Source organism: Patiria miniata, unplaced genomic scaffold (assembly GCF_015706575.1).
Source record: "Patiria miniata isolate m_02_andy unplaced genomic scaffold, ASM1570657v1 HiC_scaffold_29, whole genome shotgun sequence".
Lineage (NCBI taxonomy): Eukaryota > Metazoa > Echinodermata > Asteroidea > Valvatida > Asterinidae > Patiria > Patiria miniata.
In genome coordinates, this window is record NW_024037068.1 from 5,899,326 (window position 1) to 5,971,414 (window position 72,089).

The following is a 72,089-nucleotide window of genomic DNA, read 5'->3' on the forward strand; positions in this document are numbered from 1 at the left end:
CATTTGCCAAAGAGGTTGCTCCTTAATGAATAGTTAAGCTACCATCCTAGGGTCACACTGCCCTACACTTAACCGTGACATAATTCTGGCGTCGTAGACAGGATTAATTTCTTTTGGCTGTTTACTCTATACTATTTTGAGAAACAATTTTTGGGCTTGGTAAATTTGATTGCAAACCTATAACATTTTCGTGGCATTATGCAATCCATTATTATTACGTGCTGGATGTGCTGCCCATTTTTATAAGGCCACCACCACCTACTACTAGTGCCGTTGGACTGATTCTGTGGGCGCTGTACTGCTACAGACAGCTGCCTACAGTCTTCAGTTACAAAACATTTGTAAGGTTTATTTAATCGTCTCTAATTTTGAAACTGAATATTTTGTTGACTGTAACAATGCCTTAAACATCGACCAGAGACAATTAAAGGCCTAGTCCTGGACATGAAATTAGTTTAGGAAGAAAATTGGACGATGAGATTTTGTTATGTTCTGTATTCTTTTTATATTTATATTATTTGTCGAAAATATCAATGAATTTGAAGGCTCCGGAATCATTTTCCGGACATAATTTGGAGGCATCGACATCATGAGAAGAAAGTGCTTCCTCTGTAAAACCCTCGAGAGAATCCAAATAAGAAACAACAATATTGTGTCAACATTGCAGTCGAGGAGAACATTGAAAGAAAATATGTGTATAATAATTATACAAATATTTGTATAATAAGTATACAATTTACATATTTACTGCGCGGGTTGTTTTGACTAGTGTGTAAAGATTATGCATATGGCGGGACGAGGGTTTCACGATTATATTAAGCAAACTGCGGGAGGGTTTTATATAAATATTGTGAATTATTTTCAAAAAAAGCAGCAAACCAATACAAAGCGGATGGCAAGTCTTCATGAAATTGTGTAAAAAGGAATATTGTATCACCAACATACAGGGTGAGTCAAAAAAAGCGGAACCCAAACCCCCAACAATGTATTCCATATTAAAAAAAAATATGTAGCACAAATTTCAAAAGCTACTTTTTTATGAAAAAAAAAATGAAATTGCTCAATCTGTTCAACGAATATTACCATTTAAACGCAATGACCTTAAAACCTGTCTCGACCAAAAAAACTATTTATTGTGTGTTTTGACTGTTTGGATTAACAAAAAAATGACACAGAATACTTGTTTCAACAACTGTCACCAACTGAAGCACACACTATTTTGATTAACAACCCTGGTTAGGCAAACAATATGATTTATAAAATCTACTTTTTTTTATAAGACGGGCCTTCAAAAGGACTTTATTGCATATTGTTGACGTTTAAACTAAGATTTCATCGCTGGTGATGTTTGAAGACAATTGTTGAAATCGCATTTTTTTTGGACGAGACAGGTTTTAGGGTCATTGTGTTTAAATGGCGATATTTTTTTAACTGATTGACCAATTTCAGTAATGTTTTCATTTAAAAGTAGCTTATGAAATTGGCTTTCCAGTCGTTATTATTTTGGTGCTACATATTTTTTTTAAATATGAAACATAATTCTGGGGGTTTGGGTTCCACTTTTTGGACTCGCCCTGTATTTCCTGTGGGCTCTTCACACTGTCTACAATTTCCTGTAATGGATCTGACACGGGGATTTCTCGAACCCCTTTCCTGGCAAGAATCCAACATGGCTTCTATTGGGTCCTGCGTTCTACACAGGAAAATCCGACCGTGGTCAGGACCAGGTTCTAGCGATGCTCTAGACGGGTAGAAATCAGGCTAACAAGATCGACAGCAGACTCGTCTACACACCTATGTTTACGTTACATACCTAGTATGGACATACTAGTGTAGTTAAGAAAAACATGTGAAAACACACTGTTAAAACTCTTTCAACCCAATTTTATTCTATAATTCCTTTTAGTGTTTTCCCTTCAACTCCAAAATGCCTCTAAACCTGTTTTCCAGAGAGGGGGAAACACTGTGTGGATGGGGGCAAGTCCACACAAAGTCGCTGCTACATGGTTTATGTTGACATCTTTTGTTCGTAAGTCCACACAGTGAATGAAATGCTTGTACACCGTTGTGAGTGTGAACGGTACGCCTGGCCCGAAGTGTTGGGCTGGACCCGGTTCGCTTTTGCTGTGGACCCAGTTCAACACGGGTAGGCGAGCTGATAGCATGAATTTCCAAAAAAGGATATATTCGACACCCACATTGCCTATACATGATCCAACACTCTGCGGGCGTTATATGAAGTATATGCCCACGTATAATACACTACATGTACTAACTTAATAGAGATAGATTGGTATTGTATAACCGCCGTGTGTATTTCCAGTAAATAATTAAATCCTCTTTCAGCACTTTTTCAAAGGGTTGTCTCTCTTGTGGGAAAGGACGAATCGCCCTTTGAAATTAATCACGGCTACTCCGTCAGATACGCTTGCCTATATCGGATGTGTACAGTAGGCCCTAGCTACTATCAAGTGAGTTGTTGCGGCAGCCAAACGAGGCACTCCTTCTGTCGCACGCACGCAACCACCGCCTGCAGGCGTTTGGAGTGATTCCTGCTGATCGATTTCATCGCTTTGCGTGCATGGTGCGTGTAGACCCGACTGTAATGCGCAGTTTATTACCTAGATATAAGGGCTGTTGATAAAAAGAGAAGCCTATATAGCCGCATTGCATGGACCCACGAGCCGAAGCGATAAAGAAATCACTCTTTGGTCCGGACGGGTCTAGCCTATTCGCAGACATGAGCATTTGTTTCGTGATGGCCTACATTCTTCAGAGACTCCGGCTAAGGTTAAAACAGATAATGCTCATGAAAACAAATCACCAAAGACTAAAATCAAACATCACACGGTCGAATAGGTAGATTTGGCACCAAGTTTGGTAACCGGATTATATTGCCTCTAGATTTTGCTCAAATGCTTCTGATTTTGTGACTGGAATTGGGGGTCAGATATAATTATGTCCAGGTTATTAAAAAGTAACACCAATTTCCACCTCCTCTTAAAAAAAGGCACAGGGATATTATTTTGGAAAAAGAAACAGCATATTTTTGGGTGTCTTTTTTTAATAGAATCTGACAATATTAGGCCAAAAAAATTAATAAGTCGGTCTCTGGTCAGCGCGCGCGTCGATTTTAATCATGCGCGTCGATCTTTTTTTTTCCAAAATGTTCCGCGGTAGCTCCAAAAGCGCCCTCTATTTCCGCACCTCCTCAATTTTTTTTTACCAAAGAGCACCAAGGAATGGGAATTTGCACCAAGGCAAATGATCGAAAGCATCAAGGCAAATTATGGAGGACACCAATGTACATGAGGACACCAAAAAAGCAAAATAGTACCCACCTTGTCTGTACATTCCAAGCTTGAAGAAAAAAAAAAAAGGAAAAAAAAAGAAAGAAAAAAAAGCCGCGTGGCCTCGTCAATTCCGGAACTTTGGTCTGACCAGAGACCGAATATTTTTTTTTGGCCTTACCATGCTTTGGGGCTATTGTATGAACAATGAATTTTGCAATAGGCCTAGTGAAGATACTTTAGCTAAGTAAGATGTTTATATTGACTTAATCATACGTGTTTTTGGTCATGTATAAAAAGGCGATCCAATGTTACAAGAAAAGTTTCTGTTACAAAATGATGCTGGATGCGATTTGATGCATTTTTTTCCTAAACTCTCAACCTCTAACATGGCGTTTTATTTCGAATTCCAAAATCAATGTCAGAGTTTCTCTTTCACATTGGCTCCTTAAATTCATGCTTTAGAATACAATTCTTGAAACACAAACCATTAAGACCTTATAAAAGTCAGTGGTGTTCAATGATCTTCATCAAATGGAAACCTCATCATCCCACCTCGTTTTATTTCGAAATCAAAAAGTTTAAACCAAGGTGGGTTTTATTTTTACGTTGACTCCTAAAAAAAACCCAAAAAACATAAGGCCAACAGACCATTAGAACAGTAAATAGTGCGCAATACGCTTCATAAAGTAGACGATTATTCTTACATTTTTTTTCAAAGATGAACTGTCTCCGATCGCGTGAACTTGAAAGTGCGTTTTTACTTTTGTTCTCGTCCATAATATCGCTGCAGCGCGGCATTTGATTAATCTTGCATGACGCGTGTTGGACATCCACTGTACTTTTTTTCTTCAACTCCGTTACTCGCGACATTGTTGGCTCTGCGACTTTCACGTGCGTTCGCGTGAGTAATTACCGGGGCCATATATTAAAAAAATCGTGATGTTCCCGTACTTGTAGGCTACCTGTGAATAATGTTGTCCGAGTCGTGCGCGACATTTGGTCGCCCTTAACCTTTTTTCCCCCTGTAGCTCCCGTGTGAAATTCTAGGAATCTAATATCGTCCCCAACCCTTGGAACTGGAACTTTGTACACAGATTGTCACGATTTCTTTAACTAGAACGGACGCTAAGAAGATGTAGAATATGGTGCAAGTATATAACCCGGGGAGTGTGGCCTAGTGGTTACGGTTTACGACGCATGTTCAGAGGGTCAGGGGTTCGAATACAGCTGCTGGTCGTATCTTGTGTCCTTGGGCAAGCCACTTTACTCCCACTTGCCTCCCTCCACCAAGGGGTATAAATGGGCACCGGCATTAGCTAAGGAGTAACCTGCGATGGACTAGCATCCCATCCAGGGGGAGTAGACATATTCTCAGTCGTTCGATGCTGCTGAAACCGGGGATAAACGCCGGTCTGATGGGGCCACATTGGCTCGTGACAGACTTTACTCTTTTTTTGTACTTGTATAATCCGTACAAGGTACACTGTAAAACCGAGTGTTTGATCATTGAACGCATTACAAATGAGGCATGAAAGCTTTCCTAGTTTTTAATAGGATTTCCCATGTTTTTCTCCTTATATTTCCTATATTGCCTGCATTTTCACCATTCTGCGCCATGGGCGTCGCCGGGATTTTTTTTCCGATGGGGGGGGGGGGGGCATCGGAAAACAATCCCGGCAAAGCCAATTTTTCCCCATAATTCCTTAAGTTTTTCATTTTATTCTCATTTATCATTTTTCCCAGCGTGAGCAGGGGAGCATTTTCCCAACCCACTCCCCCCCATCAAATTAACAGCAATATGGCTTTGCACCTCTTTTTCCCTTCTTTTTTCTTTTTCCTTTTTTCCCCCGTTTTCCAGGGGGGCAAGTGCCCCCTTGCTCCCCCCCCCCCCTCGCGACGCCCATGTTCTGCACAGTGCACATTACACATTTGGGAGCCAACAGGACCCTTTCCCCTATGTTTTTCCTGAATGTCAAAAATCGTGCCCGATAAACGCTTTTTGCAGTTGCAACATTGAACAAAGTTTAGGGGGTGAGCAATTAGTATAGTAAAAGGCATAGGTTAAAATTTGAGTCATTATTAAGAAAGGCGCCTATCCAAAACATCTCCACAAACAGCCGGTTTACTTTTTCAGCTGCTTGCGACTGAAATTTCACTTTCATAAATCAAGTTGACGTCATTGATTCAACTGTCATTCATTAATGAAATACAGTATACTTTGATTCCATTGTTAAAACAAGCAATCAATTCAGCAGAAAATGTACTTAATCCGAAGGGGTTCAGTCGTGGGCGTCAAAGTGAGAAGTATTATTTATAGGAGCTCAAAGCAGATTCCTAAGCCAACGTAAAAAAAAAAAAAAAAATGACATCCAATGTAATGAGAGAAAAAAAGAAAGGCTAAAATAAATTGCCCGCAGGACAGATGTTCAATCTCAAGAGATGATTCCGCTGGATCAACCAGAAAAATTACCCTCAGGTTTTGTTTCTCCTTTGTTCCAGCAAGGTCATTAGATTAATTCATCTTGCGGGATGAGGGCGGACCGACGGGGTTCCGCTCCCGCATTTAATCCAACAACAAAAGTCGTCATTCATATGACGTGCACGAATGCTGATTGAGAGATCTGATTGATATTCATGGCTTCCGAGCTCAGCGGGAGGCGTTGCGATTTTTCTTTTTTGTTCGTAACCCACTGAGCTTCCTCGCAATTTTGGCTCGGATTACCCTCGACAATCTCGTGAGGAAATACAAGTATTCAGCGCCAGCCGTGAACAGACCATTTGCGTCGTCCGGAGCGATCGCGGGAATCCAAAACCCATCTGCAGTCACGCTCCTATAAAAACCTTAATTGCAGCACACACCGAAGCATTTTACCACAATCTGCCGTGCCGACAACGACAAGCTGCGCATACGTAGTGTGATCTGACTGTAGGTGAATAGCAGGATTTGCAACCAGTAACTTCTTGAAAGGTAGAGACCAAATACTCTTCTGTTTTCTTTGTTTCATTCTGTTGAATATCTTTTACTGAACAATAGATATTTGCGTTTAATATATCTATATCTTTGCCGAAGCAGAACTGCAAATATCGGGCCGGGCTCCAAAATGAAACTCGCACAATTATTTTTTTTTCACAGTAAGATTCTTTTATAAATGTCACTGCGACTTCTGGAAAGTTAGATTAACGTCGTACGGTCAGTAGCATGCTGTGCGTTAAACGCCGTAGTTATCTTACAAGGGGCTTGCAGTACTTTAATTAAGTAAGCAATGGCTAATTGGAGATAAGAAAAATCGTTTCGTTTCCCCTTTTTTTCCGTCACGTTTGATGGGTGAATTCCCGATAGCCGCATCGCTTTGATTACTTATTAGAATAATCGAGATATATCTTATGGTTTTGTATGTCATCACCAGTGTGTGGAAATAATTTCAGATATTTATCCCGTAGAGTCTAAGTTTCCAGTCCATTCTAAAAAAAAAAAAAAAACCAGAGAAAACAATTTTTTAACTGTGTTGTTTTAGAGACAGTACAGTTAAGAAGAATGCATGTTGAACTTAACAAGTTTTAGAAAAGGAGAATTGGTAGTCCTTGGACGAATACGGGAACTTAACTAAGGTCTGTCGCTATTTCGAGAATATACGGTTAGGGAAATTAGACGTTTAACGTAGCAATTGTTGGATCGGAGAACAATTTTGTTAAATGTGCAGAGGATCATTTTGTTCTCCGTGCATTTTTTTCACACGAAGTAACAAAACTGCTTGGAAAAAAAATCTTAAGTTGAGTGCGTCACAAATAACTTGTTGGTGCATGAGTTCAGTATGACTACTTTAATATTTGAGAAAACACAAAAAATATACATACGCTCGAAAACTCCTGGGTCAGAATTGACCCTGATATGAGTCTATATCTGCACAGTCCTTTTTAGGGTCAACAAATGACGCTTTTCTGGGTCAAAATGATTCAAGAAAAATGCCATTTTTGACCCAAAAAAGTTCTATTTTGACCAGAAAAGGGTAATTTTTGACCCGGCAAAGGATTGTACAGATAAAGACTCAGGTTCTGGGTCAATTCTGAACCGGGAGTTTTTAGAATGTACACAGTTTTCTTTTGCTTACCTGAGTAGATTTCGTTGCTAACGCTCGTAATAAAAGCGCCTTCAATGATAGTTTCCTTTCGATCGAAACCATTTCTGACGGAATAATTTCACAGGGTTTTACGGACCAGTCCTTTATCTTCACTTTTGGGCCAGGATGCTCTCACTAAATCGGTAATTGCATTTCCAGCTCTTCTGAATCGCCTTCAAGTATTTTGGCTGATATAAAAGACCCCTGCTCTTCTCTTAATTTCTTTAGCACGAACACTACGTCCAATATGCATTGAGGGCAAGGCTCAAGGTAAAACGGGCTCGAGAGTCCTCCGACCGTGCTGAAGCGAAGCTTACTTTGAGATGCATGGGAACTTTTTTGGGGGAAAATTAGGGTAATGGCCAACAATATTCAATTCCAAACACCTATCGAGAGCACAACGCGTGGTGGCTTTATGCCAACAATGGTCAATTTTTACAAGGCCTTGATTTCTAAAGAGGCACGCGCTTCTCGACTCCCATTCATGACATTAGAGTTAGGAAGCATCACTTCAAGGATCATTCTATTCGATGTCAAGGGACTTTAATCGGGCCAATAATCCCGTCAGGCGCAATCCTCAGTGACTAATGGCGAGCAAGTGTCACCCTTGCAGTGAGTTATTCGTCCATTTACGTCTAAAACGGAATGCAATCGAGTCAAGGATCTTCGTAGGAAGTGCAGCATTCTCTTTTTTGCCTCCTCTTTACCCACTTTTTTGTTAGCTGGTTTTTTTCTTTTGCTTTGGTGGCTGATATTCATAAGTTGGAATTTGCGTCGGGTAATGTAAATCAATATCAGTTTTGCACTTCACCGACGTATAAACACTGTATACTCAGTGTGTTACCCCCCGAGTGAAAGTTGGAAACATCACTCGGGTGGGACTCCAACCCACGACCTCCTGCTTTCTAGTGCAGATGTCTTACCACTAGACCATACACCGAGCTATCGGGATCGGTTGGCTGGTTCGAATCTGATGTAGCAGCGGGTACCGCATTGAAAATATTCACAAGACGGAATTTGCGTCGGGGTGCTGTGAATCAATATTAGATTTTGCCCATCACCGACGTATAAACACTGTATATGTCTTACCCCCCCCCCCCCCCCAGTGAAAGTTAGAATAAATATGTATTGGTTGGCTAAGATGTTCCAAAATCTTCCGCGTAATTTTTCTAATTCATGGAATGTGAACGGATTGACACAAATAAAACACTCGTGCATGTAGTGGTTTTAGCATTGAGTCCAAATGTAAAATGCCCCAGTTGTCTCGAAAGATGAAGAGGAAACACGTCCCCTTAATTGTTATGTGTGGGAGTTCGGACATTCCCTGCGCAATAGTAAGTAAATTATTATGCTTTCTGGAATGGAATCACCTTCCGTCTTTTATTGCTTTGATGCAAACAACTTGAGTGTTACATTGACACCTATGGGGTCTAGCATAACAGACTTCCTGTAAACGTTAATGAATTTAGCACCTTACAGTCATCACTATAAAGTTCCTTTTCTTGTGGAATGAGTGCACATTTATTTGTCTTTTCTCGCTGAAATAGTAATTTTACAAACTTATGTTGCTTCACATCTTCCTAATCCTCTTATTGTTGTTTTACCACTGTCTGGTCGTACAGTGTGTGCCCAAAAAGCGCAACATTCTTTTTGTTTTATTGTTTTCAATGAACATATAATATTACATTAAAACCTGACTCTTTCTCAATCCACTCCTTTTTACCCCATTCCATCTGGGTCCCTACATCCATAAATACAATCAATGAAGTGATTGTCGACCACTTCAATGCCTATTCAAAATCTATTCAATGCTTAACCCAGATTCAGCACGTCCAGGTGAGAGTGGTTCAAGAAAAACTTACACCGTTTCACTTAATTGATTGTATTCTGGATGTAGGGACCCCGATAAAGTGGGGTAAAAAGAAGTGGATTGCGAAATAGTCGGGCTTGAAATTAAAGTAATTGGTAATTTCATTTAAGAAAAAAAAAACTTAAACAATTTGAATTGTTTGTTTTCTGAATGTTGCAATGTTTCCGCACGCTCTATACATTGGCGATAGTGGATTTTGCAGTGACATAAAAATTAGCAAATTATTGCAGATTTTTCCTACCCAGTACTTACTTTTATACAATACGGCAGCCTTCTGGTACGTGTCAGTTCAACAAAAAAAATGTGAACTTGAGCATTAAACATTTTTCTTTCTTTCATTTACAAAATTCTTGTGACCACTCGTTCAATTAGATCTTGTACTTTTCAGCTGTCTTTCACGATAAAGACTTGGATCAAGATAACTGTCAGCTTAGGGCCTAAATGCGCTACACTCTAAATGCGCTACCTTAAAAGTCCGTTTGTTCAAAGTCCTTATCCTATTTGTGAGCTACGTGATGAGCAAACGGCCTCCAATGACATTTTGCTCAGCTCTCGTGTGCGGCGGGCTGAACGATAACCCCGTAGATAATAAAAGACAACATTGTAGCCTCCGAACCGACTTATGTGAATTAGACTTGTAATAGAAAACTTGCGGATAGATTGCGATCAGTTGACACTGTTGGTATGTCTGTCTGTCTGTTTGTTTGTCTATCCTGAAAAAACCCCCAAAAGTATGGTGTTCCATATTATGTGCCATCGGCGTCGCTTTCTTGGCGTCTCATCGTTGAGCTCTGGCAGGGATCATTTTGATCGATTTCAAGCTTTCATACCAGACTTTCATGCAAGACTTCTTGCAACGTCAGCCTCGCTTGAGTCTTACGCGGCCAGAGCTTATTGTGCTCCTGCACTTGTGTGTTTGTTTCATTTGTAGTCGGCAACGGATCACAGCCTTACTCAGCCTAAAATATTCTGAGGGGACGGTGCTGCCACCCGACTCTGCCCTCAGACCAAACTGTGCCGTACGCTGCGAAATCAAAGATATTTCAAAGGAAAGTCAGCATTTTACCCTTCTCTCTCTTATACGCCAGCCCAGTATCCTTACACCACTTCACTTCTGGACTTTCGTAACATTACCTAGATGCCCTCAGTCTATTCCCCCGCCTTCCAAAATATTATCATCCGACCCCCTGTGTAATATGTGTGTTTGGCGATGATATATAAATTGCCAAGCCCCCCAGGCACGTCTTATTTTACCCGGTATCAAAATTTCCTTCCACTGTCTCATCTGGCGGAAAACACGGAGATGAAACCCCGAGGAAATATATTACCCTGATAAGGGGTTTATAAAAAGGAGGTAAATTGTGGCCGTAGAGAAAGCATCCTTAACGAAGTAGGCTATTTGTTTTTGGTGGAAATGAGATATTATCTTGAAAGCTCGAGAAACGCCCTTCACTGAATGAAACAACATTTCGATTAGATTTTTGTTTGGTGGCGATCTTGTTTTCTGGTGGCTAAACAACCGCCAGGCACTCCTTGGTCGATAGCACCCTCGGACCGTAGAATTGCTTTATCGATGAATGTACATTTTACATGTTGGTCTAAACATTATGTCCTGCTCTCGTGGCGCCTTTCTAATTATTGCCAAGACATTACATTCTAATGTGATTTCTATTGTTTGGATTGATTCCGATAGCGGATCAAAGCTCAATGCGTCTTCACTGACTTACGTCGCGATTAAGATTAAAAAGTTCTCGCTTTGTCTCTTGATCGCTTTTGTCTGTTTTTCTTTGTTTTTCTTGTCCCAAAATCACATCAGAATCGTACAATGTATTTCTGCATTTCTACATGGTGGTGCAAAAAGAAGAAAACACATTTTTTGACAGGATTTTTAACCTACTTACTCAACTTACTTGAACTGTTTTTTAATATATTATAGTAGGGTATAGTTCTTTAGCCAAACATGGTAAAAATCTTTAAAAAACACCCAGGAATAGTGTTATTATGCTAATTTAAATACAAGTCACAAAAATCACTGCTGTCTACGTGTATGTTTAGTGTAGTGTCTTCAAATCAAGCTTCGGAGATCAAACATTCAGAGTCAAATGCATTTACAATTTTTTTTCGCCACTTATGTTTAAAGATCAATATTTTAATACCGTTTAATTGAATTTTTGAAATATGCACAACAAGTTGTTACTGTCAAAAGTGGGTTTCTTTCTTTTTGCAGCACCCTGTAGAATGCGAACATTCATCTGGAACGTTCGCAACGTGATCGACGCTCAGTTTGAATGCGAGCTTAAACGTCCGTTGCAAGGAAGTATCACTCGCGGCCCCCGAACCATGTTTTCCTCCTGTATAAAATGAGAAAACAGCATTACACGAATAATTTGAAATGGTATCCCATTCAGCAAACCAAAAAGAAGGTCGGTAGCCCTACACGACACGAACCGCAGTTCGTGCATCAGTAATCAATTACCGTAGAGTTATTGCCCGTGTCGTTCTCGCACACACGGGGGCTGGTCATTTGTCACTTCACTGCAAATTGCGATGTTTTAGAACCGCTCGCCTTCTTCTATATACACGTGTTGTTTTGATCCCAAGTGGGTATAAATTAAGCAGCATGGCCACAAACAACTTTCTTTCGACTCAATTTTAGCTTGGGGGTGTATTTTTTTTGTATAACCCGACACAGCGGGATACAAGGACGCGGAGTCTATTTCGTCCCAATGGAGCATAGTGGAGTGGAGACAACTTCGAAGAGCAGGCGTATAGTAGCACCAGAAATATTAACCTTGCTTAAAGGAGAAATCTGACTAACCGCCACATGAACGATCACTTGCCGGTAAACAACAACAGGCTCCGAAAATGACACCAGCTCCAGCATTTAAACAAGACAGGAAGAGAATCATGCTAAAACAAACAAGAGACTAACGAAGTTTTGCATTTCCATGCCCAATTATAAACATGCAGTATTCAGTGTTTGTGAATGCAATGGTCAAAATAATGTGTATGAGGTGACAGATGGAATGCTCCATTCTACGAGGCAATGGCTATGGGTCATTCCATCTGTCACCGAATGGAATTCTTCTTTCCACTGCACGAATGTGAAATATCCATTATTTGTTTTACACAACACCTGAATACATTCTCGTCATCTGATTAATCAGAGCCACCAAATAGCGATGCTACATGTAACGGAACATCTATATATCGTGTGTAAGAACTTCAGTTTTGCGATGTGGTCGGGTCATGGGTTGGGTCGGCGCTATATAAAATGTGCTGTCGAATGTTGCTTTGTAATTGCAAACAATTGTATTGTGGGACATTATAAAAAGGAGATGATTATTTCACTGATTAATTACTGTTGTATGGAAATTTTCGATGTTCAAATTCACATCGAGAACAGACACAGTCTTGTTTCGTAGTTGTGGGAACATACACTCGTCTGTACAAGGTATTTGTGGGACCGAAAATGGTGTGGGGACAGCAGAAAGTCCCCATAACTCGGTCCTAGAATTTGCTACAATGAACAACTTCCCCATAACGCGGTGTAGGCCAGGGCGTCCAAAACACCACATGCGCTTGTATTCAACCAAGTTGTGCGTCATGCAAAGTACACGCTGCGTCAAGTTTGCCAACATTTCTATTTGTGAGGCACACTTGCATACATTTGCATAACATGCTTGGTAAACTAGTGTCTGGTGTAAAAAAAAAAAAATTACGACAGCAGACATGCATTTGTATCCACACGATGTGAAAAGAGGAAATGATGTCGTCATGTCCATATTATTTAATGTTAGTGTTCTTGAATGGTACATGCGAGTGAATTTACAAACCAACTCACGATTCAACCCGTCTCGACAGTCGCTTGATATAGTTTCTAGGATCATACGACTGGGGAGTCAGGTTGGCGTAGCGGTACTTTTCTCGCCTTTCACCGCTGTGACCCGGGTTCGAATCCCACCCTGGCCAATATGTGGATTGGGTTTTCAGTCCCTGCCTGATTCCGTGCGTTTTCCTCAGAATATTCCTCTGGGGTCTTCCTCCCACCTCTAAAACTGTAATTTCTTCTTATCGTCTCCTCTCTACAGGTTTCTTCAGGCTTGCGAGCTACAGTGCCTGGCGCACTTTTGAGTAATCCTTGGTTTCATTACCAGAAAGAAATAAAATAAAACAAAAACATGTTGTCTCATCTCCTCCTCGCGGGTTTAACAACATCAATAGGACACACAAAAACACAGAAGGCAAAAGAACAAAAACAAAAACAATAAGAAATGAAAAGGACGAAGTGGACATTTGAACACCGATCCATCGGGCATTAAGAGGCATACTGTTAAAGAACCGTAAATGCGTTCGCCAACTTAAGACTTGCTTGGTAAATAAACGGAGACTGTTGACAACTTAACTGTTGACAGCCTGTAAACCTCCTAACTTGTCAAGAGTCGATCGTCGATTGTAAGTGTTACGCTCCGTAGCGTTAAGTTTACATTAGTCAACTGAGTTGCGGAAGAATTACCTCGGTAGTTTCACATCACCGAATTGTCCCGTGCGGACTGCAACTGCAACGTAAAACAAACGTTTTGATCACATTTTTTCCTCGTGGGTCACCAATGGAGTACCGAAATGAATATGTCACGCGCAGAAAATGTGTGTGAAAGACATTAGCGTTTGATTCAGCCCGCGAACCAACACGCGCGCGTACTCCATTCGTTTACACTACACCCTCTGGTTCTAAATGACGACACTCTTTGGTACTCCATTTTACTCCTGTAATTGACATGTGCGCCAAATTGAGGTCTCCCCCACTGCACGTGCGATTCTAAGGTATGTCTGCGATATTATATCAATATTAATGTGAAAGACCAGTCGATAGAACGTGCGAAGCTCCTATGTTCGTTAGCGTTTTTCCACATCCACATCCGGTGGTAGGTTAAAAATCAATCTCAGGGCGCCCTCATAATATTGCGAGAGAGTGTGGTTCAGTAACGTTTACGTAACGAATGAATCTCCGCTGGCCAAAATTAATCCAAGTAATCCAACGCGCGGAAGAATAAACACAATGGAGTGTAAACAACTAATGCAAATGCAAAACTAAACCCATTGCGAACGTGGTTCAAATGAACTTTTCAGAACGTGTACAGATTGCCAACAAAATTAAAAAAAATAAACATGTCACAGAGCTCCTTTAAGTGAGGTTTTCCAATCCCTCGTTTCACCAGCTTATATATGCACACGGGGCTCGGGTTTGCAGAACACGCTCCATTTACGTGCCAAATTGGTCACCTCTATGGTAATTCTAGCAAGTGTCGAACATGATGAGACTAACCTTCGGGGGGCGGCCGCTAAAACCCGATAAATTCAGGTGTTAGTTTCTCGGTAGTATTCCCGGTTGAGCTGCTGTTACACATCGCTGTGCGTACGTAAATGGTGAAGATAGAACATGTCAAAATACAGCAGGAATTACGAAATCACATACAAAAATAGTTTGCTGTTATATGTTTACTCGTCGAAATAAAGTGAGTCACAAGACCCAAAAGAGTAATTTTTAACTTAATCTTGCACAATGGAAATCAGTTAATAGTCTACCTTTTTAAACACTTATTCTCCCAAACACGTATTTATCAGTACATATGTGCTTGGTGTACAACTACGTGATGTATCAAAATTGACAGTGAATTGCGTTCTTCTCAATGCACGTGAAACTACTCTCTTAATTCCAAAGAGTGAACATTCACTCCATTCGATCGAGTGAAGATTCACTCCCACTGTCGGAACTAGGGACTAGACGATTTAGAGTGAAATTCCTTTAATCGTAAAGCTCGAGTTTTCACTCGACCTTCGACTGAAGTGGTTCTTTTTCAGACTTTTTCAATTTAAAATGAAAGCGATTTTCACTCTAAAACGTCTAGTCCTAGTTTCACTCTTTGGAATTTAGAGAGTAGTACGATAATAATTGTCCGTAAAGGGGATGGACTGCAGATTAAAACATTAAAGAAAAGCAAAGCTACCCTCACCCTAAATCCATTACATTCCTAACAAATGACAATTGAGACCGTGGAGAGATTGAAAAATCGGCACTTATTTTAAATTTTCCATAACTCAATAAATATATACCCGATTGGAAGGATTCTTTTCGTTGTCAAAACGCTAACTGACTATACTCTCTAAATATGTAGTGATATTTGCGGTGTATTTGTTTTAAAACTTTTAAAAGGAGTACGCTCTTGGGGCTCTTTGTGAGACACTCTGTATTTTGACATATTTTGAATGTTTGCAAATCGTGTCCCTTACTTTTCAGATTTTGTTTTTTTTATCCTGTCACCTGTACACAATTCCCCATACGCAGATACAGGTGAGCTCAATACATCGCAATGAACAAGTTTCGATTTGGTTTCCTCCCGACGAAACGAAATTTTGAAAGAAGAGAAACATATTGTACTTAAGAAGACATATTTGGTGGGATTTCAATAAGTATCATTTGACATACTGATATATCGGTGTGATCCATGCAGTTTTATCGCACCGCAATGGATAAGGTGATATGTCCGTCCCATTCTTAGAAACGAAATAGGTCAACTGTATCGCACAGTAGGTAAACTTAACCATGATCACCAGAGAGGATTCCTTTCAAACCATCAATAAAGATTGGATGGAATCGGATATAACGAAGTTGTTACTGAAACGGGATTTCATCCTTTCTGTGGATTATAAAAGTAAATGCAGTTTGATTTTGAAAATCCTTCGAAGATCATATTGTGCATGGCATGAGTTTTTTTTTTTACACACAACCTATAGCGTAAAGAATAAACTTCATACAATTCTTAAGATGAAATTTGCGTCGGGGTGATGAAAATCCATCGGCTGTTCTCAAAATCACTCATGACTAGACACGCAGGATCAGGACTATACTCACTCTGGATAAAAAAAAAAAAACCGAAACCGAGATTTTATGAAAGGGTCTATTTAGAGAATTGCGCCACTTTTCATTGTGAACTCTCTTTTTTTCCCCCAACCTGCCTTGGTTGGCAACCATAGCCTTTCACTCTGTGGCAAATGACAACACAAAAACCAGAATTGAAAAGTGGCGCTATTCTCTAAATAGACCCTTTCTTGAAATTGGTCCTGCTCAGTCAACCGTGAATGTAAGGACATGATCAGGGTGTTATTTTAAAGGTGCGATTCGACCCTAACAAAGAATATCTCCCTTTGATTCACCTGTGCCCTACTTCTGTTCCAATTAGCAATACTATCTCGGTTTCGTTTTTTTTTTATCCACCCTGTATAATGACTGAGTACGCACTTCACTGAAGTACACAACCGGACGGAAGAAACTTCGCCAAATCGTTGCCAAAACTTTGTGAATCGTTGGTGTCAATCTACCGCGACAATAAAACCAATCAATTAAACTACTACCGAACTAACAAACAAAAGGAACACACTCTGTGTCAGCGGTATGGGTGTTTACAATCAAATTTTTGAATACTCAAGTTAAGGAGCGCGTCGGTGGCAAGTAATTGGTGGTTCGAAGATATACAGTGCAGCTGATTTTAAAAGGCGGATCCTGATAGAACATTTAACCACATGTAAATCAATGTTAGGTTTTTCACCGACGTACAAACACTGTATACTCAGTGTGCTACCTCCCGAGTGATAGTAAACAAATCACTCGGGTGGGACTCGTACCCACGACCTCCTGTTTTCTAGTGCAGACGTCTTACCACTCGATCACAAAACGGTTGGCTGATTCGAATCCAACTTTTTCCCACCCAACTTTTATCCACCCAACTTTCACTTGGGAGGTAACTCATTTAGTATACAGTGTTTATACCTAACATTGATTTAGATCACACCGACGCAAATTCCATCTTATAAGTAGTCAAGCACACGTGTTTTGTTTGTTTGCTGTATTGTTTTTTTTTTAAGACACTACGTAATCAACAAACAAAGAAAACCTGAAGAAAACCAAAAACCGATGACCACTTGTTGCTTGTGTACTATAGGTAATAATTACATATATTTTTGCTATGGCACGAAAAAAAAAACTTGATTAATTCCTCGGGTTATTGCCTTCGAGACATTCGGTCCATCGATTTATAAGACAGATCTAATTTAGCACAATGTTTCCTTTGCCTAATAACCATGATAAATGTGAACGATATTTTGTATTTTCAATTAAGAAAATGAAGGGTGTCTATCCATCACAGTGTGTTTTATTCTTAAAAATTGCAAAGAGGGGAGCAACGAGGAACGGTGTGATAAATTAAGATTGGCATTTGTTTTTTTGTCATTAGCAAGCCTTGCATTTTGGCAATGATTGAAGCACTGACTGCTTTGACCTGCTCGCTTTATTTATGGGGGAAGGAGGAGGGATAGTTGATGAGTTGATGCATCTCAATCAGAGGAACTGAGTGGGTATGATCGATTTGTTTTCGCTAGAGAGCAAAGAACAATGTCTTTGGAATGAAAAAAAAAGAAACCTTGCCGGTGATAGGCAAACAGCAATAGCGATCTTCTGTACTTAATAGCTATTTTGCTTCGTGGACGGCAGTGTGCGGAAGTCAAGTCTGTCACGAGCCAATAATGTCCCATCAGTCTGGCGTTTCCTTGGCATGAAACAACTGAGAATACACTGTAAAAACGATAGTTAGGTTTTAATTACAATCAAATGCATTTAGGAATGTGTTTAAATGCTACACGCTTATATTTTTTAAAATCACGAAACTAAAGTGCTTAGCTTTTCGACACAATGTATACACATTTCTTTTGAACGCGTTTAGGAAAGTGTTAAAATGCTAAACGCGTATCCATGTAAACGCCACAAAGCTAAACGTGATTAGCTTCTGGGACATGTTTATACAGCGAATCTCATTACGCAGCAACTGACCAATCAGAGCTCACGAAATTTGTGTCATGTTCAATTGTAGCGAACTGTGCAAGTACGCACCTTCTTGACCGTAATGTGTAATTATTCCAACGAATGCATGATATAATTTAAATTGTTGCAAACATAAGAGGAAAACTGCATTAAATCTCTTTTCGTATTTAAACTCGTAATCATTCATGGAAAAACCGTGACTTCATCATGGCGGGAACAGCTGAATATAAAACTAAACTACGCCAAGTTCTAGTATATAGTTAATAGTAGGTTGGGCCTATCGTGGCATTTGTACGTTCTACTTAGAGTAATGTGAAATAAAGTCCATACAAGTCTGGATCCCACTTCTGTAAATGATTCCGTAATATGCAGTTACTTTCTGGAAACCTATACCGTACAACCGATATTACATAAAGGCGCTTTTAATGTCTTGGACCACAAACCGATGTTTTACATGTACATAACGAGTGTCATAACCAAACGATCACGCGTCCTGTACAAAATACAAAGCATGTTCATTTTCTGCTTTTTGAAACTGTGTATCGTTGGTCAAGTGAATCTATCAAAGCACAGTTAAAAGCAATCAAATAACGGAGGAGTCGTCGTACTATGCAGCAGAAATGGAACAAATTGCGAAATAACGCGTGTCGGATCTTTGCGCACGCGTGTTGGACATTAATCACCACTGTGAACGGTCCAAGCATCTTGGGGCGGACGTTAAGGCCCAAAAAAATAAATATTTGGTCTCTGGTCAGACCAAAGTTCCGGAATTGACGCGGCGACGCGGCTTTTTTTTTTTTTTTTTCAAGCTTGGATTGTACAGACAAGGTGGGGTACTATTTAGCTTTTTTGGTGTCCTCATGTACATTGGTGTCCTCCATAATTTGCCTTGGTGCTCTCGATCATTTGCCTTGGTGCAATTTCCCATTCCTTGGTGCTCTTTGGTAAAAAAAAAAAGAGGAGGTGCGGAAATAGAAGGCGCTGTTGGAGCTACCGCGGAACATGTTGGAAAAAAAATTGACGCGCATGATTAAAATCGACGCGCGCGCTGACCAGAGACCGACTAATTTGTTTTTTGGCCTAATGTATCGACCTATAGGCGCGAGAGGCACTACGTCACAATCGGCTGAGCCAATGAGAACATCTTTTCATTAGCATGTGCGTTTTCATGGGTTGATATGTGCTACCAATTACCAATCAGCACTCCCGACTCAGGAACAGTTGAGTTTTAACCCTAAAGTTGGCCGGGGGGGGGGGATTCCTCCCCCCTACCCTCCTCAGATCTCGGTCATTGAGTAACAAAAACTTATAGATTTTGGTGCATGCGTAGGATAACTATAAACATACTCAAGAAATGGCATGACTGTAGGTTTTTGGAATCATCGGCTAGTTAATTATTCATTGGCACCAATGATAATTCTGCTTTGTCTATGCACTACATAATGGGGAGATTCAGTTTTCACGGCGCGCATGGCCGGAAAAAAAAAAACCACTACGCGGTAACCCATGGTCCATGGTCGGAATTTTATGTTTTTGGTATCAGAACATGCGCAAGACACGAGGCTAGAAAGTCAGCAGAGCTCCGGTCGAAAATTTTATTTTTGCCAGGGCATCGAGGAGAAAGTTGAGGGGGCGGGCGATTCCGCCCTCGGCCCTTTTTAATGGTTAAGTAACTACGTCTAGAAGCTAGATAAGCCAATGTAAAAACTTCCCGGATGTCCACGCCCTGCTATTGGTGACAATACCTCCATGTTAAGAAGTCAAGACTTTTGAAACGATACGAATGCCTAATCTGTACACCCCCCCGACCCGAATTCTGTCCCAGCCTCCAGATCACAGGTTGTTACAAGGCGAGTTTAACATGACCTCCTAGTTGACTATGCCACAAACGTAGACCTACTTAAATGCAAGGATAAATAAGCAAGCATGAATTAAGCCCACGTATGATGGGACCATCGGTCCGCAATCCCGTGATCTTCTCCACCCGAAAGACCTTAAGCCCTTCCCCGATACCAGATGGTCCAGCAGTTTTATTAGTTCCAATTCCTGATTGAACGGCCTCGGTTATATGAATAATTTCATCCCTCAATTTTGCTGCATCATTAGGGGCGGCTTCCCGCGCAAAGCCCCCTTTGATACTTGATTGGGGATTTCTTGTTTGCAAACTGTTGAGCCTTTTCAAAATTGCCCGCCCGAGGGGTTGTCGTGACTGGATAAAGCAACCACAAAACAGGGGGGAAAAGATCGACAGCGCGGCAAACAAAGCAAGAAAGAGTGTAATGAACGGTCTTGAAATGCAATGTACTTCTGTTGTGTACATACCCGGGGCATATTGCTTCCTTGAAATACGCAAATGAAACCGGCTGCCCTTTTTTTTGTTTTATTTTGCACATCATCACGATAATCGTGAACATTCGTTCCACAATCCATTCCGGACTTGACTCTCCCAGAAAAGATGAGAACGATTTAGAATAGTAATCTGAAGTGACTTTGAGTGAGCCAATCGGACGTAACTTGACAGAAATGTTTAGCGAAGCTTTCAACTCGTGTCCATAGAAAACAATTTGGATTCGATTAGAGTTTCGAGTCATATGCAAGATAGATAGTTTGCTTCTGAACCTAATACTCGTTTGCATGCGCAAGTTAGCCGGTGACGTCAAGTTAGTCCTCAATCGTTCACGGTTAAAAATACAAGAAAACATTGCCTTGAGAAATGATTGCTCCAAAAATAGAAGGAACAGGAATGATTGTCGAGATAAAAAGTTCCGAGAAACATCTTGGTCAAGATGGTCAGTGAATTTCAATCATACGTTTGTATGTAACCCAAGGTGGGACACGGATAAAGATACGTGGCGGTTGACACTCCAAATAGCCGAGGGAGTTGGACACACGGGCCTAAATATAAAGATAGTGCTCGGGTTATGTGCAAAAACTGTCATATGTGATCAGCACGGGCAGGCTGGAATGATGCGACTGAACTCCCCCAGAGTCCGAGTCGTGACGTCCGTGATAATTTCCTAGCGCGTTGTCAGCACGTACTCTGCCTCCCGTGGTTTGGAACAAAACTGTCAACTTGTTGCTGGCTCTCAGACCTTGCCGGCCCCAACGAGCATGGCAGAATTAAAATAATGCACGACAACATATGACTCCTTTTTTAAATGAGCAAACAGGAAATATTTGGAATTCTGGGAAGGTACTAAGAGCGAGCGAGCGTGCGTTGCGGGTCGAGAATGCTTATGAGATAAGGGATGCAAACTGGAGCTAGTAGGTTCCAGTAGGCAATAGTATCACACATTTTGTAGATACTGTGAATTTATAAGATTGCGAAAGGCAAGCGTTTGTCCGGAGGCTGAACATACAACAGACGAGGTCTAGAGATATGGCAACACGTACCAATTGTTGCGAGCGATGAAAATAGTTTTCCAACAAAGACGTTGACCGCGCTCGGTTGAAAACAGATAACACTGAATCCCACTTTGCCGATTTACAATGAAGATTATTATCTATCAAGGCTTGTATCGTTTGATGCTGCTGCGTACACAATGTATACAACGAACAATGCGACTTGAGTGTGCCCCTCTCTACGCGAGAAACCTGTTGTGAAATTGTCACAAATAAGCATCGTTTAGTCTACAATATTAGTAGTGTTGCGGTCTACGACAAATAGCTGTCGACAGTATCTAGTGGGCTAACTGCGTAGTGTCGACAGTAACTGGTCGGCTAACTCGCAGTGGTGTTAAATTACGCAGCACATCACGTAATTTCTGGGGGGGGGGGTCATATTTTGATTGTTCAAAATACGACTTCCAAAGGATCCCAAGAAATCTAGTATTCAAGAATGAAGGAAGCCTAGTCCCCGTTTCTAAAAACTCTTAATGAAATGGGGTGAGGTATCTTTAGTAATCGCAAGGAAATCCTCCCGATTCCGAAAATGTCCGCAATTTGTCGAACTCGTTTTTGTTAATATTCGGAGGATATTCGTTATATGTTCGCGATTTTCGGGTGCTTCGGGATATACTGATTGCTTTTTGTTTTGCAAAATGTCTCTCATGTCGTCTAATAATGTCGGTCCTGTCTGTTTTTATTATATATAAATATATATATATATTTAAGATTAAAAGACGAAGTGAGCAATGCCACATGGTAACAAGCTATGTCATTTGCCCTTCGCATTTCAGATGGCGTACAAGGTGGTTCTTCTGTTCCTGGCCCTGATGTTGTTTGTGGGGGCGTGTCGCTCACAGGAAATGGTGGGCGACGAGGACGCCTTCAACGCCCTGCGAGACCTGATGCTGAGAGAGGCCAGGGGAAGTAACAGCAGAAACGCCCAAGTTTGTAAGTATACCTGCACTATAACAATTGTACGCCGTAATTAAGCGACATGTCTGAAAAATACAAAAAAAATATGAAGTTGGGATCTGGTAGGATTAAGGGCATTGTAGGATCATTTTATTTTCATGCATTTTATTTGTTTCCAATAACACCGCCCAAAAATCCAAAGACGAATGTTCAAAACTTGGATATCATAGTTTTTGAGAAGAAAACCAATGTTAAAAACCATGTACAACCTTTGGATTTCGAAACACGATTTTTTTTCTATGTCACTCTTTACTTGCCTGATCGCTGGAAATCACCTTGTATTATTTGCTTCAAACTGAGAGCACGCCGAAGGAATTATTTCACGATGGTCTTATTATCAGTACGATCTTTACTCCAAGTAAGCTTTATGATACTAGTTCGGTAGGATTTCGAGAAGAAAACGGGGGCACGTGTGGTTTATCGGTAGAGCACAGGATTCATGATCGTGAGGTTGTGGGTTCGAGCCCCGCCGTGGCCATTCGTGTTGTGCCTTTGAGTAAGGCGCTTTACCTCAATTACTCCTCTCGACCCAGGTGTTAAATGGGTACCAATGCTAGGAATGTAACAAACTCTCTGTGAAGGGACTCGAGTCTGGCCAATTGCTTCGAAAGAGAGATGGGCACTCCATTCCTGTGAACACAAGTTCGCCCCTTTACCTTCTACTTTTGTTGCGGTAATTCAATGCCTTTAAAGAATGTCAACTGTTTCTTCAAAAAAAGAAAGGAAAAAGGTTCTTTGCACAAAAAGAAAAAGAAAACAGGGCTCACTTTTTTTATGTGTTTGTATCATAAAAGCATACTTTATGAATTTCATTTTGAAAGTCTATTCCCTTCCCAATACTTTCACCTCCTGTAGGTTAAGGATAAAACTTGCAAAGGTAATGCGCATTAATTAGCGTTTCCCCCAGAATGCTGCCTCTTGAATCCGGATACAAAACAGAAAGAATAGAGAATCAGATATAGAATAACGGAATATGCCTATAGAATTACCCGTGGAAAGCGGGCAGTTTCTAGATTTTATCAGCGAAGTTCAACAAGTTCAGCATTATACTGCCAAGGTTTCGCTGTACTCGAATTCTCAATTGCTCTACGAACTCCTTCTGTTTCCCATGAGCGACAGGCGCTTGGGATGTTTTGCACCCACGCGCTATTCGCAAGTAGTTTACAGATGTCAATGATTTCACATTTTGTTATCAATATGTTATTCTTATCAACCTCAGGGCACTCAAGTTTTGGGGAAACCGTGACGCAGAGCTGAATTTTATCAATGAGCCATCTCAATTTCAAAAATATATTCTCTGTTTAACATCTGCCCACGTTGTGACCACAAAAAAAAAAGGAATAGTAATTCCCCCACCCTCGAAAGCAAAAGGAACAGACAGAAAAAGCAACACACAAAACACCGTTAAACCAATCTGGCTTTATTTGTAGCTTTTTTTTCCATGTATTCAGATTTCCCCCTCTATTATGTAGTCATTATTATTGTTTTAGTGAAGTTCTGCATGTAGCACTTTCAAAATCTAGGATATGAAAGCCCAATTCACAGCCTTTTTTTTTTTTAGATCAAGTAGCATTTAAATCACTCATGTACTTTTCAAGTTATGGAATTTTAAACACAGCCACCGTTTTAAAGTTCTGTCCACGGATCACAAACAAAGGTGTGCCTGCTTTCAGGAAAACGAAAACAATTCACACACATCCCTGTGTAATTTGAAAACTTGAAAATTACACGAGTGATTTGAATGATTCTTGTAAAAGAAAGCTTATGAGTTGGGCTTTTATATCCTAGAGTTTAAAAGTGATACATGCAGAACTTCACTACAACAATGTTCCCGACATTCGGGTTTCGTGGTTTTGTTTACTCACCCTGTATATACTTACTGATCCTTTTTTGTTTAAAGACAATATCCAGATTGATTATTGCTATTTTTATGATTGTATTATGCCCTAATTGAGACATGGTACAACTTAAGAAATCAGTTCGTTTTCTGTGTACGCCATCAACCACTGCCACAGGTCTAACTGTAAAAATAAAAAAACGCAAATCTGTAAAAATAAAAAAAAATTAAAAAAAATGTGGGTATTTTGTATATCGACTTTTAAGTAAAACTAAGACATGTTAGTTTTTCCCATGTTCCCTTTAAAATTCACTTCCTAATATTTTGATTTCTCCACAGTATTTGTAAATATCACTCCGTGATCGTAACGTGAACAAAAAAAATGATTGAATAGTCGTGTATCTACCGTCAATAGTCCCGGAGAGCTCACAACACCTACACTCAACTAGCAACCTTGTTAACAACAGAAACTAACAATGGGATAGTGGCGATGGATTTTAGCCGGATGAGGTGTACGGTGTTGGTTTTTCCTGATTTTGCACAAAGGAAATCCCCGTGGACGTCCCTCTGCGCCGGTGACTCTCCCGTGACAACATCATTTACTCCCCAGACCGTGAAATCAATTTGTATCGTAGTTGATTTAGGAACTCAACCTTCCTTTCCCTCCGTTTTCCCCCAAAGCACTAACCCCCCCCCCCCCAAATAAAAAAACACACACAAAAAAAACACCCCCAAAAAACAATCATGGTGCGTTTGTACTAGTGATACGTATCTCCCGTCAACATTAATAACGGTAGCGATAGAGGTTTGGTTGTTTGCCAGGAAATGTAGCAAGGGTCTGTCTATTGCCAAATATCCATTCAGGTGGGCCTATTTAGACAGCCCGTAGCTGAAACAACAAAATGTTGGTTCAACGTTAAATAGTTTCCCCATTGCCGTTTTCTTTTACGTTTTTATCCTCCGACCATGAAGTGTAGCTGTTTTACACTCGAAATGTTTCAAGGGCGGAACCGGGAAAGTGGTTGGGGTGGCTAGCCAGCCCTCAGCCCCGCCTTCGGTCGGAAAAATGCTAATCATTGACATATCAATGAAAACAGTCCTACATTTCCTTGCCTTATTATAAGTGTCATTCCATACATTTGGGGTCCAATTTTTTTGTCGTGTCTCCGTTGCATCTAATATATGGTTTTGTAAATTCAGGACAAATTCTTCAATGCCTTCAATTTCCAAAACTGATTATATAATGCAAAGACCTGCTAAAGAAATAAAGATAGGTTGAAGTCAATTTTAATAAGGGAATACATGTGTGTTTGCCGGTTTCAAACACTATATTTCCGACCGGTTGGAGCCTTGATGGGTGAAAATTACCCGAGCCGAATACCTTTACGGTCAGAAAAATCCAAACGTTTCGGTCCAAAAGTCAAAACAAGTCAGAATTATATATTTCCAACGATTGTGTTCATCAATTTTGCTTCATGTTTTTCGAAACAATCATATCTAGCTATATTATGGAATTTCCTTCTCGCAAAAAAGGTAAACAACTCCTTATATGGACTATTATAAGATGGAATGTTGCGTCGGGGTGATATAAATCAAATTAGGTTTTGCCCTTCACCGACGTTTAAACACTGTATATTCAGTGTGTTACCTCCCGAGTGTTTATATAGCGCCTTATACCTAATGTGTCAAAGCGCTTTCAATAATGTGCCATGTTCATCAGGAATGAGACCGTTTTTCTGCAGCAGCTGGAGATCAGGGCAATTCAATTTGGTATCTACCTTCACAGGTACCCATTTATACTCCCGGGTGAAGAGAGGCAATCGTAGTAAAGTGCCTTGCCCAAAAACACAGGCACCATGTTCCCCGTTCGCACCCATTTACACATAAGTCGAACACAGTAACCATGGGTTCACAGCGCCCCAAACTATTGTGTCATTTCGCCTTTAAAAAAAAGTCAATTTTGACCCTGAAAAGAAAGCGGATTCCAGATCAATCTGACCAGTGAAATTCAGAGTGGACTTCAATAAGTAAGTCACCTCCTTTCATGAAATCCGCCCTTCTTCTCGCTGAAAAAGACCCATCTCCACATGACCTATCTTGTCTTTCAATTCACGTTTTCCCCAAACCGTATTCTCAGAGGTAAGATTGAAGTATACTCAAGATCACCTCTGATATAGATTGGCGACTACATTCGTGATTAAATCGCCCTTCCCGTCTTCAACTTCATTCGGTGTTGCATCCTATCCATGCACCATCGTAAGTGGATATAGGATGTAACAGAGGTGAAAACAAATATCCACTGTAGAGCTGGTCTTTTTGATTGGATGTCTTTTCGATGAGACTTACTGCAAGGACGATCTTAATGACGTCGTGTGAGAAGTGCAAACTAAATAGACCTTACATGCTTCCTTACCCGTTTTGATACACTCGATCAGCCCCTCAGGTTAAAATGTAATCTGACATGAATTGTTGGGCATGGCGTCTGATCTGGTTAAGTGGACTATTGACTGGTCTAATCCGGTTCGATCTGGTCTGATACTGTTATTTCGTAAGTTGTATGTGTCTGTTTGTCGGATTACCAAAGTAATGCTCTGCATGTGATACAAATCTTCGTCCGTCCGTTGGCTCTGAATTGGATGCCAAGTTGTTTTCCTTTACCGGATACCCTCAACGTGTGATCGTCAAGCAATCTTCTTTGTACGATTCCACACGTTAATCTATCCGGTGCTTCTAATCGAAGCAACTTGTTACCCAGGTTTTTGCCTCGAGAACAGCATAACTCGATTCTGGATGAGGCTTTCATTATGAACCTTACAAAAAACATATTGTAAGTCACATCATTTGGCGACAGTCATTTTCTGACGTGACACCAGACTAGCGTGAGTTGGGCTTAGGTAATACGCACACGCTCCGGGCTCCTTCAACCAATAGGACTGCCAAAAAGCGCGCGCGTCTTGTCTTTAAGAACACGTGCGGCCTGCGCGCGGACGTGGTTCCACCTAAAAAATGGACTTTTAATTTTGTTCGCTGAATTAATTCATGTTTATTCACCAACCTTACAAGCCAATTCTATTTTTTTTTGTCGAGTTAAAGGCAGTATCTGTATCTGTTTAGCCACGTACAAACACCATCTTCTGGTTGTCGCATACGTTGGTCGGGTCGTGTGCAAGTCCCGGTATACATAATTTACAAACGCCAAATAACAAAAATACCCAAATATTTTGGAATACGTAACTGCATGTGAATAATAGTCTCAAGTATCGTGTGGAATCGTTCTTCGTCGTGTGCTGTCATTTTTCAAGAAACATATTTTTTTTTCATCAATTGCTAATGATGGTCGGCCGACCATCCAAATACTCCCCCAAATATTATCAAATTTAGTTAGTCCACATTCTGTTTGCAATCAGTTACACATCCGCAAAAAAAGGGTTAAAGCTAGCTAGTCTGGTTCTCTGATTTGACGAATCTCCGTCGTCTATAAATTGCCCCGAGGTTTCGTCTGAAGTTGGGTTAGGGAAGTAGACTTCAAGAAGAGCATTTATTCTGTGTTTTTTTTCAGAATCTTTGAGCCTTTTTTTTTACAACAGTGAATGCAATTTCTGCTATAAGGTACTAACCCCCAAATCCATCCATGTGTTACAATTACAACAAAAGCGAATGTAAGTTACATTTCATCCGTGTTTAGTTGACTCACGGCACTAGGTCATCTGTCCTTGTTATTCAAAGCTTTGGAGGAGTGTTCCCAAGGCAGGTGAAGTCAGTAAAACACTACGTTAAGGGCAGGTGGCATCACTTCCTAAGCTGTGTTCATTTCATTTTTAGCCCGAACGTTAACCCACTCATGGTGTTATCGTAATTATCATATCATTCGAAGTGATTATAAATCCCACCACGATATCACGAAGAGTTAACGCCCTCACATGCTATATTTACCAGCGATGATGTTTCGCAAACATTTGAGGTTTACTGAAGAGAAACACTCGCCCCGAGCGATCCGAAGTTGTGAGCTTAGCATTATCCTAGGAAAAAAAGTGATTTAACACATCCCCCAAATGCCCCCTGTGAATCTATATATTTCGTCTGCAAACAGCGAAGCCGTTGAATCAGAACGCGTATGTTGCCAGGAGGAGCCGTAATACGACACTCGTAGGTGTCGTGGGAATAGAGAAGGGTGTTTGGTAACACGTACGGGGTTATATCGTCTCTGCCGGACTCGCATTCCAATGGCCCTCGTCGAGATAAGATTTCGCCGCGCACGGTCGTAAGTTAATACCGTGACTGGCTCCTTTCGTAACTGATCAGCTTTTTTATCAAAGAACGAGGGCACTATTTCTTTTTTTCAATACCACGACTGATGTGGTAAGGCTGCATTAATATAGAAGTGATATATGCGAGATTTAATACTGTTTTTCAAGACTAGTTGAAAATTTACTGAAGTACCTTGTCAGTCTGTAGAGCAAACCCTTCACCTCGATTTTCACAGTGAAATGTCATCAAGCTCTATACATGCCCTTTCACAAATCGTAGTTTCCGTACCCGTTACAAAGTGAACAGAGACATTTTTGACATGATATTCACTCACTCACAAGGGCGGATCCAGAACACCGTTGTTTGAGGGGGGGGGGGCAAAACAATTTGGTCCCCCAAAAAGTGGGTCCCAAAAAGTAAGGCGTGGGGTTCGGGGCTTGCTTTTTTAAGGGCCCCGAAACGTTTTGGATTCTAGATGCTCTGTGGTGCGATCTGAGGCTATTTCTGACCACTTTAATCAAATCTTTTGGAGGAAAAGATGGTGGTGTACGCAGTGCCTGCCTTTATTGCGACGTCACTTATAAAAAAAATCATGTTCCGCCGATCCGCCCTTGATCACTCAGTCATTCAGACACCGATAGGTACTGGCGGCCATAATCCTATCAGTGCGGATTCTCCTCAGCGCCGAAATCATCCAAGTGCCACGTTGAGATTTATAGGAATAGTGTAATGCACCTCTCACTATCAGAGTAACGTTATCAGGGTCTCTGTTAGTAGAGCTTATCGATGTTACTGTATGTGGTTTTGGATTCTCGGTAGTCCTTAGTTGCCTGTCTCTTTAAGGTATACTTTTCGTCCATCAGAAGGTCTAGTACCACCGAATATGCCGGTAATTTGCTTGTTTTCGCTTGATTTTCTGGCGATACTGTGGAAATCCTTGAAGTATAGGAAGATCTGATAACAACATGGGACGCCCAACGTCAAATCCAAAGCCGAGTATGCATGGCGAGAAGAATATACCTTCCTCTCGTGGTGTTATTTGTCAAAGTAGTGTGGTTTTCTTTTTGTGGTGTTGTCCTATGTTTTAAACAAATTGCCATACAGACCTGTCACCGAAATATTGAATGGCCTATTTTGTGTACAAGGTTGGATATGACTGTAATTGGTTTTACTCTCTAAAGCAAAACAAAACAATGGAAAGTAAGTCTCCTGCCAAGTTGGAATTGACTTGCACTTTATCTGCTGAAAAACTGAGGTTCTCATTTTGCCTTAAAATGATTTTTGGAGATTTTTTGATGGCCAGCGACTGAGCAGAGTTTGCCTGACTTTCTTGTTTTGACATGTTTTTTTTCTGCACTCTTGGTCTTAGTCTCAGTGACTCTTCACAGAAACAAAATTCTTTCAAAACAAATCTATCCACGTCTCTTGATGGAGTTAGAACAACAAGGAACACAATACAAATCCCTTACACTGCAGTAAATGAAGTTAATTTTGAAACAGCGGCGATCAAATAAGTCGCGTACCGATGGACCAGCGCTACCGTGCGATCTAAAGTCCAGCGACCGCCGCAGCTGTAATGACGGAGGAAAAAAGTCCTCAGGATTCGGTCTCACTGAGTTTTACAATGTACTTAATCCAGATTCGATTCGTGAAAGCCAAGCCGACGTTTAATTAGTCTGCAATCTAACCAAAGTACCTAGCAACCTATGGGGAGAAAAAAGAACTGAGAGGGATGTGGGTTTAAAGCAATTTCAGATGGGACTTTCCGCGACGTGAAAGATGTATCAATGGATATTGAATTGAAAAGGACTGGACAACAAAGAACGTGATTTTTTATTCACAGCGGGTGCATTCGATGTTTTTTTGCAGAACGTTCAAAGTGCTGTTCGCGTTGTATATACCATCTTTAATTTGTACTCACTCGGGAAAGGGAGATCTTTTTTAAATGTCACCGCACAGTTGTCTGAACTCCAAATCTGTCAGCAAGACTCATTGAAAAAAAGTGCAAGTTTCAAATCAAGATTTTATTTCTGGTGTAACTTCAAAATAGTTATCGAAAACGAGTCTTAGCCATACAATAATGTGTTATTACAAATGTTTTGATAATAAAATGTGTACCTCTCAAACGAACGACTACTACACGTTTTTGTTTGGAAAAAAAATATGTATTACCTGATCATCTTCACGACGTGATTATGCACAAAGTTATATACTCAGCAACACCCTCGTTCCCAGGGTGTCGAGCATTACGCTCCCACCACTATCTGCTATCTCGCCCTGAAAAGGGATCATTTGCATATCCAATTTCTTTGTATACGTATGCAAATGAGGAATAGTCTGGTGCCCGCCTGTGCTTACATCAGCGTTTGTTTTTGCCTGTGGTGTCTGAAGTAAAACAATAAATTCGTCGCGGCGTGAGTTACGGAAAAAACACATTTTTTTTTTTCAAATTAGAATGTTACAATCTTATCCAGCAATATGCAGCATTACATATCATATTAATATGAGCAAATTGGAAATGCAAGGATTATTTTAAGGTGTGGACGTCTTAATTACAAGGAACCGGAAAAAACACATAATACACGTTGGAAATAACAACACCAAGTACACGATATAAATCCATTGACCTGTTAATCTAATCAGGATACAGGAAGCAAGTTCCCATCGCAGGGCTTACTGTTGGAAACGAGGTTGAAAATAAATTAAGCACCGGGGACGAGGTTCACTCGGCAATGGATATCGTTTCAAGTAGCTTTGTAATTTGGATCCGACGTCGGTGGCACTATATAATGCATACTCGTTTTCAGCATCCGGTAGGATCAAGTATCGGGAAGCGTACGGTAGTTTAGTCGAAGAATGTACGATCATTTATCGTCTCACGACGAAGATTGCTTCCAGTGTGTTTAACCCGCCTTGTTTTATAAGTCTCTCCCCCCCCCCCCCAAACACGCAGAAAAGGGACAGGTATCGAAAAACATCAGAGCCCAAACAGTACACGTGCAATATATGTTTCATTGTTTTGCTTACCCGTGGGATCGAATATGCTTCACGGAAAAAATTAAACAAGGCCCCATTCTACATGTATGGTAAGTAACATATAGCAATAGGGAATCGAAGAGCCAGTCAATACGACTGATGACATCTTCCTGGTTTGGGACTTTTTTCTAAGCAATTCTGTTCTATTCTCAATTCTTTGCCAGGCAAATGGGCCTCGTATTAGGTGTAATCACTCGTTTCTTTTCGTTGCTTATCAGGTAATCAAGCTTTGAAGCTTGGGGGAAATAAAAGTTGCTTGTTTTTCTAATTGGGCCCGCTGGGTGTAGGAGGGAATAATACAGCTAAGCTGGTGTCCCAGCAACGAGTAGTTCTTTTGAAGTGTGACGCATGGGCAAAACCGTTGTTTTTATGGCAGGGAATCAGAAGCTGTAGTCTGCGTATCAACCGTTGTCCAAAGGAGCACTCACCGATCCGTAACCAACCTCTGATGTAATCTGAGCAATGCCAGATGTATGCGACCCCGCGCACAAGCCAATCGGAGTCGAATTTAGAAATTGTGACGTCATTTCGATGAGAAATGTATACTAAAATGCTGATGCGAATTTTGGCTGACACAGTGGCGTACGCAGGATTTTTTCAAGGGGGGTGTTTCAAAATTGGATGTCATCATTTATGACGTTAGAAATGAAGATGGTAAATTGTGTTGGCGTCCGAAATAAAAATAGTATCAGTGGGCTAAACTTAACGCTAAAATAAAAGTCGGGAGTTTGTGTTGGCGCCAAACATAGTAAATCGAAAAAAAACCCCATGTTCTGTGTCTTATGATGAACATATGAGTAAAGGGGTCAATGTGGGCAGTCCCCTCCCTCAACAGCATTTAAACAAAAAAAAGAAGAAATTCAAGAAAAAAAGTGACACGGGCTGCGGAAGTGCTAGGATCTGTTCTTGTAATTGGCTAAAATTACTCAGCGGGGGGGGGGGGGGGGGGGGGGGGGGGGGGGGGCGGAGGGGGGCCGGATTCCCCCCCCCCCCCCCCCCCCCCCCAAGAGCTCGGCCATCGAGTGACGAAAAATTTTGAAACTCGGCACATGCATAGAGCAACTCTTCCTAAACATACCCAAGAAATTTCATGACTATAGGCCAAAGGGTTTTGGAATTATGGCTAATTAATAATTATTCATATGTACGAATGGCAATTCTGCTCTGTGTACACGACGTATATGCGAAAATTCAGTTTTCACGGCGCGTAGCGCCGGAAAATTTTTCGCTACGCGGCAACCCGTGGTCCGATTTTATGTTTTTGGTATCAAAAGATGCGCAAAGCTCGAGGCTAAAAAGTTATAACAGCTCGGGTCGCGAATTTTTTTTTTAGAGGCTATCACGGAAAATGTTGAGGGGGGGGGGGGGGCGGATTCCGCCCCCCCCGGCCCCTTTAGGGTTAAGGGCCCGGGAAATTTTGGATCGTAGATGCTCTGTGGTGCAATCTGAGGCGTTTCCTGGCCACTTTTCACCTGTTTTTTTTAGCAGAAGTTTTTAAAATTGAGGGGATATTTTGTTTCATTTGTTTCAAATACATTTAGGCCTATGTATTCTTGCTCTTATAAAGTGTCTTCTGTATTCAAAGCTTAAAGTTGAGAACATATGCACATAATTTGTAATTGTTCCGCGCTCGGTCACATAACTCTCTTTTCCCTCCATATTTTTAAATGGCAAAGGGGGGTGTTTAACAGCCAAAACACCCCCCCCCCCCCCCTGCGTACGCGCCTGGGCTGACACGTTTTTTTTCTGGTTAATACAACGGTGTACGTTAGACCCGATATAAGGCGCCCGCTCAATGGTCAGAATGTCGATGTCAACAGACTCGTAGTTTTGTTTGCGTAAATCACCGAATCTTTAGTCGCATTTATGCTGTGCAAAGGTAAGGTAATATCCCATAGACTAGAGAAACTGTTGTCAAGAAAAGACAAATCGATGTCTCAAAAACATCGACAGGAAAAATCCGGATACACTACTTTGAAGGAAAAAGTCCCGCAATTTATTACCTTTAAATATTTTACAATTTGTCGCTGGTCCCAGGATGCTGGTGCCTGACTGACTGACTTTCTGCATGGACTTCAAACTAGGATGTACATGTAACGCCAACAAATGTGCTCAATCCAGCCGACTTTGTAGGTGTGCACGTGCAAGAAGAGAAGTTCCAGTGAATTAGCCATTCTGATTCGACTCAATGGAATTTGCGTTATCTGAGACCAGCTTTACTTGCCTTGTCTTGCGTTTTCGTTTGTGCCTCTGAAGAAACTTTAATTGTTGAATAACATCAGTTAATCTTTACTTTCGGAATATTATAAGTTCACTATCTAATATTGTGGCCCTTTGGTGAATGTCAACGCTCTTCGATGTTATTAGACAGATGATTAAACAATTGAATTCCTTTCACAAGCCTCAAGTCATATTTTCCTTTTCTCTTAACACTATGGAAATCCCCTTGATGTTCGAAGCTTTTTCCCGGATAAATCACCTCAAGACTCGTTTTTTATGTTCAATTTTGACAAACAACACGATTTGCAAAGAAAAGTTAAGTGTTGTGGTGGGACATGGCATTTGGAACAACCGCGCAGGCATGCGCCCTGAGGGTTTGCAGAACGGCCTGTCATAAAGCTTAGCTGTCATCAAAAACGCTGTATCATCAAAATGCAAAGCCCGTATCCTGCAAAATGTGACATGATGTGATACAATGCGATTAACGAGAAACGTAACTGAAGTTTGAATACTGTAATTGTTTGTCCTTTAGTCTGTTTGCTTGTTTGAAAATGAGCTGACGATTCAGAGATTTTGTGCCAGTTGATCGACCTTTCGAGTGGGCTGGGGCTTCACTGTTTCTTGTTTTTCCCATGAAACTGAATAACACTGTTGCAAACTGGTAACTGACTGGGTTGACCTGAAATATGCAAAAACAACAAAATTTGAGGGCCGAAAATTTTGATCCTTAACAGGACCTTTCTCAAGAGCTCTTGAATATAAATTATGTAAGAAATGCAAGGTCGGTCATTATAAGTGCGTTGATTTCTCTTCCTCCTTTGACTCATTTCAAATATTATTGATTCCATTATTCAGATGTAACTTAAAAAAAAACAACAACAATTAAACGCCTGAAGCAATTTATTCCTTTTCTTTCTAGTGAAACAATCCACAACGACGCCATAGGGGGCTTAGTTGTTGTTGCCGTGTAGGACACGGCATGTTGAACAAATTGTTTAGTGAATATTGTGTATTGAATGTCCACTTGCCCTGACTCAGTAAGGAATGACAAATGCAGACGCGTTTCTAGATCCATTATTTTAGGGGTGCTTGACCCTTCGCACGTGACGTCACTTTATATGTTCTTAAAAAAAAAATGTGATGTTTCGTAAAAATTGCCGAAACAGCATTTGTTTTTGTTTAAGGCTTTGTTTTCTTTTTCTTTTTTCTTTTTCAGCCATTTGCCTAGCATTTGTAGGCCTACGCGTTTTCATCGTTCATGGCACTTTGGGCAAAACAAAACTCAATCCGATTGCCTTTATACTTTCCACACACTTAAACTAGCACATGTAGATGTATGCCAAACATTGGCGTCATAAAAAAAGGTGACTTTTTGAAATACATATAAGGGAATGTCCGTTCGTTATGGAACTTGGTCGGTAGGTTGGTATTGATACTGGTATTCAAAATCAAAGTGACGTCATCATGACGTCATCGTGTATTTTTTAAGGCCTATATCGACAGAAACACAGGGTAGATTTTGTGCTAACTTTGTATGCGTCTGCATCATGACCTGAATTTATGTCAACAAAATTCAGAGACAGCCATGTGTTTGTCCACAAGCTAGACCCCCTGCCCCCCCCCCCCCCCCCCCACCATCCCCGGTATAACCGCGCCTGGACAAATGCACTTCAATTAATTATGTTGTCGAAACAGTGTCGGGAATATCGTGAGTGTCACCAGAGTGTCACGCGTTGCAAAAAAACAGCTGACATCATCGACGTGCAATATGGCAGATGACAACGTAATATGTGCAATGATGTAATATTCACGCGTCGTAAGCCAATAACGAAAGACGGTACGAGCTACGCCTTGACGCATACTGTCGTTTTTAGAAAATAGGCATGTGACCGAAAATAGACCAATGAAATTACAGAATATTAATATTAAAGTAAACGGCGATTAAATCGTGATACAATAAATCCCCAGAGTTTTTGTGTGGTTCTGACAGCCCGTTTACGTGAGCATCAATTGATTAAACGCATGGTTGTTTTGGCAGCTTTCCAAAATCCTCTATTAAACAAAAAAATGAAATGCGTGACTAAACTGCTACCTTCGAAATCTTGCGAGTATAGACTTTAAAATTGCAGTTATGAGAAAGCAATCTATCTGCTCGTGGCAAAGAGCAAAGAGCGCTCTGTCAGTCAAATCAAATGGGAAATCAAACGGTCAATCCCCGAGTTTGAAATTCACCGTGAGATGTTAAGACAGTGCTGTCAACAAGATCATGTCATCAATTATCTTTCACAGGACAATCAACCGATCTCCCGGCCGTGCCCACTCGATTCATCCTGCGTCGATCCTCACTGGGAAAAAGAACAGTAGCTGTAAGGATTTCTAACACAGACTCGTCTCGACGGAGGTTTAGCAGCATGTTTAAAACACTTTATCTCCACGTAATGAAATTCGGAGAGCTCGTTGGCTGTATAGCGCGCCGTACAAACAACTAAAGCCACGCGCTGGTTCCCCGGTCCTTTTATTTTGTGAAGTGCAAACACCAGTCAACGTCACTCTCATCCTACAAACATCGAATTGCACCTACAAAAAATTGTTTATAACAAAAAGAAAGAAATTAAGATAATTCAATATTAATTGAGTAATAAATAAATTCAGTAAAAGGATAAACATTCCAATTACATTGCTATAGGGTGTGAATTTACAACTATACTTTTATGGCAGTAGTTAAATAGCATGCACACGGCGACGTATTGCGTTGACAGGTACTTTGTTTGACATATAATCACTCTTGGAGTTATAAGGCATTCAAGAATGTGCCCTGAGTTTACCCAATCTTCATAAACCGCAAGTTTATGTAATTTCTAATTTCACCTGATTCCCATATTGGTGTTTTTTTGCCATGTCGATATTTTCCCCCACACAACGAGTTGTTCCCCCCCCCCTCTTTGAAAAGAATCAAAATAAGCCTACTGAGCTTAGTCCAAGAACTAAAATGTATGATTCATGATAAGAATGTCATTGCGGCTTTGCATTTTGAAAGGTGTGATCATTCTATGAAGCCACCAATTTCCTGAGTAGTGCATTTCAAACGGCTGCCGTGCGTCTTTGTTCTGTGCCGGCTCTACATTCTCGATGCATTGAAATACGCCGTTATTGTCCCCTGTGCTATGAATACATTCAAAACTATGTTCATCTCCAAAGCTTCGGCCTCAAACACTTATCGCACTTGTATCATGACTGCATGCCACTCACTATGTGCGTCAAAGAAAAAAACAACAATGCATGCATACTATGAATAATATTCAATATCATTATAGTTTATGGTAAATTGGCAAACTTACCAAGCGAACGCATGCTGCAATGTATCGATAGTGACGCCAAAAGTCGAACCTATAATGCATATGTGTTGCTAGAGCGCGTATACGCGGGCTGACACCCTGCCAACTCGTATCAAAAAGCAAAAAGAAAAAAAAACACGTGTTACTGTTGGCAACGAGGTGCGGGAGACAAAAAGAAACCTCCAAGAGGGACAAAGATGCTGATATTTGGACTAATATCTTTAATAGTAGGTTTTATCGTGAACAACAGGGCTTTATAGCAGATGTCCTGTTTCGAAATTGAGGTAATCGGAGCCCTGTTAGCAAGTGCGGTCAGTCAGTGCTGATCCTCGTCCCTGTCAGAGTTCAGCACTCTCCAACCAGAACTGTGTGGCCTTATCGAGGTTGACAAGACCCTCCATCCAACTTGGAGCACCGTTCAGGGCACAATCGATTACACGGTCCGTAGTCCGCTGTTGGCCGCATTTGCAGCGGTCCCAGCAGCTGCTGCGCCAATCTTGGTCGGGAAAAGATTCGGTACACCCCAAACTATGTGTACAAGCAATAGACCATTATCATGTTGCAGCCATTTGACTTTTCCCCTTTCAAATCACTGTAACCAAAAGCGAGGCTGGAAGGAGAAATAGTCTGATTCCTTGTTGCACAAAAGTCATTATCAATCAGTTCTGTTATTGGATACAGGGAACATGACTGAAATGGTGGCAGCATGATAAAGGTCTGTTCAGGGGTACCCGGGCTCTCCTGCTGAGATTGTGCCAGGCTGGCCTGGCAGAGGAGGGGTTGGGGATGAAGTTGCAGAGATTGCTCTCGGATCTCACCCATTCCCCTTCCAGCAAATGGCCAACCCAATTATCGCTGTCAGGGTGACAATTGTCACAGCAGCTGTGAGCGGGAGCTCAGGAAGTCCCTCTTGATTCTTAGTGGCTGGGCCCAGCGTAATCTTTGGGGATAAGGCTGATGGGGGGGGGGGGGGATTGCACAGGCCAACAAAAGTGCCCTTCTCGCGGTTATAAATGTGCCCCCTCTAGATGAAATAACTTAAATCTGCCGCTCGAACACTCACGTATGAAAGCATAATATGATCGCGCTACAAATACAAATGTCTCTTCTCTTGTAATGCAAAACTGTCCCTCAAAAAGACAAGCACCCCTCGCGCATTAACAAGATTGTGCACCTTCTCGAGATGGAAGACTACCCCTCAAAAGCACAAATACCCCTCTAGCATTAATACAATTGTGCCCCTCTCGAGATGGAAAATTGGCCATCAAAAACAATAGTGCTGCTCTCGCGATAACTTCTCGAGATGGAAAACTGCCCCTCGAATGCACAATGAATGCCCCGATCGCAACATGAAAATTGTGCCCTCTCTCAAGATGGAAAACTGTCCCCTAAAACATAACATTGCTCTTTATGCAAATAAAATGGTCACTGAACTGGCCCTCAAAATCAACAGTGCCCCAAAAAACTGGTCTCTCTACATAACTAGGTAAGAGAAAAACAAACAGCAAGATGGAAAACTTGTTTATAGTTCGTTCCTCGTCATATTTGTTTAAATTGAAATGAACGGGACCATTATCTTTTCCTCCACTTTTACACCGACGAAAGGTGCCCCGTTTTCTCAGCAAGAGCCCCTTTTTGGTGTCCCCCCCCTCCCAGTTTGAAAAGCGTTCTACCGCCCCGGCAGCTACTGATAATCTCGCCTCTATTATCAGTGATGATAATAAACATGTACATTCTTATTGATTAATAGAAACAATGTGAACTTGTCCTGTTCATTTTTCTGTTGTTTGTTTAATGTTTTTCTGTTGTTCGTTTAATGCCGAAACTGGGGTAAAGTTCTTAAATATTAAAGTCTTTCAACTCATCTCTTCACTTAAATCTAGAGGACCATTAAACCTGCCGTGGTGTCTTTCGATGTCAAGATAAAACAGCTAAATTCCGGAAATCCAATACATATGTAGAAAAAGGTTGCATTTTTTTGAAACAAGTGATATCAAAATACTTTACAAGGTATCTGTAATTTCAGGAGCTGCCAATATTATTTATCGGATACGATTATAATGCCGTGGTTATTTTTCTTTTGTCAGACCCCCTTGTCAAGAAAAGAGACGAGGCCCCCTTTGAGCCATCGCCTATTACCCGCCCTCTTTTAATCGCGAGAAATTGATTTTTGCTGTGTTTGGCTGTCCTATTTTGTTCCCATTGTTTACTTTATTGCCATTATTATTATTTTATTTTCTTTGTCGATATTAAACGGCCCTCTTTACCGAAATGTTTTCATTCCCCACTGTTGCGTAACGGGCCGTGACGACATCAGTGTGCGTCATTACCAGCAGGACCGTCTGCTACTGTGACGAGAAGGGCAGAAAGCCTTTCTGTGTCCCTCGCAAATAGCAAATTGGAAAAATAAAACCAAGGGTCACCGTAAGTAGCCTTTTTTTTGCCTGATATAATAATGACAACAGTTCTTCCCTTTGTTCTATAGCACGTTGTGCATGATAAACAGTGCCTGCTATCCTGTATTATGCTAGAACTATGTAGAAGAGTCATCGTTTAGGGAATATGTGTGTCATTGGCCGGTTTTAAACACTTTGTTTAAGTCTGGTTGGAGTCTGTGTGCTGACCCGAGCTGAAGGTGAGGGCACTTATCAGCATCCAGACTCCAACCAGTCATGAACATAGTGTTTAATAACGGCCAATCACATATTTATTCCCATTCGTACATACCATTTTCGGTAAAAAAGAAAAAAAAAATATTATGGTTCGGTCCAAATGTCAAAACAACTCAAAACTAATGTCCAAAAGTTTTGTCCAACAGTTTTACTTCATGTTGGAAATACCCCTCCAGCTGTGCTATGATATGGCCCTCTCGCGAGTAGTCTTGAACAACTCCCTATAAGGAGATTGGCGCGCGCATCGCGCGTACTGCGTGCTGTGGCGCAGACGCAGTTGTGTAAGTGTAGTGCGAATTTAGGTCTATGAAATACTGAGTATTGCGCACGCCGATTGTGATCGTTCAACCAGTAAAACAGTATTGGCACCGGATTTTATAGGAGTCCAAATTTCATGTGACACTAAAAAAGTGTTAAGGACCAGCCAGCCGGTCTTTATCAACCAATTAAAGCGGGCCTCGTGACTGGCTCTCGACCAATAGGAATGGGTAAACTGTCTTAGGTATTTATAGATTTTTGTTCAATCAAACAGACAACCCCTCTAGACAAACTGAAACATACTGCACGCGTGTTATATTCAGAAGAAAGGAGTGAAGAGCTCCAACTAACTACATATAATATGTTATTTCATTTACTTGATATAATAATAAACCATTCACCGAGAAAAAACAAGTATGTAATGTTATATTGACATTCATTCACACTTGTTTGGGGGAGCTACATATTTTGAAGCTTGGGGCGCTGTAAAAATCCACTCACATACGTATTAATTGCATATACCCACGTTTTAAGGCCATTTCCAAGGGTTTCCAGTATGCAATTTACATTCAATGTATAGTAACATATTAACTCGAGTCTCTTCTCAGTTTTCTTTTTATACCTTATTTTGTTTTTCTTTTTCCCTTTTGTTTTATTTTCTTGGGGATAAGGAGGAGGGGGGGGGTGTCAAAGGCAAGAAAGGCAAGTCTCCCCCCCCACCCTGCGCCACCACTGGCCTCACTACATATTTATAATACATATCAGATTCAGATCATAAAGTCACCCGTGGTATTTCCATGCAATCGAAAGTTGAAGATTTTAGAAAAACCAAACAAATTGATAGACTTTTAAACAAAAAAGAGAAATTTTTGGAGAAGTTGTTTTTACAGGAAGACGAGATTTGAATTTCAAATTTTACTTAGTGACGAAATTTTGCAATTCATATTTTCTTTCTTTGTTCTTGTTAACTTTGGACGTTCGAAACGTTTGGGACGTTCGAAACAATTGTTAACGGTATATCACTGCCCACAAGTGGGAACGCATTCAAATCGTTACCGTGAATTTGAATAAGTACTGTTAAGTATTGGACAGTCCTACGGCAGAGGCGTAGTCAGGGAGAGGGGGGAGGGGGACCTATTTGCAACACCTGGCTGGTACTGGCACTCTGATAATTTGGGGAAAATGTCGTTGTGGGTCCGTCCGTGCTTCCCCCCCCCCCCCCAAAAAAAAATGCTGGCGCCCCGTTGGGTACCTTACTGAAAACAAATCTTGGCTACGCCACTCTTCTACAGTACGGTGTCGGATTATTATGTGTACATTTGGGATGATTCAACAGTGTGCGTAGTATAAGAATAGTTTTAGAATGACACCATGGTTTAAAACATTTTAATCATCCGCATTTTTTGGGCTGTAGTAGAAATCGGCTCGAAACGACATGGTGTCGGACGTATTCGGACGAATTGATGTTCGTGTGTGCATATTAGTAATTGTTTTAGAGTTGAAATTAACAGCTAAAATGTTGGACATTGAAAGTATAAACTAAAATACAGATAATAAGCTACAAAGTAATATACATCTGCATTTGTGGCTAATTCCCCGTTTATAAATTAAACACCTGCGAGATTACTACTCGTAGTACTGGAGCTGCGATATTTTCCGGAACAGTTGTAGCTGAAGAGTATAACTTTCGTTTTCATTAAAATAAATTGACAGTATTGTAGGATGCACTGTCTTAAAAATGCTGAGATTTTCACTTGTCCCCCTGAACAAATCTTCAATTAAAATAAAACCTGCAATTGCTGTTTTCGTTGCGAGCAATGTTTTATTTAAAGAACACAACCAAAACCATGGACAAGTTTGGGGTGAAGAATTCTCTGGCAGTCATTAATAACACCTGCTTTTTTTTGTTTCTCTAGGAACATAATGGGACGAAAAGCGAGATTTAAAAAAAAAAATTGGAGCGGACTGAACTCATTCTGTCCACCTGTCAAAATCGCGAAACTATGATTTAATATTCTCTGGAAATCGAGATATTAGGCCCGTAAAGGTAGATACAAATTAGACAAGTTATATCGTATATAACTATGTTATCTTTATGGGCGCCATAAAACGCGACTGACACGTCCATTTATCTAATGAACAAACCAAATAAAACGGCGGGGCGATAATGGCTTGACTCCGGCTCGTTTTTTATTTTATATTTTAGTTTTATCTTTTATCGTGCTACTTTTTTTGTGACCGTCTTCCGAACCACTTGGCAGATACGAAAAACGAATGGGTGTATATACACGACGCGCGACAGCGAGGTTCCGAGTCCCTGGTGAATTGCGATGTTATCGGCCGGCTCGAGATCGGTCCTGCCCGCGCGAAATTGATTCTCTGCGCGGTGAATCAAAGCTGCAAGGCTATGAATAAAGGCAATTTCATGACTCCAGTCGCGAGAAATCAGCATTCAAGTCTCAAGACTTGATCTATTAAGATGTATAATTCAAGCGTGTGGCCTGATTTCGCGATTACGTGGAGCCAGAAACATTTCCCTGTTTGAAACACACCGAAAAACTCCTGCCCTCCGTCTGAAAAAGAAAAAAAGAAAAGAAAAGAAGTACACATGTATGCCCATGCCGTGGTTATCAAACAGTTTGACAACATTAGGCTCTTGTAATAATGTATAAACGTAAAGAGTGAACGGAGTTGGTGTTAACAAACAGGATTTGACACTGACTGGAAAAGGGTGCTTATCCACTGTTCTCACATCGAATACAAAACTAAACGATTTCAGTTGTTTTGCCTATGTGGAATCGGTTATACATTTTTTGGTTATACCCATTTTCATTTGTTTATGGTGTAAATCGAATATTTTCGTTTGTTCCTCTCCCCCTTTCCCTTGTTTATACTCCCCTTTTTTGCAACAGCTCTCATTGGTTTTGTACACGTTTTGTAATCGAGGTCGTCCTCGATTTGGTTCCTGTCCTCGATTCACCGATGATGTTGCACGTGCGTGTCCTCGATCGATTTACACCATAAACAAACGCACCCTCACACACACAAAGTGTGTATTAGCTGCAATCGGGACCCCCTTTTGCCCCTCTTTTGTTTGTAGGAAGACCTCTCATATGTTTTGTACACGATCGTGAATCGGGGACCTTCGGGAAATTGGAGACCCTATTGTCCTCTATTGTTCAACGTCCTCTATTGAATGCAGAAACCATCTCACCCACCCCTGTGTTTCGACACACACACGTCGTGTTTCACTATACTCATGAGAATCTGCCCCTACCCTTCTTTTATTCCCTTTTGTTTGTACTTTAACTTTTGTTTCTCGACAGCTCCCAAAGGTTTGTACACGAAATTCTCCCGAGGACCAGCACCCAGGTCCTCGGGCAGCGTCGGGCCCATTGTTATCGCGCACACCCCATTGTCTCAAGTCCTCAGTCGTATAGGATAACCTGTACACCTATGTCCCGACACACCTATGTTCCGACACCCTATATGTTCCGACTCATAACACAATCGTATCATTGGGTTGTCGGAACATAGGAGTGTCGAAACAAAGAGCAGTCACTGTGAAATCAAATACTCCATAAATGCCTCATTCTTTCAATTGAGGAATTCGTCAAAAGATATAACAATGATGACAAACTACGATTCTGATAATATTTTAAAAAGTCGAACTCTGTTCAAACTGAACCAACTCAGATTTCCGAAGCTTTCTGCAATTACGCGATTAATAAGAGTCGGGGAGCAGAAAAACATGCTTGGGTTCATTGGCTTCAGGAAACAGCCGTCGTCACGTGGCTGCCTCAGACAATTGCACGCCTGCTCGCTGAAATGGAACAGTTCACAAATTAATCGTTTCATCCACTAACTAGACTCACCACTGCAAATTGCCCCGCGCCATTAATAGTGTATGTTTCCTTCTGGACATCCAGGCGGGGAGCTAATGACATTACCGAGTAAATTGAAAACCACCTGTCGTTATGAATTGTTCTGTGTACAATGAAGCTGGTCACGACACGTGGGGAAATTCATTTAGATACAAAGTCCCTACTTTACATGGAAATTACAGGATTTAAAGGATAAAAAGCACCAAGAAATTGTACATTTAGTGAAAGTTAAGCATCGAAGAGCAGTAGAGAGATGCTGGCATTGGCAGCAATTAAAAGATTTAATTTCATTGAGCCATAGGTCAATTTGTTATAATTCTTTTCCTGAACCCTTAACCGTTTTTTTTTAACCCTTGTCTCAGGTTATTTGTTACATGAATAAAATTGATAAAAATTGTTAATCAATATCAGTGTTAATTTCCGTCAGTTGGAAAGTCATCACCATTCTCTATAAACAAAATGTCTACCCACCCTTGCACTTTATCGATAACAAAACCATGAACCTGTAAGTATACGTTATGTATAATGTCGTAACCGCTTAGATCAGTCTGGAAAAACACTGTTGTTCATTTAATATTTATAGAAGGACCAACTCATTGGCGTCGCCAATTTCTAAAGGCGGGCAAAGCACATTATTGCCCCAAGCCAATGTACTTTCTCGAACATTTTCTCATTTTTTTTTGTTGGGGTGGGCGGGTTGACATTTGCCCACCTCACCCCCATTGACACTCTTGCGGACGCCCATGTTGCTAAATGTGCATTAAATTAACACCAATATGACTTTGCACCTCTTTCTCCCCCCTTCTTTTTTTCTTTTACGAGGAGGGGGGAGCCTCTCGCGACGCCCATGTGACCAACGATTTCATTTCCAACGACAAAGTTTCATTCAGTTTTGTTAAAATGTTCTGATGTATCGACCCTCACTTATATGTCCGATCGAAAGAAGTTAGATATTAATACAACTCTATCGCTTTCATGCGCTTGATGCATCCATATACTACCAAGGACAAAAGTTACATCCGCTTTAGGCATCGAGTTCGGTTTGAAGTTCAGGAAAATCACTTCCTCGGGAAATATAATATCCCGCGCGCCGAATCCGAGCGTGCGGCTGCAGGAGCCACTTGTCTGCACATAATTATAATAGTGCGCTAGGTATTTGTAATGAAAATAAACAGGTCTGCAACAGTTTCGCCTTGTTCTGCTTCCTTGGGTAAATTATATTAGGAAAGACGCTCTGCCAGAGTGCAGGACCTTTCTGCCTGATGCAGTCAGTCGAGGGAAGATGGATTGGGCGTGAAATACAAGACGAGTTTAACATGTCTACCATGTCTGCCGCATTTGGGTGCATGGGAGATACTAAAACAGCCATGACATGTTGTCCTGAGGCAAATTTCTGGTTTTGGGGTTTCAAAACAGACTTGCCTTTTTTAGAAGCATTGCACTTAAAGATGGGTGTGTCGAAAAAAAAATGCATGCAACGAAAATCACCCGTGAACTTGTGACCATTGATTTGAAAAGGGCAACTTATATACCTTCTCTTACATACAAAATACACTATTACATCCTAAATAAAAGACAAGCATAAAAAAGCAAGTAAAAAAAAAAAATTGGCGTAAACCATGTCAAAAATGTTTATAATTAAATCAACAGAAAACACTTTACTGTGAAAGTTTGTTTGTCTTATAACATCGCAGGAAACTTGTTCCCGTCTGCTAAGAGTGACACAACAAAGCTTACCTTCAACTTGTAAACAAACTCGGATCTTTTTAAAACTGAATCCAAAACGAGGCTACACTGGCAAAACAAAGGCTATTTCATCTCGTTCCTATACGTAATTGCTTTAAAAGCTGCTAAGACAAAAGTCATGTGACCAAAGCCTTCCCGGGAAAATTCTTTTTCAATCTTACCGTCCAAATTAAAGGGCCTTTTATAAACTGTTATTTCGGGAGAAATGCTGAAATCGCAACACATTTTTCCCCTATAGACTAATCCTAGCACGCTTTCACATCGATCACGGTGCTAGGCCCCTTCAATGGCGAAATCATCGTGCTAGCTGTTGTTCAGATAATACGTCAGGGGGCAGTTGCTTTGTACAACACGGTGCACAGTGGTTTTCCTATTGGAGGGGGCCTTGTTCATTTACAGTGATCACGCGCTCGGATTCGTCTATATTGCGATTTTGTTTTTATCCAAACTGAAAAGCCGCAAGCGATGACATTCAAAGAACGGTGTCTGAATATCACTACCATTCTATCTAAAATGCTACCAGTCGCCTAGAGCTTGCCAGAAAACTAAACAAAGATGATGGAATGTTATTACCATTCGTGTTCTTCGTGATCCTCGGCGTCATTTCGCACTTTGGACTCGAATGGGTTGAATCAAATTGTCCACAGCCTCTTGTTTTTCTGTTTTCAATAAACCTCTGTTCTGATGACGACACACTTCGTTTACGTATGCGCTTTTCTTTGCTACGAAACCGTCGTCCCCACACTGTAAAAAATGTTGGGCAATATATTTTTACCCAACTTTGTGTGAGGGTCTCTAGCGGGGACTTCAGGGAAGGGGGGCTCTGGTCTGGTTCTGGAGTAAGGGAAGAGGGGGGCACGCAGGTTCTAGTTGTGAGTGAGTGCTAACACGGAAACTGGATCTCCCTTGCTCTGACTGTTTATTCAGACTGAATCGGCCCAGGTGGGGCCACCTGTAAAGATCGGGCAGGCACTCATAAGTTTCATTTCAAAATACAAACAATGTACATGAGTAACTCATGAAATAATAAGCGTACATGTATTAGAAAGATGTACACACATTACCCAGTTAATTACCAAGAGTGAAAAGCCTATATGCAAGTATGGTGACCGCATCGAGCACCCAAGGATGGAATCACAAACAGACAGGCCGGCCCTGCGCACTGACTGACCAACACTCGCATGCACTATCACACACCGCAAGCACCCACATCCGTCCCTAAAATGCACAATATGATCACCAACTTACATGAACTTTCCAAAACTATATGACAGTGACAGTTGTAAGCATTTCTATAAACTGGTCTCCAGACAATTAAGTGCCCAATAATGCAATATAGGCCTACGTCCAAATAAAATCACTCTTAAACCACAAACTACTGTAAGTTACATATCACAATACATGTACTGCTCACGCACGCGCACTGCACATGGTCACACTGTGTGTGCCATCAGTGCAAACATGGGTTGCTAACCCTCGTGCATTTGGTCACAGTGCTCCCTAAATCTTACAGCAAAAATCTCTCCAAAAACTTCACTACATTCTCCAAAACTACCACCATATTAATCTATAATAATTTGCTGATACAATAAAGGGCACATAAGTAATAATCATCTGGATTTTTGGTGAAATAATTGCATTCAAAAATGACCTAAAAAAGTACAATACATTTACCTGTAAAGATCGGGCAGGCACTGCCTTGCCGCGACCGCATGGTTTGGGAGCTGTGAATTAACAACGTGCAGTTCACGTCAAGTGAACAATCCACAAAAGTGATCTAAAGCCAAACCTATGATGACAAATAATTTGATAATACACATTTCTAATCAAGATAAGCATAATTCTTCTTTAAAATCTAAACATAATGTTCATTTTCCTTGACTAAGAAATATTCACAAAATACAAGTTCAAAATCACAGCTCCATAAATCAATACTATTTTTGGCTCCACTAGAAAAATCAATACTTTGTATAGCCTTGTCTCGAGTCACACTGAGTAGACTTCCCTCAAGTCACATGAATAAATAACAAGGTAAATGCAACGTTTGTAGTGAATAAACAACCAGAGAAAGGGGTCATTATAGAAGAACAAGAAATATAATCAACACAACCATTACAACTGGTTAAAAAATGGGGAAAATTTGCCAAAAAGAGTTTAACCTGTTGATATGTTGACCAACGTTGGTCTACATATCAACCCATTTTGCCCAACGTGTTTACAGTGCGCAAGACTCCCAAAAGAAAACACACGTGTTAACAATATGTGACGTCATCAGTACAGATGCTTATTAAAAATCGCATCAAAGCTATAGACCTTTATATTGTTGGTAAACATTGAGCGCCATTTTGTATGGGCTGCCGCAAGCGCATAGGCCTAAATTGAAGCCGTGGTTGGCAACTTTTTTTTTTTTCAAGAAAAGTCCCCATAGGCTAATACCCTCATCAGAAAAAGGCATGTTTAGGAAGTGTTGTGTAGCGTTTGTTGATAATTTTGTATTGTCAACAATTAAAAAAAATAGTTGTTTAATTATTAATAACTGTTCTTCATTTTTGTAGTGTTGTACCTTCCATAGCTTGGCAACCCGTGGTTGGCAAAATGTACCAACCACGCGTCGGCGATAGAAAGGTCAATAATGCATTAATGGCGTCGCTGACCGGTAGTGGTATTTGGCACCTCATCAAGTGTATGCGATTCGATTCATCGATTTCAATCTCAGGCGCCAATAAATAAACATTCTTTTGTCAGTATTGGTTGTATTTTTTTTTTGGTATTATTATTCTTGGCAAGACGCCTTTAGTGACAATGCGTGGGTAAATGAATGACTTAGCATCAGGAAATGTATACATTTTACCGACTTGTTTCCATTTTGTTTCTTTTCCCGAAGATTAGAACCACCTTTGAATAAATGTAAATAAATTCACGAACAGAATCGTCAAAACTCAACGTGTTGGCTATTTGCATAAAGATAATCGACTCACCTTAAGTCAGAATCAGAACGAAAATAAAATAAAAGACCGATTTGAAATGCACTCCTTGTATGCGACTGAATATATATTTGAAATTAAGTCGGGAGAATCAGTTCAATTTGAACCAAATTGACATAAAACGAATATAAAAAATAAAGGAATACGATAAGAAAGATATAAACAAGTAATATTGATCATAAGGGGATATTCTAATTAAGAAAAACAATTGTATTTGGTGAAATATATCAATCAAATCTGCATTCCAATGTTGAACACAGCTGTATATCGGAAAAAAACTGATTAAATTGTGTGTATTCAAATTCTGTGTATTCCTTTTTGCTGAAGAATTAAGATGATTACATGGAGATTATACAGATTGTTGAGACTTCTAGAATAATACTAATCTTCATCCAATATGTGTATATCGCATGACGTCATACCACGATCGTACCACGTGACTATCTGGTTTCACCGTGATCGGCCATCACTGCAGTAGGCAAGTGTTTGGTCAGCAGCCACGTGGAGCATTGTCAAATGGCGTAATGGTCACTACCTGTGTTGTGTATACGGTTGTCATAATCGTGCCGACCCAGCACTGGGTGTTGGCTCTGCGTTTTTCTCACAGTTTTTGCGATCCATCACATCTTTGACGGCTTGCTTGCTACTTACTAGTGGGGTAGAGAAGGGACAAGCATGGATGGATTGTTCACTTCGGTGATAAAAGCATGGCATTTGGCACACAGTCAGAGTGTGTCTCAAGGAAGATATTTGGCAATAGGACCATCGCAGACTTGTCATTTGAAAAATATATATATATAAATGTAGCTAAAATAACAAGCATTTCTCAACATTCTCAAAATGGCTGCCATTGCTTGTTACTCTATCTATACTTTTTTATATGACCCTAAAGCTAAATGTCTTTTGCGTGACATACTCTGGCTGTTTGCCAAATGCCATACTTGAATAATTAAATGTACCATCTCATTACCTATCTGCCCACTGTTTGCGCTATACGTTGCTTGCCAATACGACAGTGGCGATGCTGATTCTCCACTACCTGGATGCAGGTCGGGTTGTAGGAGAGACCGTTTTGTGTCTTTTATAGTTTTCTGGATTCATATTTGTAAATTATCCACACAGCCAGTTTTTAAATTCCCTGTTTTCTTGGATAGGGAGCAATCGTTTGGGCAGGTGAAAACTAAATCGCCTTAATTCCTACATTTCTTTTGCTTCCAATTCACTCGTACACGTTAATAACGTGAGGAATTATGTAAAATTCGAAGAACGAAATCCCTTCCGATTTAACACAGTAAGTTGTGGTTTGCAAAAAGAAAATTCTTTGAGTTAATTAATTCCTGAAACAACAATATCAAAATTAACTGAATCCAAACTTCTCTATCTTTTAAGGTGCACTTCTTTTGTGTGACCTCCATTTGAAATTGGTATTATCTTGTTTAATTGACATTCTAGAACCAAACAACTACAACTTTATTCGCATATGAAGAACTTTAAGCATGTGAAATCGAACTTTTGACCTCAATTTTTTATATTTATTTCAGATGACATTTATTTTCCTATATGTCTGGATAAAGTGAAGAATATTTGCTTCGGGAATGTAACGGATGTGATCTTAGCAATCAAAAGTTCACTTTACAATTGACATTTTAGTTGATAGTTGAAAGTTGATGTTACATGAAACACTGTTTATTTCGACAACAACAACAACAACAACAACAACAACAACAACAACAACAACAACAACAACAACAACAACAACAACAACAACAACAGCAGCAACAACAACAACAACAACAACAAACAACAACAACGACACAAACAACAGCAACAGCAGATGCAGCTGCAGCAGAAACAGCAGCAACAGCAGCAACATTAAAACAAGGTTGCTGGTCAGAGTGTCTTTATTATATATGTGTTGCATGTGAGTGCTGTCTGGCATTTTGCTCAACATGTTCTGGTGTAGGCATTTCCCTGAAGTTTTGGCCTAATTGTCATCGACTCCGAATCTATCGACCGAATCCAGCAATTTTCGTCGGTCTGCAGTGTCTTTCTAGTACGTAGCAGGAAGTAAGTGACATGCAGTCCTGATGAAGGTGTGACGTGAAGGTTCTAATACAATCTGACAACTCTACCACATGCTGACTACCAAAAATATACAAATTATGATTGTATCGTCTATTGCAAAACCGGCTGCAATTTAAGTATCGGATTACATATCAGGTTCTCAGAACGAACGAAGAGCTGTTAACTTCACGATGGTGTGTGGCAGATTGCTTTTTCGTGTAAAATTAATATCACCTCCTCTGCACGAATCTCATCATGTCTATCTTACCTAATTGGATTAGTGTCACCCAATACTTTGTCTGAAATTGTAAGAGCACGGGGATTACGTGGATTTATCAAACAGCTGTCGTTCCTTTTGTGAGAGATGTGTCCAACAAGGGACAAGAAATAATTGAACTTTTTATAATTTCAAATGATTTTAGTATATCTCTTTATATCATTTTTTCTTCTTTCTTGAAAATGTTGTAGTGATGAAAGTTTTATGATACGGTGTCAACATTCACAATTCATTTTTGTGAGAGATGTGCCTAACGAAGGACTGGAAATTATTGAACTTTTTTTTATAATTTCAAATTATTTTAGGGCATATCTATCTATATCATTTTTTTTTCTTGAAAAAAAATTGTTGTGCTAAAAGTATGCTGATATACGGTGCCAAAAAATGGGGAAAAATGCATTGTTGGCGAACATGTACTGTTGGTACAAGAAACACACTTGAGAACAGAACTTAGACAATCAGACCACCCGCCTATCTTAATAGTGTTGTCGGTAAATGTTAATACAAGAAATCCCAATATCACATCAAAAATCACATCATGACCATATTTGACTTTGAGGTCCACAAGCTCAAACTAAGCCCCGAGCCTAGTCGGATTCGACCCGGACTCAGGTTAAGATTTTGACCTCACACTCTTCTGGATCAAACATACAATTGTTCGTGTAAAACTGACATTCTCCGTGGTCAAAAATAGCATTTATTTTGTGTGTGTCAAACTGACTTTTTTTCCCGAGTAAAAGTGTCCATTCCAATGACTCGGGAAGTGTCATTTTGACCCGGAATAATATCAGATCAAATTTGACCTGCAGTTGGCTCGAATCTGACCCGATACCCTTAAGACGAGTGGGTGTGGAAACCTCCCATTTCCCCCTCGATTTCATCACAATTACTAAACCAGATCAAGTACTAGGACGCTCAAAAACACTGATTAAGAGATAGACAAAACAGCCGGTACTTTCTTTCTGTAACCATGATCTTACTAATTACGTACGGTGTGTCTATATACTCCTTATTAAAGTCTTTAAAAGAATGAGATCAATTAAAATACTGTATCGTGTCCAAAGTTGGTTTGTTCTAAACGAAACATGCATTTCACTTATACACTCATTAGAAGTTGGGCAAATGAGTTAGTATGAAGCCCAATGTTTGTCAACATACCAACTGCCTAAACTCTTGGACAAATTCTCCCCAAGTTCGTCGCTTGTTAACCGAATCAACCAACAATGAAGTAACTTCATACTAATGATGGCCAATTCACAGTGTTTCAACCAACTGTTTTGTTTTACAACGAATGATGCTAACTTGATTGTTTGGTCAACATCACTTTATAAACAGACATGTTGAGTTCCCGTTGGAGGTAGGTTTCCATACCAATGCAGGTTTGTGCTGCCCTAGACAATTATTTCCTGTTTTCTTCAGAGTATTTGTAGAATCTGTCCTTGCTCCTGCTAACTCTGACCTTTGTTTATCGATGCACGAGTCTCGAAGTCTCGCTCTCAGCCTTTCAGTTCATGATACAATCTCGGTACAGAATTATCCCTTTCTATAGTTAAATTCATATTGCTAGATACTGATCTAAGAGACACATCTAATGCCACAGTGATTTGCTATCAGAATTGAATGCATTATTTATTTATCTGATGAAATGATTTGCAACTCTGCTACTGAGTTATAACTTGGCGATCGCCTGACTTGCCCAATAACACTGTACTTTGTGACTAACACAATTTTCTCTGCAGGTTGAGATCTGGAATAACTTGCATGCTCTCTTTCAAATAAAAGCTATCTTGAAAATGAACTAACTATACGCTTTGTTTTTCAGAATTAATTTTTTATAGTTTTTCTAAAGCACACACGCAAACAAATGTTTTTTGTTCCCCTCAAAAAGTAATTCGAATGCCTGTGGATATGGCATCGACAAGCTGCAATTGCGGCGATGATTGTTGGAGACACTTTCATTCAAAACCGTTTGCTGGAATTGGTTTTATATTATTATATGTGTGTATTTAATGAAAGATGGAGGTACTATATGTATCGTGTTTTTTTTGTCAAAAGTGTTTCAACAATATACAATTTGCAACAATATACAGTATGTCCCCCAAAAAGTGTCTGTCTGACCGTTTTTGAAATAACTACAAAACCGTGACTTTATTGGGTTTTTTTATTTTACAAATACTCCTTTTCATTGGCCTTAACCCTCTGTGAGTTTCATTTAATATCAGTCACGCATCACTACACAATTTGTAATTGATTACAACAATTTTTGAGGACACTGTGCCCTAGGTTTGAAGTTCCTTACCTTAATACATTCAGTGCTGTGTTTTGTAAGCTGTGCAAAATCCTTCATGTTGTGAAATGGGCTGCAGTTGGGGATTGGAATAAATTGCTCGGCTATCAGTCATCATGATAAGCCATCAGTGTGATGCTTAAGGACAAATGAGTCTAATCCCAATACCAAACCACACCTGTTCAGCCTTATTTTCACAACATGTGGGACTATACACATCTTACATAACACAGCACTGAAATTGATTAAGGCAAGGAACTTGGTCACAGTGCAAATATATGTTGTGATCAATTGACGATTTTGCAGTGAAACGGAACACTTAGGGGTTCAGGCCAGGTATAAGAGGGTCATACCAAAGTTCCCCAACCCCCATGTTCCCCAGTTCCTATGTTCCCCGATCCTTATGTTCCCGAGTCCCAAGGTTTAGGGTTGGGATTGGAGACGGGGGAACATAGCGACTGGGGTACGCACCCGTCCCGATGTTCCCCAGTTCCTATGTTCCCCGATTCTTATGTTGCCCAGTCCCAAGGTTTAGGGTTGGGATTGGAGACCGGGGAACAAAACGACTGAGGTACGCACCCGTCCCGGTGTTCCCCAGTCCATATGTTTCTCAATCCCTATGTTGCCCAAACCCCTGTTTCCCGCTCTCCAACTCTAACCATTAACCAAACCCTAACCCTTAAGACTGGGGAACATAGGTACTTGGAATACATCGGGTGGACCCGAGTTTAACCCCCCCCCCAAAAAAAAAAAAAAAAAAAAAAACAATAAAAAAAAAAATAAAATAAAATAAAATAAATAAATAAATAAATAAAATATGTTTCAATAATACATTGCTTTTGTTTTTCTTTTCTGATTATTTTAGATCGGTCCATTCGAGGCGGTACGAATCTACCATTTGTGTTTGGCGGTTCGGCATCCAGGAAGCTACCAAGATTCGTCAGAAGAGACCCGGAGGTTTAGGCTCGCTGTTATTAAAGTTTTAGTGATCAAATCATTCAGAATTTACATTTTATTTTTATTTTCTTGTTTGACGGGGGATTGACCATGACGAAACTGTAGAGAGATGCGCTGGCTCTCGTTGGATCGTCTTTGCATGGATTTTTATGAAGTCACGGTATATTGAGTGGCTGTTAATAAGTTCCGTGCCACGCTAATGACTTTCCTATCTTTAATCTCTAAGAATCTCTAAAGCATTTGACAATTTGGGTAACCTGTCTACAATGGACCGATCCAGTAAGCCCCGCCCACTGCGCATTGGGCAAATTAACAGGTGCTCCTCTCCAATGCCACACTGCATTTTCCTGCCGCGCGCATCATACGCGTGTGCACGCATGTCGGATATTTCTTCACGCACGTCGGACATAAATTAAGGTTGTGATTGGTCAGAACACCATGAGGCGGTGCTTACTGGATCGGTCCATTCTTGTACTTTGGAGTGAATCTCCGTCAATATAAGCGTTTTCAAGGTATTTGAGTGGAGTCTCCAAAACACACCCACTTTTGTTTTCTCGTTGCAAAGTTATTAAGTTGCATAGCTATTGCGCATGTCCAATCGTGGCGGGTGTATGTTTGCTGCCGCCATGCGTTGACATGCATCTCATTTTGTGAAGTTGTGAAAAAAAAAATAATAATTGCGTTTGATATGTACCTGCCAAATGTGTCGTTTAATAATGTTGAATATTTGGCGAACGCACAAATAAAGAACAGTAGTAATGACATTAAAAAATAATAGAACAAATTGGAACGTTGTTTTCTTTATTGATCGCACAATTTGATGTTAAGAGATTTACACTCGGATCTTGTTTTATTTCTTGTGTTTCATTGCACCACGTTTATAACCAAACATGGAAAAAGGCCATTATTTCGTTTTTACCGACTACATCATGCATGGACCTTATTCATGAGGAAGCCATTTTGGTCGTGTTTCCTGTATGTATTTTGTAAATTGTGAAATGTTAAATGGGATGGTGCCAGACTATTTATGCATTCAAGCCTCACTTTTATTTATTGTTTTCTTAAACATTAGGGTATGTTTAATCACAGATTATAAAATTATTCATCATAGCAGAATGGTATCAATTTGTAATTAACTCTATGTCATTGCTTTCATTTCTCTTTGCAAGTTCCAACAAAATGAAGATTTAACCTATCTGGTAAATATATGCCGACTCGTGAATAACGCCTATATGGGAACTGCTTGCCTCAAATACAAATGTAAAAGTACAATTATCTTGTTATCGTTAACAACAGAGAGCGCCTCATCTAACAAACGTGTAAAAAGAAAGAACCACTGTGATTGTATGTAATTAATACTAGTCAGCAGTCAAAGCAGACCGCCAGACAGGCTAGCCTGAAGATGAATTTCGCAAACAAATTCTAGTTTTGCAGAAAATGTTGCCTAGATGTTTTCACATATTTCCTTGTATGGTATGTACCAAATGGCGAGCAATCATGTTTCTCAAACCAATAAACCATTGAGGGAAAACTCTTGTTTCGTTCGAATTTAAATCTTGGGCTGTGTTTCATGTTTAACTTATATGAATTATTCGACGCAAGTATGTAATTAAACATGAATAATTACATGTAAGTTTAATGAAATTAATGACTAATTAAAGAAAAACAATAAAAAACAATAAAAAAACTGATGCAAATCTTTGACAGCAAAACTGTCGACGAGAAATAATGGGGTTTAATATTTCGAAGAGAAAGCACTATAGATTTTTGGAAAGGAATCGCCATCGGAACGGTTTTTTTTTTCGGAACGGGGCTGGGGGAAGGGCAATTCGAAAGGGGTCAACTTTTATGACGCTAGGGGGCATTCCGCCAGTAGAACAAAAAACAAATCTAACATCGATAGTAGATTGAGTTGGTTTGTTAAATTCAACATCCCCCGTTTGCAACTTTAAAATAAAATGAGAGATTTTCCAGTAAGTTGGCAATGTGGAACGAACATTCATTAACTTGTTCATGACATTTCATTCAAAATATTCTGGAGATGGTTGAATTTTTTAATCTATGAGCACTATGGACTCAGTGCATGGACGTAGAGGGCGCTTTATCTTTACCTGTTCTTGAAAGCCCCAGTGGGGAAAAAGCGGACCTTAATTGATCTCATATCGCACACGTGTATGCGTGTTTCTAATATCTTATTGGTTTTAATTTCCCCCCTCTCTCGCTTAAATGAAATTCAGCCTTCTCCTTATCATTCATGACTCTGGAGGATTTGTTTTAAAGGAAAGTTAAGTCCAAGAACCATTCCAAAAGAGGGCAGTATATTCCTCCAACGTTAAAATGCGATATGCACACAAAATAAGAAGGGAACCGGGTTGTTGGTTCTATGGGCTCCGTGCTCCGAGACATAAGGCGCCCTTTTACCCAGAAACGACGTCCCATGGCGGGACATTTCGCTGGTTGACGCGCCCTGTTCCTTGCGTGTGATGCACGTACACCAGTCAACCAAGATGGCGTTGGTCGGTCACCCCAAACTGTACTTTCTTGCCAGTGAGGGGGTACTTGTGAACGGAGCGGATACGTCTCGCGCTGCCGCCCCCAGTTTTGTTGAATTGGCCTACTTCGTCTGCACATGCATGTGTCACGCTTACGGTTAGTCTGGTTCCCTGACCTGACAATTTCCCAACGCCCAGCATTCCATACATTGTAGTTCAGGTAACCGCCACGGCTAACCAAACAAAAACCACGACGGCCCTTTCTCAAAGCTTGGCTTCGTTTCCGGTTTGGCTTTATCATGAAAAGCTTTAATGTTCCGATTAAATTTAAAAACTATCACTTGCTTTATATGTTATACAGTTTGATATTTCTGTAAGAACACGTTGACTGATGTTGAGCTGGATACTTCAAAGTTAGGGACCCAACAAGCAGGCGAAACCAAAATTGAGATGAAGCCGAGTTTTAGAAGACCCTAGGCAACCGGCATCATATTCAAAATCTCGCCCCTTGTACACCCCGATTACATACTTGATGCACACAGTCTTCATTAAATGTCAACCTTTTTTTACTCCAAGCAATGAATATTGTGACAAATCAGGAACTACACGTTTTATATTAGTCTCCATTGTCTCAACTGTATGAGCCAATAGCACTGTTAAGTGGGTGTGTCTTTAGTCACCTACTGAAATCTGATTGGTCAATCCTCTTGTATTGAGTTAAAGAGGTTGTGGAATGCTCGAAGACATTTCCGTCATTTTTGGGGTATAATTATGTAGCCTAAGGTGTTGCGAAGTAAAAACGACTATTGTTTCTGTCATGAATGAGTACAAAGGGTACTTTTGAGAGCTATTTTTCAGGTCCTGTTTCGACCCGAAAGTGCAATTTGTGTAAAAGTCGTCGTTGCGGGCAGCAAACAAAGCACAGTAAATCGTGACGTGATAAACAGGACTCCCGGTGCAGAGTAGCATAAACGAGTCCTGTTTATTACGTCACGATTTACTGTGTTTTGTTTGCTGCCCGCAACGACGACTTTTACACAAATTGCACGTTCGGGTCGAAACAGGACCTGAAAAACAGCTCTCAAAAGTACCTTTTGTACTCATTTTGTGACAGAAACAATAGTCGTTTTTATTTCATCACACCCTAGGCTACATATACCCCAAAAATGACGGAAATGTCTTCGAGCATTCCACAACCTCTTTAAACTGACGCAAAATGTTGAAATGTAGCTTTCGAGAAAGGCAAACTAATGGTAGACCTATTAAAGCGACCAGCCGAATTTTCGACGGAAATGTCTTCGAGCATTCCACAACCTCTTTAAGCACATGTGTACAAGACTATAGGGATGTTGGCCTTATAAAAGGCAGAGCTGATGCGAATAAAACTCACCTCTTGATCAAGTGGGGCCAAAGAAGTCAAACCAATCCCCTGTGCCTAATTTATTGTTGCTTGTCTAATTAATAATACTTGGTTAAAAGGTGTGGTCCACTGTGATCCACATTAAATCCACCCGTGATCAACATTAAATCCACCCGTGATCCACATTAAATCCACCCGTGATCCACCCAAATCCACCCGAACCCTCCCCCTTTCAACAGTGATCCACCCAATCCACTAGGTCACCCCCGCCCCCAAATCAAACCACAAGTAATCCACACTACCACTGAGGTATAAAAGGGATCAACTAGAAGCATCACCGGAGCTGTGGCATTCAACCGCAGGTGCTGACGTCATTAGACCTTGCAGGGCTAGGGAAACCGATTGGCTACGCACGTTACATTGGTGGCAGCGGTGGGATCCACCGTGGTGATAAGCTGTTGGAGCCTGCAAAAATGGAACATCAGGATGGAATTCTGGAAGGGAGTGGAGACTCCGGAATAAAAGCGAGTAGTGGCTACTCGGGGACACCAGCGAGTATGGGATACTCTCAGACACCAGCAAGGGTGGTGAGCAGGACAAGCATAACACTGCAGTCTGTGGTGACACCATCACCTCCGAGGTTGACGCCGATGGTATCAACCACAACGTTTTAGCTGGGGCAAAGCTCTGTGAAAGGAGCAGGTGGAGTAATGTTGGCGCTGGCGGCAACTGATGGGCAGACAAAGGATGTCCAGTTGGACAAGAGGTCACAGGAACTTCCCCTATAGGTCGCAGGAGGGGCATCATCAGTAATCTACCCATCATTATCGTCTCCTTGGCCAGGGTATATTTCCACACCAGTGGATCCGGGACCAAGGCGGGTGGAGGCGCTGGCTTATCAAGGTTTTATAGGTCGGTTCCAAACCGTATCCAAGCCGAGCAGTGCATCCTGGCAGAGACAAGCTGGCCCATTGCAACGAGATGGTTTTGCAGTTTCAGCTTACAGTATGACTACAACTCCGAGCGGCAATCCGTTTTTGACGGATGAGGTGAGATGTAATTTGCAGCACCAGTTTCACGAAACTCCACAACAGCCTTCGGTTACCGCACCGACAAGGACGCCAGCGGGAATCATGAGCACGGGGTTGCAGCAGCAAAGTCAGCCAGCGATTGGGCAAGGAGCAGCAGGGCTCTCATTGAACCCTCCTGACAAGTCCCAACGGTGTCGCAGGGGGTGGAGCTACCCAAATCAGCTGTGGGTGCCAAAGTGGAAGGCAGAGTCCACCGCAAACCGAGCATTGTTCCTGACCGATTCGCCGGGGCTATCCCATGGAGAGACTACAAGGCCCATTTTGAGTCTTGTGCGGTCATCAATGTCTGTTCGGCTGAAGAAAAGGCATATTTCCTAGCGGCTAGTCTGAAGAGTCAAGCTCAACAGGTGTTGGGAGACAGGGTCTCCGGTGATGTGTTGAGCTATTTGGAGCTCACAGAGAGACTGGAGAGGAGATACGGGCCTGGTGAGCAAGCCGAAACGTTTTTAGCGGAGCTGCGAAGCAGAACAAGAAAAACGGGTGAAGGTTTGCAGGAGCTTGGGCAGGGCATACGTCGACTGACAGAGCTGGCGTATCCAGAGCTCCCGAGAGACAGCAGAGAGCGTCTGGCACGAGAGCACGTAGTGGATGCCATACCAGATGCAGAAATTCGAGCTGGAATATCTAGGGCTCACCCCAAGACACTGGACGAGGCTGTTAGAGCAGCATTAGAAACGGAGTCATTTCTAAATGCAGAGAGACAGCGGCAACGAGCCCAGGGTGGACGGTTAGATAGAAATCCCAGAACAACAAGACAAGTGGAAATCGTTTCGAGAAAGGAGTTTGAACAGCCAACAAGGGCAATGTCGGAACAGTTACAGACATTGCATCAATTGATGTCGAGATTGACTGAAGCAATGAAGCAAGAGGCTCCTCAACATGTTAAGTGGGAGGGGGAGCCACAACGGAAGCCAGGCTGTTTCAATTGTGGAGAAATTTGGCACTTTAAACGGGACTGCCCTAAACTCAACACCAACCCACAGTCGGGAAACGATGCAGGACCAACCCAGCGGGTCATGGGGAGGTCACTAGCAGAACCAGACCCAAACAAGGTGGTGGTCGTGGAGACAAAGAAATATTAGGGATTGAGGAGGATGGTTCAGATCGAGAAACGGTTCAGTCGCATCCAAAAGAAATAGGAGCACTTCATGGGGTGTATGTGGAAGGGAAAATCGACCAACACTCGTTGCCATTTCTGATCGACACAGGATCTTCAGAGACACTGATTAGTATCACAGAGTATAACTCGATGATCAGAGGAGTTCGTCCCAGTTTGGTGTAGACTTTCGAAGCGCCGCGCTGAGCCGCGTCAAAACTAGAAAAGAACAAAACGAAGGAGATATTTGTAGAGCAAGCATAATGTATAGCCGTAGCGGCGTAATTTCATCGTCGTAGAACACTGCTGGCTGGAACACATTTTTTCCCGGGAATAGGGGGTGCTGAAGCATATTACAGCACCCCAATCCAAAAAGTTGGGGGTGGTGCAGCACCCACAGCACCCCCCGTTTCTGCGGGCTTGGGGGGGGGGGGTAATTTGAGGTTGGAAGGAGCAAAAACTAAATTAACTCCCGTTGGGGGCGCCCAACAGCAAGGTAGCCGCAAACAGAGGGTTTGTTTTCAGGCCAGTAATCGCAGTTTTTTTCGCAATTATTTAATGAAACATGAGTCATCCATCCTTCCTCGTTCCGTACACGTGGTTTGGGGGAATTTTTCAAAACCTCGCTTCTTTATAATTTCAAAATGGCGCCTTCCATCGTTCGTTGTCAAATGTGTGCGCATGCGCTTGAAATTCCACGACAGTGGTTTTTCAGGGGGCGGGACTGGGGGGGGGGGGCAGCGTTTCAAAAGAGGTCACCAATGGCGGTTCCGCAACAAATGCGAGTAAAATCTGAATGGGGCTGATGGACCGTCGTCCAATCAAAGCAATGTCGAGCGAACAAGGGGGGAGGGTAATTTGGGGTTGGAAGGAGCAAAAACCCAATTAACTCCCGTTGGGGGCGCCCTACAGCAAGGTAACCGCAAACAGAGGGCTTTTTTTCAGGCCAGAAATCGCAGTCAGAGATTTTTTTCTCGCAATTTTTTGATGAAATATGAGTCATCCATCCTTCTTCGTGCCGTACAAGTGGTTTGGGGAAAATGTTCAAAACCTCCACTCCCTTCTTTATAGGTTCCAGACCAGTAAATCGGTCCGAAATTGTCTCTCAAAATATTCAGTATTTGAGCATGCTGTGGGCCATGAACTTGAGGGTTTGTAAAAAATATGGGTGGAAGCCGTACACAGGACTGTGAGCGTGTAGTTCCGTTCAATTTGGATGAAATTGGGGCCCTTCAAGCGCTCTGGGCTTCATGACTATTTTTACGGGTGATCATCTTCGGATGGAAATTTCTCCCAAAAGTCATCAGTTGACCCCCAAAAAAATTGAAAAGAAAATGAAAGATAATGGAATTTTAATTTGATGTGTGTCTCGAACACCTTGGAGAGTTGTGAGTAAATTTCCCGAATTTCTGAATTGGGAGCATTTACCATTGGGGTCTATGGAAGTTTATTTGCTGGTCTGTAACCATATGAACGAATCATAATCATTGGCGACATTTTGCCAGAGCTAACAGGGCCGTCGCTAGAGGGGGTGGTGGCGAAGGTTGCGGGGGATGACACCCCCCATTCAAAATGTCTGTTTCGGTAAATTCATAATTGTTGTCGGGAAATGTGTACAATGTAGGGCCCTTTTTTCATATCATATTACCGTAGCCGGCAAATTTTTAAATCTGGGTTTTTTTTGTGCTTGTCAAGTATTTCGTTGCAAGTTTGTCGGCAAATTTTAATTTAATTCCTCCCATACATTTTTCTGTAGGCAAATTTGAAAATTTGAGGGACCGTTTTTTTTCTTCTTTTTTTTCTTGTCGGATTTCTTTGTACCCAAACCCGTCGGCAAATCTGGTCCAACAACCCCCCCCCCCCCTATTTAAACTGTTCTAGCGACGCCCATGCTAACAGAGATACGAACGACGCACACGGATGCATTGCAGCAAATGGTATGGCATGGCAGTGCACTAAGCATTTAAAACGGCCTTCGAGCGAACGCTTCAAGAACTGAACCTTTTATTCCATTGTTTCGTTACGTAATGCAGGGACCAAATGGGCCAAAGCTTTCACCACGGATCCTAGACACCAGGATAAACGACTGTTCTGAGCTCTAGTACAAAATGCACTCAGTGGACTTGCCTTAATTGGTAAGACGCGTGATAACGGGCATTAATACCCGTTGGTGCGTATATAATCGCGAATTTTCCAGATGTGCCATTTTGTTGGGTTTTTGCACGACATCTAAAACGGAAATATTCATAAAACTGTAAGTAAAACTACTTCTTATTTAAGATATAATTGTTCCAAATTATTTTAAAAATAAATACCTCAGGATATAACAGATGGTATTGTGCAGTTTTTGTCGTCATAGATGAAGTATTTACCCGGGAAATAAACGTAAAATTTCGTTTTTAATTAGGCTTTTATTAAAACGTTTTAGAGAGATAGGATGCTGAACCGATGAAACAAAAACGACATTTCATTGTTCATCTTAAAGCTAAAGATACTGTGCTCGGCGTTACCATGGTTATGAAGTTATCACTTATCAGAATGCAATAATAAAGACCAAAAACGTAGACTCATGAATGTTCAAAAATATAATTCGCTGGCTTGACAGACTTCGAGGCCAGATCGGACTATTTCCCTTGATTAAAAAAAATACCTAAACGATCAATTTGGTGAAAAAAAATGTCAAGGGAAAACAAAGGATCAGTGGATTAAAAAAAAGGGACATTTCGATCGATAGTAAATCTCAGGATCCACTAGGGTACACTGCGGTAGCTGGACGTCATCCGTTCGTTGAAATACTAGGTAATGTAATTGCCTAAATTAAACAGTGGTGTGGACGTCAGTGTTCTCCTGTTGTGAAAAAAACAAACAGCGTGGTCAAAAACACAAAAACAAAAACAAAACAAAAACAGGGAACGGCATTCTTTCACTTCCTTGAGACTCAAACCACCTGTACCAATTGATGGTGAGTCAGTTTTGAAGAATTATGAAACCAACATCTTCCAATTCGGTCCAGGTTTTTTTTTTTTTTTTTTTGAATAGCAAACAGAATATCTTCGGTCGTCTTCCTCCCAATTCATCAGTCGGGACTGTTCCGATTTCGGTATGGAGCTGTTCGAAAGCCCTACAGTTAAACTGAGCCTCTACGGCAAGGGAACCACCATTCGGGAAATCGCACTGGAGAAGGTCAAGTTTACAACTGTACCAGAGCGAGAGGTCAGTGATTACTGTTTAGAGACTTGTTCGTTCAAATAACGTGTATCCTGGGGCATGCCATGTGTCGGCAACCTTCAACCTAATGCTAGGTTCACACATTCCCGAATTATTGCCACGAATGCCCCGAGCTATCCCGAATACAAATTCTTGATGGCATCGGGAGGAATTATCCCCGATTCGCTTTTGAAAGAATAACTTAAGAATGAAACAGAAATAATCAAGAACTAGGTACGAAATGGAAGCCGAATAAGACCGAATCAAGCCAAATGATTGCAATTTAGTGCAGATTAAAGCCGAATTGTAGAGATGTCGTCAATATTAATTATAAGAATAGCTCCATAATCATTCAGAATGACCCACAATTATGCCGATTTCATTACGAATTTCATAAGAACAAAGACCGAATAAACCGAATGTAATGCGAACAACCCCGAACTAAGCGATTTCAATTAGAACAAGCTTGAATCATCCAGAACGAGGCCGAATCCAGGCGATCCTGGTATATAAACCGATCCAGACAAGCGTTCTAGCCAGTCCCAGTTTGCCGAGTAGCGTAGATCTCAACATCATTCGGGACTATTCTGGATCAATTCGTATTAAATTGTGCTTGATTGTTGGTTATTTTAAATAAATTCTTAGGAAAATTTGGATAATTCAGCATTATTCGTGATTCATTCTTGCTAAGTTCTTAGATTATTCTTATTTATTGTTAACAACATTTTAGTGTATTCGTAAGTTATTCTTATAATATTCCTACATTTCTTGATACATTCATAATGATTCGACATGATTCTGGACTGGACTGTTAACACCAAGGATAACTCTACGAAACTGGTAAGAATGCTGTAAGAATATCCATAATTAGTTACGAATACACCAAGAATAAACCAAAAATTGAAATTGGTTCCCGAATCACCCCGACAATTTTGAATATGTCGAAAATTGTCGGGGCGCTTCCCGATTTTTAACGATCTTTCACCGAACTAACTGAATCATCCCGAGGCAGCCAAGAACCATTCCCCGATTAACTCAAGAATTGCTATTTGCGGCGATTCGGCTTAAAGCTCGGGAATGTGTGAACCTAGCACAACTTTAAAATTTTAATCAGTAACGGGCAGACAGACTTCAACTGAATGCGGGTCAGATTTGACCTTACCCTTTGCCGGGTCAAAATGACACTTCTCCAAGTCACTTTTGACATGAAATATTGTCACGTTGTTTCAGAAAGGTGTCATTTTGATACGAATAGCAAAAATATTGACGCTTTGACGCGAACAAGTGTCAGGATTCAGGAATCGAACCGGACCCGGTATTTCTAACTTATAGATGGAGACGTTATGATGAATCGGTAGGTATAGTTGTTAGTTGTGACGTCAATCAAGTCCCTGTTTCGTTTTTCTGCGGTTATTTCATCAAACACACCATTGGTAATTTGCAATTTGCTTCAAAATGTTAAGATGTATATAATGTGGGTTACGTAACACATGCTATCCGGTACCCGAACCTCTCTTTTATGGTCCCTGGTCGCTCTACAGTCGCCCCTCGTTAATACAAACACAGTTAAGACGAACTCATTAGAGCAAACATTAAGCCTTGGTCCCGACTGCGTTTTATGTGCACAAGGAATGGGACCCGCACCCTACGGATGCTACCCTGCAAATAAATTCCCATAGACACTAGTGCTAAATGCCCATACTTCAAAATTCTTTTAAAAATACTCAGAACTCTCACAGGTATTCAAGCTGCACAGAAAAATGATGTTCAACATGTCATGTTTCGTTTTCTTTACATTTTTTTGTGGGTTGACCAATTGACTTTTCGAAATATTCTCACCCAAAGAAGACGACCCCTATTTTCCCTAAAGCGGAAAAGTAGCCATCTTGAAAAAACGATCCCTCCACAACATGGCAAAACAGCGCCACTTTCGAGCCCAATAGCATCCAAAATGCTCAGAATTGGAAGCCCCAAGTCCGGGCCAGAGGTTCATTACCATATCTCTTCAATTTCCCATTTTTTACGGCGCTCAGAACTCTCTAATATAGCATATTTTGAGGGTGTAACTTTTATTCATGAGCTCGGCTGATGGATTTTGGCCTATTTACCGGTGTGCACCTCTACGTAATACACAATTCTGATATAACAAACATTGATGCTTGGTCCGGCTGAGTTTAACGAGAGACTACTATATTGTTACGTGAGAACCAAAATATACCAGTACACACCAAGTAAAAGATCCACTGTACGGCTTTTACTTAGGTAATCTATTTTAAATGGGGGCCATTTAAATGGTTTGGTTGTGGTTGACCTCGGCGTCTCGTGAGCATAATAACAAGTTGGTTGAACAGGTCTGCTGTGCTATATTGCCCCTACAACACCTTGTGACTTCATCTGTCTCTTATCAGGATCTGGATGACCCGTTTATTATATATGACCTGGGTGACGTCGTGTCCAAGGACAACCAGTGGAGAGAGACGCTGCCCCAAATTGAGACATTCTTCGGTAAGTCAGCGTTTCGTGATATGAATACTTTTCCTATAGCCTCATTCATCAGCGTCAAAATGTAAACCTACAAGCATGATGATGTTGGAAAAATATCATATGATTTTGATTAATTTATATCACGCAATCCGTATCATATACAACGAGCAAAATTAAATCACGTATTGCCGCAGCTTGTATAAGCCTTGCTCTCGCTGAAAGACATTACGGGATTCTTCACAGGAACAGTAGACAAACCTTCTGCAAGTATGCACTCAGCCTCTTGAAGCGTCGACGTTTTCTTAACATTATGATTGCTATGCCAACCGTTCAGGGGAGTCAGGTTTTGCGTAGCGGTACTTTTAATTCTCGCCTTCCACCGCTGTGACCGGGGTTCGAATCCCGTCTGTGGATTGGGTTTTCAGTCCCTGCTTGATTCCGTGGGTTTTCCCCAGAATATCTTCTGGGCTTTTCCTCCCATTTCTAAAACTGTTATTCCTTCTCATTGTATTCTCTATGTAAGTTGGTGTGATGTTTCCCCTGGGATGCTTTACCGACTATAATAATACAGATACAGAACCGCCACATCGCGCCCTTATCTTATACTTAGCACAATTGTGATAGATCATGGTAGCCAGCACTTTTTTGCATGGCTTACTAATTCGGGTGTTTCACAATGCAGTGCGCCACTAAGAGTTTGCCACGGAGAGTTCATATTTTTTTGCGAGTGCATTGTGGGAGAATGTCAACCCATTCACAGGATGGGCTATTTGAAATTGCTAGTTTGTCCGGTTAGTAGTTTCGTAAGCATATCATTCGAGTATCTGTTGGCCCTCTTTTATCAATATGGTGCTTATTGAGAGGCGGCAGAACGCTATGCCCCAATCCTTAACAAATAAGCTAAAGTTGTCCACTGACACTCGTTTAAATGGGTTATGTTTTGTCGACCGTAAACTTGAAAAATTGACTCTCCATGGCAAACGCTTGGTGGCGCACTGCATTGCGAATCGCCCGATAACAATAGCTTCTTGACCAAAGACAGTAAAGAAATCATGAGGAATCCATACAAGATTCTGACAAAGTGTAGAAATATTGCAAAGAATAACCAAACACATTGTAAGAGTCCGGAATCTGTTCATAAATTGTAGATGACTCTTACTGGCAGTAAGGCCAAAAAAAGAGTGTCAAGGGTGTCGCGAGCGGGGGGGGGGGGGGGGGGGGCGGCAAGGGGGGATGCGCTTGCCCCCCCCCCCCCCCTCCCTGAAAAATGAAAACAAAAAATAGAATACTCAACAGGAAAAAAGAAAATGAAAATGAAACAAAAGGAAAGAGTGGTGCAAAGCCATATTGCTGAGGGGAGGGTGCCTTTTAAAAAGAGTCATCTACAATTCCGGAACCGATTCCCAACTCGACCAATTCCTCCATAAATACGTTTCTTGTAGCCATTTTTAAATATGTTTAGCCTTGTTTAGGATGTTGCACAGTACGAAAGCCTGAAGTGCCATAAATAGTAACATACAAAAAAGTCCAATGTATATTGTAAGGTTCATTTTCTGGTAGAAAGGTGAAAATGAAAGTGTGATAAAATTGTGCATTTAGCCTGTCATGTGACTTCCACTCGATAAGTGATTTTATTTACCTTTATAATTTATACTACACGGTACTATATGAGCCTTTGTACGTGTATAAACATGTCACATAAATCTATTAATCTAAACATGTCGTGGATTTAAACATCTTTAAAATGTGGGTACAAAAAGGTGTTTAGATGTGTGTTTAAAACTCCAAACTCTAAAATTTCGTTTACCTTGTCATTTTTCGCACGCAGCTGTTAAGAGTAACCCGGATCCAGTTGTACTGCGACTAATGCTTGGACTAGGTAGAGGCTTTGATTGCAGCAGTAAGGTGAGAGAACGAGAGACTGGGACAAAGTTTAGTGTTCGCTCGGTGTTTACAAAGTAGCGACTACGCCATTCGCGTGTTTAGCGCGACACATGTTTAAGCATTTTCCGTTTCAGTGGTTTTTGAAAGAGTTCCAGCTTAATACCAACAGATTCCCTTTCTTTCTCTGTACTTTTTTCTGTATCTTTACTCTAATCTTCACCACTTGCCTTCTGATTTGCAGTTTTCTATTAAAACACGGCCTACGTTATATCTTTGGCTACAACATTTTTACGGATTTCTTTTTTTTTTCCTGTGACGCGATTGTCTTAATTTGCTGTGTTTATGCAGAAAGAAATACAGACGGTGCTTGATATAGGAGCGAGTCCAGATCGCATCATCTTTGCTCATCCCTTCAAACAGGAATCGCATCTACGCTTTGCGAGGGAGAAAGGGGTCAGTCTCATGACCTTTGACACGGAAGAAGAGCTGTACATGGTCAAACGCGTGTACCCGGAGGCCAAGTGAGTGCTTTTGGGGTGTATGTACGTCAAATAAAGACTGTTAATGATCGACAGCAATGTTGACGGGAGAGGGAAGTACTTCGTGTAGGAAAAGAACATAGGCCTATATATTTATTCACATGAAAACACAATGGGTGCTACAATATAATGTAATGCTGTTGATCACATGGGAGTTTTTGGGATGTGTACTCTTGAATCAAGAGTACACATCCCCAAAACTCCCATGTGATCAACAGAATAGAGCGCTGTTCCCAATGTTGTATAATATGCATATTTTTTCTGCCCCACGCTAATCTGCGACGTGCTTGTACCCCGCCAAATTGTGTTGGCTTAGGACCTGTTTATTCGACAGTATTTTCAACAGGGAAGTTTGGTTCAATGCCGCATCGAGCGTATATTTTCATTGTTTTCACTCTGATTCTCCACAGGTTGGTACTTCGCTTACGCTTTGACGCCTGGAAAATGCCAATCAAGTTCGGATGCCGGGACAGTAAAGTGCGCCCTCTGTTGGGGCTTGCTAAGGAGCTAGGACTGTCCGTTTGTGGTGCGAGGTAAAAAATGTTCGACGCTAGTTTCTTTCTCTAACGTTTTCATAATTGGGATTGCCATTAAATGTGATATTTGTTTCCCCGAAGTTTTTACATCGGCAACATCCATTCGGTCGACCCGAAAGTTTTCGTCCAAGCTATTCGACACACCCGGTCTATTTTCGAGGCCGGAAGAGGATTGGGATTAGACATGGATCTGCTGGACATCGGCGGAGGATTCCCCGGGAGATTGCACGCAAAAAAACCCTTCGAAAAGGTACATAAACAGCTGAACAATGTTTGACTGGTTTAAGCAGGTTATATCCTTAGTTTGACCTGGGTTCGTGGAAATCGTTTAGAAACGCTCGATGGCGCTTTGTGAAGTAAACAACTCGGGACGCGTATTGATTTTCCGAAGATGGCGTGTAGAACCTTGTGCTAATACTTCTGTACCTGAAAGACATTTTTCGGACATCCCTCCTAACTATTAAAAAAAAAAAAATATGAACGTCTGCTATATCCCGGCATACACAATGCCTACTTTTCCGGCACTTTAGGTCAGAGTTATAACAAACTTTGATTATGTAGAACTTTAGTTGTTTAAGTTCTTTTAGGTAGACGGTTGGTTGCCCTCTGATTGATATTCGTAGGCGAGAGGCATCATATCTTGACTTACCATTTCCCCACCGTTCATGTTACCTCAAAGTATGCAGATGCAGTCCGAGAGGCCCTGGAGGAAAACTTCCCGCCAAGCATGGGCGTGAAGGTCATAGCTGAACCGGGAACATTTTACACGCAATCAGCTGGGTACCTGGTGGCAAACGTCATGGCCAAACGGCTCTACAGGCCAGGCAAGGACGAAACAACCAACGGCACTAACGGAACAACCAACGGCACGAACGGTATTGTATATCTTGAGAAGCAGGATTGTATTTGTTGATTCGCATGATGTGGAGGGGCGACGTACCTTTGGTGCGTCCCCAAATAGACTAAGTGGGAATATACAATATTAACAAACATCAACAAACAAAACTACCAGACTATTATGAAAAAGGCTTACCTTACTGGACTGTTAGTTAATGACAGTCTAACGCATCCTGTAAAATCATGTCCCCTGGTGTGCTGTCATTTTCGAGAAGAGCGTTTTTGAATATCAATTTCCATCGCTGGTTGGCCGACCAGCGTATGAACAAACCGGGCTTTTTCAAATACTACCCCCAATTTACCATATTAAGTTAGTACGCATTTTGTTTGCAAACGTTTACACACCTATGAACGGGTTCAAGCCAGCTAGACTGATTCCCTGACCGTACAATTCCCAGACGTCTATAAGTTGCTCTGTTTCATCTTAAGTGGGGTCAGGGAATCAGACAACTGGAACATAATTGTTTTTTCTTGCTTTTCCAAACCTTGTTCCAATGGGTACAAGATCTTGCTGCGCCATGTTGTTTCCCATCATGCCTTGCGCGATCTCAACCCCTGGATTTGTCTCATTTAAATGTGTGAAAATATGGCACATTATAATAAGGCTGCAGTAACCGTTTCACGTGCCGACGCCATTTTTAAAATGTTGAAAGTTGTTATTTTTAAGAATCAATCCTTTTAAACATAATGTTTGGACGTTGCGTTATTTAGAAAAGATTTGTATTAAATGTACGTACGTACCCCTTTCGTCCCTTCACAACCGAAGATACAGGTTTTTCTCTTTTTTTTGGCTATAATCCATATCGTACAGGCATTGCGAGTTTTGAATAGCAAAAAAGTTTCGTACGTCACGTGCCGTAATCATAGATATATATAAAAATACTAGATTGGCAGCGCGTGCATACGCACGGCCTTGCCTGGAGGGTCACGTGCTGGAGGAAAGATACAAATTACGCGCTAGACGTGACGAACGCAACACCGTTTACGTGCACGTTGCGAGTTTATTTTCTGCTTCTTGAGACCTTCAATGCAAATAATTATACACAAGAGAATAAATAAGATAACATCGTTCCCATTATGTTGAAACCCCAGTCTACTCATGTTTATTTCAATCAGTATCTCTTGAACATGGATGCTTATGATTATGACTAGGGCCTACTTAGCAAAATTGGTTGTCTTAAAACAGGTTTACTTTGCAGAAAGTAAACTGATTATCCCGTAGCCGAAATGAAAAGCGTGCTGGAGGAAAGATACATTTAGCTCAATTAGTTTACGTTAATTTGTTGCGCGTCCACGAGAGACAACAAAAATGGCGGAGATGCAATAAAACATATAACACTATTTTCCGGGAGGAAGTTATGTATTTCCAAACAATAATTGACATTGGTTATACTTCAAGTACGGCAAGCCACACAACCACTCCCTTAAAAAACGCCCTTAACTTTGTACCCAATTTGAAAACTTTCTCATGTGACGCCATTTTAGTACGGGTCGGGTCTAATTAAGGTAGCAATGTGATATGCGAATAGGGCAAACATTGAATTTGGATAAGTCTTACTGAAGAACACCAAGTAAAAGAGATAGATCTTTGGTGACATTGGGTCGTATGTATGGAAAGTAGCATTTGCTTTTGCTTCCAATTTGCAAGCAATAACTTGCATCTGAGCTGTACGAATATAAATGAAGCAAATGTTTTACTTGAAAAAAACCCCCAAAAAATATTTGCTTAAAAAACTAAAAGTGCCTACTTTTTACTTCCTAGCATTAGGGAGAATATTAGCATTGGCTTCGTTTGGCATAAATAAACAAGAATAAATACTTCCGATTTTGTGTACTTACTAGCCATATTTTTCAAATCTGGGTGGGGCAACCTTGAAAAGGGAGAACCAAATATTACTGCGGAGATTAGAAGCTTTTATCGATGTTGTTCGGCAGGGAAATGTTTATACAGGGACTTTTTTTAGGGAGAAGGGAGTGTCTAAAATCAAAATACAAGAAGCTGTCTCGGTTTGAGGAAAAGAAATGTGGCATGGAAATGTTGAAAAAAAACTAGGATTCATACAAATTCAAGCATGTGCAATTCCTTAATGCTTTTACCCAAAAGTAAATGTATGTTTGCTTAAACTTCTTAGCATTTGCTAGTTTTGATACATCTTCTTAGCATTTGCTAGTTTTTATACATA

At 40.9% G+C, this 72,089-nt stretch overlaps 1 protein-coding gene and 1 long non-coding RNA gene across 2 annotated transcripts in view; both read left to right on the forward strand.

Annotated features, from left to right (window-relative positions):
• The first annotated feature begins 6,165 nt into the window (after positions 1-6,165).
• Positions 6,166-39,596, forward strand: LOC119736168. Its single transcript, XR_005272285.1, has 3 exons — positions 6,166-6,261; positions 22,335-22,491; positions 39,509-39,596. It is a non-coding gene; the product is annotated as an uncharacterized LOC119736168 (long non-coding RNA).
• Positions 39,597-63,404: 23,808 nt separating this feature from the next.
• LOC119735900 (ornithine decarboxylase-like) overlaps positions 63,405-72,089 on the forward strand; it is a 13,380-nt gene continuing 4,695 nt past the window's right edge. The window contains exons 1-7 of the mRNA XM_038209846.1: positions 63,405-63,572; positions 65,975-66,071; positions 67,879-67,955; positions 68,283-68,455; positions 68,884-69,006; positions 69,091-69,259; positions 69,689-69,884. Of these exons, the coding sequence (XP_038065774.1) occupies positions 63,462-63,572; positions 65,975-66,071; positions 67,879-67,955; positions 68,283-68,455; positions 68,884-69,006; positions 69,091-69,259; positions 69,689-69,884 (946 nt within the window). The 5' untranslated portion in view covers positions 63,405-63,461. The remainder of the gene's footprint in view (positions 63,573-65,974; positions 66,072-67,878; positions 67,956-68,282; positions 68,456-68,883; positions 69,007-69,090; positions 69,260-69,688; positions 69,885-72,089) is intronic.